Source organism: Nicotiana sylvestris, chromosome 10 (assembly GCF_000393655.2).
Source record: "Nicotiana sylvestris chromosome 10, ASM39365v2, whole genome shotgun sequence".
NCBI lineage: Eukaryota > Viridiplantae > Streptophyta > Magnoliopsida > Solanales > Solanaceae > Nicotiana > Nicotiana sylvestris.
This window is the reverse complement of record NC_091066.1, coordinates 119,214,584-119,286,672: the sequence shown is the minus strand read 5'-3', so window position 1 is coordinate 119,286,672 and position 72,089 is coordinate 119,214,584. Positions and strand designations below refer to the sequence as shown.

Sequence of the window (72,089 nt, the reverse complement as noted above, 5' to 3'; positions counted from 1 at the left end):
GTTTGATTGGTATTGTTTTGAGCAATTTATACGTTAGGGTTGAGTTAAGGTAGCCATGGCCCGACTTTATCGATCTCATTCGAATAAGTCACATAAATAATATGTCTTTCCACAAAGACCTTCGCAGTGAACCTCAAAGTAGTGTAGGCTTAATCATGAACACCGTAGTTCTTTAGGCCGAGGTGTCCCATCCATAATTGAATCCCTATGGCCCTCGTGTTACTTTTATAACTTAGACATTAAAAATGAATTTCGTAGTTTTCTTTAGGCGCGTTAATTATATAAATAATACGACTATTACTAAAGTCTGGGTGTGCATTTCATGTGACCCGTTTCTAATTTCCAACAAGGTTAAATAGAATGTGTCGTGACTCACGGGTGCATTTCATGTAGCGTGGCTTGCGATGTGTTTTAAGTAACCTTGAATTTTCCTTAATTAAATAAAAGCGGTTTAAAAGTTAAAAATACATATAGATTTGAAAGTGTTCTAAAATCAGATAAATAGGCCAATAATAACAGTTGAGCGACCGTGCTAGAACCACGGAACACGAGAATGCCTAACACCTTCTCCCAGGTTAACAGAATTTCTACCCGGATTTCTTGTTCGCGGACTGTAATACAGAGTCAATCTTTTCCTCGATTCGGGATTTGAACCCGTGACTTGGGACACCATAAAATTATCCCAAGTGGCGACTCTGAACTTAAAAAATAACCCCGTTTCGATTGTCACTTTAAGTTGGAAAAAACTCCCTTATACTCCCTTCTCGGGGGTAGGTAAAAAGGAGGTGTGACACACATAACTCAAACACTCATAATGATAAGTTCTAATTACAGCAACTGCACACAACACCCGAATACCGATAGAAAAACTCTTATCAACTAAAGTCTCAACCCAACACTTTCATATACTGCCAATGATCACTAAAACACGCGATAAGCCATAACCATTTTCTAGATCAACCATTCAAGAAGCCACTTCTCCTTTGGCAAATACCGCAGCAAATTTCTGAGCCGAAGCTCGATATTATCCCTCTAATATGCTGAAATCGAACCCGTTCGTATTCATTAATGATCCCAACGGTCTCCTATAATCCAACACTCTACTCTGGTGATATGACACATCAATGCAGGCCTAAGCCACAACTTGCACAATACGTGCACCAATAAGCAACAGTCTGAACGTACTCAAATCATGAAAATGACCCAAATGAAAGAGTTGTACCTCAAGCTCACCAGTACCATCACAACACAAGGCTGAGAACCCGTCTCGCATCATGGGAACAGAACACACGAATCTAACCCGCCAGGTCATACCTCCACATAACTTCGCTGCAATGCGCGATCCTATCCAACACTGCTCCACATGAACCACCTCAAGTCACTATGCTCGAAATCGAAAACCACGCACAATTTGATGTTTGGAATCAAAGCAATTCATCATACCCCCGGTAGAGCAAATAACCTACACCACACAAACTCGAAAGGACATAACCCGTACACTATTTACCGAGTAACACCCAATTTCTCTTCCCGGTCGACTTCCACTATGAAACCCCAATAGAACCGCACCCTAGGTGCCTATAACCAAAAAATCACAACACCTCTCTCAACAATACAATTCGGAGCCACCCAAGCCGACTCAAGTTAGAACAGGCATCCACATTGGCCTACCAATGAACTCCTCATCAAGGAAATCCTGAGGTTGTTCCTTCAACCCCTCTAACTCTACCGGTGCCATACGATACGGTGCCCAACATCAAATTAATACCGAAATCAACCACCCTGCCCGGCGACATGCCCGACCACAAGAAACACATCCGAAAAGTCCATCACCACCGGAACCGAATCAATGGTAGGAGCCTCTGCACTGACATTTATCACGAAATCCCACATAAGAAAAACAATTCTTCCCAGCCATCCGCTGGGTCTTCGAAATATAAAACCACTCCACTAGGGCATAATCCTACGGACCTCGCCACTCAATCCGTGGCATTTCCGGCATAGCCAACAGTGCCGCCTTAGCGTAATAGCACAGAATGACACAACACGGAGACAACCAGTCTGAACCCAATATCCCATCCAAAATCTAACATGCCAAGCACAAAAGATCTGCTCGGGTCTCCAAACCGTGATAGTCACTAAACAGTGTCGATACACGCGACTCACAACCGCAACATAGCCTGAATGTGAAATCTTCCCTGTCTCCAAATCCATATGGCACATGAATCAACATACCTGATCCCAATTTTGTCGTTCGAATGCATATCGCACCTCAAATACCCAATCATTCCACGAAAGATACTCTAAAATTCTCGGTGCAAGGAAACTCGAACACCAGCCGTCGATCTAACAAGAAGGTGTCGCAATACTACCGAAGTACCATCAACTTAATCACATTGCCTTTCCTAAACATATACCCTCGTCAAGTCACTCAAACTAGCAATACCATTTCCTTAATCATCTGAAGATCATCCCCAAATCATCTGAAGCTCATTTCCCTAATCATCTGAAACTGCCCTTGCTGCCTAAGAATTTTATGATTTTCCCTTCAAAACTGAATCGTAACCTTACACACACAAATCTCGATCCTCCACACATACCGCATATACCATACCATCCCAAGGTAACCGTGAGAACTTCATATCCCTTCCGAACCACAAGCAACTATGTACTCAACCAACCAAGAACTTTCCATTGAGCCCAACCTGGAAGAAAATCACTATACAACCCCTGCTCCTCATGCCCATAGAAAATATACATCTCCAATTGAAGTAGAAACCATCAAGAACTCTCCGAGTTCCCCTTGCACAAGCCAGACCTGCCAGGACTGAATCCTTCTAACTCGACCAAGCTATGCAAGCCATCAAAACCTAAGAGCATTGTCGCGAAATACCTGTAGGAACTCATTACCCCGTACACACCCAAGGAACTAATCATATCCTTACCATATCGATCCGTCCTACTACCAAGATACCCTATCTATCCGAGTTCCCTTCTGATTTACCTTCAGCTTGATATCCCTCCTTGCTATATCACCACAATTCCTCAACCCAGACTTACCACACGGAACCCAAGCATAAAGCCACACCGTCTAAGGCTCATAAACCGCTGAATACTCTTTTAAGTGTTCCCCAAAGCCATTACCTTCACCTTCCCGATACTGATATATATCATCCCATAATTAATATAGAAAACACCACAAGTCTTGTCATCTTCCACTGAAAACTCAGTTTCTAGCCATAAGTACAACTCGAAAGCCTCCAATTATTGCATGTAGAGTTTTGAACACAATAGGACCATTCTCTAGATCCATCCACTCTACTCAACCCACAGTTAGATTGATTAAACGAACCGAACAACCTGTGCTTCACTAGCACTCCGACACTGCAGTATATGACCTCATTCCAATATAACCAAGCAACTTTCTGCCCTATACACCGAGCATTCCTTACCAACCATAACTTAAATCATTCCCCGATTATCGTACACCCATAAAGCATAACATAGCCTTTATTGAAATTTCCTTTACTCGAGCCAAAACTGATTCACAAATACGCGTCGAGATGGAATCATTAGAGCACATAACCGTGCAATCAACTATTCAATAGCGGACTCCCCCACTTGGCTCGAAGCCATAGATCAAAACACACACCATAACTCATAACGCATACACTTTATTGCTGCCATAACACCATAGTGAGACTAACTCAATCCTTCATAAGCTCGTGGAACACAGACCATCTGGTACTTCATATCTTCTACAAATCTTGCATTTACTCTCGTAACAATTAAACCCACTCTCTTAAGCGACCCAAATTGAATTCACATATATATCTCTCTTGTAAATGGGATCTTCTAACAGACAACATAAAGATCACACAACTCCAGAACACTTCGCAGGAGATAACACACCTGATTCGCCTTAAACTAACATTTATGTATACCATCTACCGTCATAACCATTATGCAGTCACTTAGTTTTCCTGAGTCTGAACTCATACCGCAACATGAAATCTACTCCACTCCCAACTGAGAGACATGAAAAGATTCTTCACACGCCCATAACTCGGGATATAACTCGAATCAAGACGGAAATCAAGCACCTAATAGTTCTTCTATCCTCCAGCATACCTTTCTCGTCACTTCCAAATCATACGAATATATCTCGCAACACTAACATTCTCATTACATAGCCATCCAGCCGTCACTTCTACTAATAGGGAAAAATACCGAACATATAAATTCAAAATCACCTACTCACACAATCAGCACCTCGGTGCTCAAGCTATAGGCAAAAATCCGGCCTCAAGTCCTCCGACTGGCCCAACATCAACACATAGAGATCGTATCTCGCCCCTCGATCAGGGAATCACAAGCCATCGATGCACATCTGATACTGAGTGCTCATGCGCGCACACGAACACGTGGAAGGAATTCAAAGAGTTACATTTCAAGCTGAATCAAAGGACGCACGATAAGAATTCAGATGTGAAGTTTACCTAAAGGTTCTGCAGCCTCTCGAGGATAAATATAGACGTCTCCGTACCGATCCGCGAGGCTCTACTAAACCTGCTCATGACTCATGAGACCTATGTAACCTAGGCTCTGATACCAACTTGTCACGATCCTAAACCCGAACCCGGTCGTGATGGCACCTCTCATGAAGACAAGGCCAGCCAATTATACCCAATTCACTTTTTAAATAGTTAAATATTATAAAAGCAGTCTAAAACATGATATAGCAATACTAAGTAGCGAATAATGTCAATAAGGTGCGGAAGTACAACCCAACATAACCCTAACCGGGGTGTCACAAGTCACGAGCATCTACTAGGGTATAAATACAACAAAAAGCATGGAGTGTACAAAATAGAGTCTAATGAAAAGAAGAGAGAGAAAAGCAATGTTGCGAACGCCGGTAGCTACCTTGTTAAACTCTGTTGACTCTGCCTCTGATCAGCCAAAATATACCCGAATCTGCACACAAGGTGCAAGGAGTAATGTGAGTACTCCGACTCAGTGAGTAATTATAATAAATAAAGATTGAAAACAAGATATCACGTAAAACATATCAAGATGTTGTATTGAAGTAGTCCAAAACTAGTAAGAAAGTAGTGAAGCTGTAAAAATTTCCTAAAATATCTTAGCTCAGTTTAGACTTCTTTAGAAATGACTTTTTCAGTAGTTACGCAAACGAATGCAAACAATTAGTACAGATAAGCACAAAAATCCGCCCCTCGGGCACAAATACACAATCAACAGGTAATGACAGGCAATTAATAAGATAAACACATAAAGGTTCGCCCCTCAGGCACAATCTCAGAACAGTACCAGCCCCTCAGGCTATATCTCACATCACAATGGGTGCCCGCGCTTATTGGGGGTGTGCAGACTCCGGGAGCGGCCGCTTACGGCCCAAGCGCAATATCAAGCCATCTTAAGGCATCAAATCTAGTCCCTCGGCCTCATATCAGTCAAGCCACCTCGCAGCGTATATATCTCACGCCCTCGGCCTCATAAACAATATCAACAAGCCACCGCGTGGCGTACATATCTCAGGCCCTCGTCCTCAATCAGTATCAGTGTTTCCTCACAACTAGGATCTCGGCCTTACTCAATCAAAAATACTCACAAGTCTCTCGGGCAATAGTAAAACAATATTTCTCAGCCCAAAACATCATTTAAAGTTATCATTTAAGTCTTAAAACTGAGTAAAATGGCTGAGTAGTAAAATAGTGGAAAATAACATGACTGAGTTCAAGTATAAAGTCAAAACAGTGAGGAAATATCAACAAAAATCCCCGAAGGGTTCAAATAGTTGGCACGAAGCCCAAATATGGCAATCAACCCAAAGCATGATGAAAGCAAACAAGTTTCAGTCAAATACGCGGTAAAATCATCAATCGGGACGGACCAAGTCACAATCCCCAATAGTGCACGTCATCAAGCGTGTGCCTCACCTCAATATAGCACTACGATGTGCAATCCAGGGTTTCAAACCATCAGAACATCATTTACAATCATTACTCATATTTATCCGGTCCGAACTCTAGGTCGCAATACCTTTGCCTCTCGAATCGGCCTTCGGATGCTCCAAATCTAGCCGAAATCAGTACAAAATCATCAAAATGTGTTAAGGGAACAAAGCCCACTCGAAAATAATAAAAATTACCACAAAATTCCCAAAATTTGGTCAAACCCGACCCCCGAGCCCACATCTTGGAATTTGACAAAATTCACAAGACTAAAATCCTTATACTCTCACGAGTCTAACCATATAAAAATTATCCAATTCCGATACCATTTGGTTTATCAAATCATCATTTTACATTTTTGAAAGATTTTACAATTTCTTCCCAAATTCCATCCCCAATCACGAATTTAATGATAGATTCATGTACTCTAGCCAAATCTGAGTTAGAATCACTTACCCCGATGAATTTCTTGAAAAATCTTCGAAACATCGCCAATATCCGAGCTCTCTAGGTCAAAATATTAAATAAAACTCAAAACCTCGTATTTATAGACTATTCCACGGATTTCCACCTCCACGGACCTCACAAAATCGACCGCGGTTCGCACAAAACTAGTGCGGTCCGCACAAAAATGACCGCGGACGCACAAGCTTTCCTCTGCAGTGACAAACTTTAGTATTTTGGCCATAACTTTTGCTGCAGATGTCCAAAGTGTGATATCTGTACCTTTTTGGAAACTAGACACGAAGGGCTGCAACTTCGTTTTTGAATCATATCAAAATTCCTTGTAGATTAAAAAATATGGGCTTCCGAATTAGGACCAGTGAAATATCCCCCACCGCGACCGCATTGCATTTTGTGCGGTCTGCACAGAACATATCGTGGCCGCACTTCTTTTTGTGTGGACCGCGCGGGTGGGTTCTGAGGCCTGCAACTCTTCTGGACCTGCTACAGCTATGATTTTCTGCCTAAAACATCCTGGAACCTACCCGGAACTCCCGGAACTTCAAACCAATTTTACCAACACATTCCATGACATCGTCCAAACTTGTTCAAAACTTCGGAACGCTCACAACAACATCAATTACCAATTTACCATAGGATTCAAGCCTAAAAACTCCAAGAACTCTTAATTTACGCTTTAGATCAAAAAACCTATCAAATCTCGTGCGAATGACCTGAAATTTTGCACACACATCCCAAATGACACAACGAAGCTACTGCAACTCTTAGAATTCCATTCCGACCCCTATATCAAAATCTCGCCTATCAACCGGAAAATGCTGAAATCTCAATTTCGCCAATTCAAGCCTAAACCTTCCACGGACTTCCAAAATACATTCCGATCACGCTCCTAAGTCCCAAATCACCTAACGGAGCTAACCAAACCATAAAAATTCCAATCTGAGATCAAATACACATAAGTCAAATCTTGGTCAAACCTTTCAAATTTTAAGCTTTCAACTGAGACTGTTCTTCCAAATTCATTCTGATTAACCTGAAACCCAATACCAACGATTTACATAAGTCATAATACACCACACGGGGCAATTCATGCCCGAGAACTGGCGAGCGAAGTGCAAAAGCTCAAAATGACCGATCAGGCTGTTACACTCAAATATCACAAATTGATTAGTCGAATGGATGAATGATAAATTGTCTTCCAGGAAAGGTAAATAAATAGGGTCACATACTTGTTAGCTGTCAGTCAAAACCATCTATAATCATTATTGTTTTGTGGAATGTCGAAAATAAAAGTAGTATAGAATAGGAACTTTGTTTTAGTTACTTGAGGACAAGTAAGAGTTTAAGTTGGGAGTGTTGATGTGCTGTAGAATTTTGGCATAATTTATACCAATTGCTTAGATTTTAACTCGTCTTTTAATGAATTTTTTAGTTAGTTCTGATCAAGTCTGGTTGTTTTGTAGTGCATGAGCTTGAAGACCCGAAAACATGGAAAAGAAGTTAAAAGGATGCAAAAGAATGGATATGCTACAAGTATGCAGTCGCTAATTCACATGCGGACCGCATAATTCACATGATGATCGCAAACAGGGACAGATTTCTTGGCCAAATGAAGAAGAAAATATGCGGTACATTATGCGGTCGCATAACACTTATGCAAACCGCATAATGGTCACATAACTCCAGTAGAAGAAAGTTCTCACCAAGATATGCGATGGCATATGCAATCGCATAACACACATGCGGACTGCATAACTGATATGTGACTGAAGCAAGAACTAGGAGCTTAGCAAGTATGCGATGGAATGACGAATATGCGGACCGCATAACTGGTCTGCGACCATTATGCGATCACATAAGCTACCTGAAGGGGTATTTTTGTCCCATTTTGACCACGACTTTTGTTTCACTATAAAGAGAATAACTAGGGTTTTTGTGGGTCATTCAAGTCTGACACAAGGTCCTACTTAAAGAGCATTGAATACTCCATTTATTTGGAAGGTTGTAAAGAAGGAATCTTGCACTTTTGTAAGCTTTATTAAATACTTTATTCTTGTATTTTAGTATGAGTAGCTAGTTTTAAATACTAAGATTGTGGACCCTAGATTGGTGTAATATTAATGGGTGTTTAACATTGAATATATATATAATGGTTGGTTGATATTTATTCAATTCTTGTTCTTTATTTATGGTTGGTGGTTGCAAACATTAATCTATTCCATTTTACTCTTTCTTTACTTGGAAAAGTGAGTTAGGATTTGGTAGAATTGAATATGAAGAACTCAAGACTTTAAATCTTGTTTAATAGAATCGCTTCGGAATAAGTGGGTTCTATTTGGCATAAATTGGTTGTTCTTAAATTGCAACTCTTTTATATTTGGAAAAATCATAAAGAGAAAATACTACCCAACATTGGAAAATGTTGGGTAGTCATTTAGAAATCATTTGCATATCAAAGGACCTTCCATTAGAAATATATCATATTAACACCGATAGCATTACATTCCATTTACGGGGATACAACCTTGGTTTCCTTAATCAAATCATTTACATTCTCATATCAAAATTAGTTACCTCTTTAATTCACAATCATATCATTATTTTGTTACGTTAACGGAATAGAATTACGACCTAAGTCAAGTTTCACACTACTAAAGTAACCTTTTCACACCATATTCCCCGTGGGATTCGACCCCAACCTTGTTGGGTTATAATATTTGACACCGGCCACCTTACACTATTTAATTAAAGTGCAATTTGAGCGTATCACTAGTAAACCCTTTTGAGCCTATAAACTTTCACTTGGCAACCACATTACAAGCCTATACCCCTTTATTATTAATTGTCATTGTTTTATTTTGATCATTTTACCTCTTAAAATATTTTAATTATAAAATAAACGCTAGAAGAAGTAAGGAGGAAACTTGGGTGACTTTTGAGTGGAACCAATGAAAAGTGTACTTGTATTGTAAAGAAGACGCCACTAGAAGGAGTGGTAGAAAAAAAAGATATTGTTGAAAAAAAAAAGAATAATAATATGTAGAAAAGAAAAATAAGCATATCTTGTCCTTGCTAGTAGATATGAAACTAAGTAGTGCTTAAAGGAAAAAAAAGAAGAAGAGGAAAGCTCTTGGGATGATATTATTTGTGAAATCGAAGTTGGGATTGAAGAATTTGCGCTTAAAGAAATATGTGATGTGCTAAAGTGCTTAGTAGAGTTAGTCACTATTCCAAAAATATATTCTACCCGTCCCGTAGCCCACATTACAACCATGAAAAAGCCCTAATTGATTTTAGATCAAGCAAGCCTATATTAGTGGAGATTTATATAAAGGGCAAGCCTATGGTTTTTTCTACATGCATGTAACTTCTTTGTGAGAGTGAGGAATTTCTTTGATATATATGAGCCCATAAAATATATTTGAGCATTTGATTCGAATGTGTGGATTTGACTAACTCTTTTGATCTTGTGCGAGGGCACATAATTTCGCGATGGCCACTACGCAAATACGACCATTTGATCACAAATGTGATCACTGTTCCCCCAACCCCACTTCGCAATTGCGAAGGATTGGTCGCAAGTGCGAACCTGAGGTGCCCCAGCTACTCTTTGAAAATGCGATGGCGTAGATCGCAAATGTGAACTTGATAGATATCGCAAATGAGAAGCCTGACCTCACAATTGCAAGGTCTAAGGTCTGCACCAGAACTGAAGCACACTAGCACTTTCTTAAGTCCAAAACTCACTCTCTAGCCTACCCGAAACTTTCCTGCGCTTTCGGGGCTCCAAATCAAACATGTGCACAAGTCCAAAAATATCATACGAACTTACTCGAGCGATCAAATTGCCAAAATAACACTTATAACTATGAATCGGACACCAAATCAAATAAAATTTTCAAAAAAATTCATGAACTTCTAGTTTAACATTCGGACGTTCGAATCACGTCAAATCAACTCCGTTTCTCACCAAATTTGATAGACAAGTCATAAATATAGTAATGGACCTATACTGGATTTCGGAACTAAAATACAGACCTGATATCAATAAAGTCAAACATTGGTCAAACTTTTAGATTCATAAGCATTTGAATCTCAATTTTTCAACAAAATACGATAACTCACGCTAGGGACCTCTTAATTCAATTCCGGACATACGTCCAAGTCCCAAATAACGATACGGACCCATCGAAACCGTCAAAATACTGATCCGGGTCCGTTTTCTCGGACATTGACCGAAATTAACTCAAATAGATTTTTAAGGTAAAATTTTATATTTTATTAATTTTTAACATATAAGCCTTCCGAAAAAATATTCGGACTACCCAAACAAATCGAGGAAGATTAAAATAAGATATTTGAGGCTTCAAAATATAGAATTAGGTTCTAAAACCCTAGATGACCTATCGGGTCATCACAGAAGCAAGAGTCGAATGAAACTTGCACGAAAAGAGGACGAAAATGCAAGAAAAGAGCCAGTACCCAAGCCAAGATACATGCCAAGTGTAGCCAGCTCTGTATCCAGGTTGGTCGCACTATAAGCCTGGCCTCGCGATCTCCGTAGCTCGGTGGTTAAAAGTTCGCGAATTAAAAGACTCCGACCCGAATTTGAACTCAAGGACCTCGACCCGAACATATAAATACTCCCTAAACGAGTTGAGAAAGGTTTGGACATTATTTTGGAGAAGAAAAAGGCTACAAAGTACTGTGGGGCAATGGATCAACGAGGTTTTCCATCCGTTTTACTTTACTTTGTAGTTTAATGTCTTTGAATATCATGATAATTGTTTATAAATTATGAGTGGCTAAACTTTCTCATCTAGGGTTTGATGTAACCTATTGGAGGATGATTTTCTATTGCAATTAATATACATTTGCCTTTGACTTTTCTCTACTTGTTCAACTACTTTTTCATTAATGTTGATTGAACAGCTCTCAATTGACTGTGCCTATTTAGAGTGTATTACTTGGAAAATGGTACACATTTAGGTAGTTGTGGAACAACATCATATGAGGAATCAATACAGAGGGTTTATAGGTGGGATTAGGAATAACGGAACCTTGGTACGATCATAGTGAGCAGTAAACTATTGACAGCTAGCGTAGTTCGGAAGAATACATCTAGTAAATTGTAGTAGTTACACGGAAGAGAGTTACGACACCCAAAGTACTCATGATCGGTAGAGAATACTTAGTGAATTTGTAGGAAATGTAGTAGGGAGGATTCCGACAATATGAAAAATTATAACCTTAGACTTTTCTAATCTTGTCTACAACATTTTCTCTGCTAGTTATAAATTATAACATTTTAATTACTTTGTCCTTAGTTAGTAAATACTCAAACCATTATTTAATATTTATGAAGGTTGATTATTTGAATTCTTACGGAACTAATAGTTGTGATTAGTAAGTTAATTCCCTGTGGTATTCGACTCGGGACTTGTAAACCACATTATATTTGTAACGATCGCAAGACCTCTTAGGAGACATAGTTGGGCGTGATCATTCGACTATATGAATTTCTTCTTATTCATATTTTTCATTTAAACTCGTCTTAAAATAATATTATATAAAAATAAAAATAAAATAAATAGTACTAAAAGTTCTTCACATATTTCAAGAAAGGTATGGGATAAACAAATTATGTGTAAAATTATTTGTTATCATGCCATATATTAGAATTAAAATTTGTAATGGTACAATGACAAAAGCAAAAAATTGGAGAAATATGATTTTTTTAGTATGATCTTTAATTTTTGACTTTTGCTTGCTCAATACATAGAATTTCAAGATCAAAAGTTAAAAATAATACTTATAAAACAAGTAAAGGGTAGCACTTATTAAATTTGATGTTCCGTTCATTGGAAAAACGGGACAAAAATTCAAGATCATTTACTTGGAAGGCTATTTGTGTACTTCACCTGATAAAGGGCCACCAATTAACAATTGCAACTAAGGTTGCTAAAGCCAAGTAGAGTTATTAGATTGTTAAACAACATTAAAAATGGAGGCAAGAAGAGTTAGAAGGCATGTGCTCCAGCCTCTCCAGACCTAATAAATCCAGCATTTGCATATTAGAATGGGCATAGTGCATGTGCGCCACATTTCCAAGGTTTTCGTCAACTAACTTCTTCACCCACGTCGGCTTTAGTAAGAGTGCATATTACGCCCCTTTTCTCCTTAGGTATAAGACATTTTTTATCTGATACAACTATTCGACTTATATAAATTTATTCAGTATTTGTTAGAAAATAAATATATACTATTTAACTTAGATATGAGTTTTTCAATCATCTCTTAAATATTTTATTGCTCTAGACCCGATTGCTTCTCCTTCTGATTTGGCTGAAAGGGTCTTAGAGGTGTTGGGCTAAGCTTATAAACTGGTCAAACTAGCTTATAAATACTTTTTGGCTTATCTATACGTTTGATAAGCCAAAATCAACCAAAAATCATAAGATGTTCACCTTCAACTCATAACTTTTCAACTTATAAGCACTTTTGGTTTGACCAAATTAAATTTTTACTATTTTATCCTCAATAACCTTTTTATAATTCCTAAAATATCGCTACTAAAACATTTCGCCTAATCCTCTCCATAACTCCATTCTTTCATCTTTTTCCCGACCCCTTTCGAAACCAAGCTGCTATTCTTCTCCTTTTTTTTTTAACAAGTTGCAATCCCATAGTTAGAATAAATCTGATTCTAGGTAACTATTCTACCGTAAAAGTCAATTTGTTAGAATAAATTGATTTAGGTTGAGAGAGCTGTTTCGTTTGTAAATCATACTTCTTCTCCTTTAATATACAAATTTACCGTCTAACTTTTGATTTCAATTTAAAATTATCTTCAGATTGGTGCTTTATTAGGTGTCAAGAATAAAAATGAAAAATTTCCTAATAGCGAGACCGGAAATCTAACGAAAGATAAAATTGCTCAATTTCGAATCCGTAGCAATAAATCAACTGCTTTTCCTTTTTAAAAAGAAAAAGAAAAAAGAAGAGCTATACGTTGGAAATGTGGTGTGCACCTTTGGAGAAAAGTGCGTGGATGAGAAGAGCGAAAACAAATGAAAGGATGCCAATGATAATTGATATGGATAAGGGATTTAGACCATTCTGGATTTGGTTGGTTTATAGTTAAAAATACACAAAACACAGAACTTTCCAGCTCTTTTCCAACCAATACCTCGTTCTTGTTCTTGTGTTTTTTATGCAAGAGAAACTCCTAGAACATTTTACTATTACGTAGAATCTTAGCCAGAATCAACTTCCACCTAACACCAAACAAACCACCCCGATATTTAAGACCATTTTGGATTATGCACCTTACTTATTCCCTTAAATTATATCTTTATCCCCAATATTTAGGCATAATCTTGTTTTGTTCACCAAATCTCCATCACTAATGCTGATGAATTGGCACTCTCCAATTTCCCTTTTTAGATTCTTTTGAATTTCCAAGACTCTATTTTTATCCATGTGTCAAAGTTTGTGGGACCCGTTTATAACCTAAATGGCAACTGGCACCAACCCCCACCAGTCTTTGAGGTGTGGTGGGCCCCAATTTCCCATACCCACTCCTTCTTTGTACACAAAAATTCAAATGGGGGTGCAATAAAAATGATTGGTCTTTTATGTTGATTATGGTGGGCAATGAGATAATTGTGGGAAACTATTATATTTCAAAGTCTTGAATTTTCTTCTTCATCTCTTCAAAGCTAAAAGGACCCCCCCCCCCCCCCATTTTGGGGGCTTCTTTGAAAAGGATTGCTTGATTTGCCTCCCTTCTTCTACCCTTGAAAATTGAAAAAAAAATTGTTCTTTTTTTTATATACAAACACCCTTTTGGGGGTTTAATTATTTGATGAGATTCTTGTTTCTAGATTGAACCTTTCGGAATAGTTGTTGATTGATCAAAGCTTGCTGCTTTCTTGTTTTCTTGAAGAAGGGAGGTGTTAAAACAAAATTCTTTATATTTTTTGTGTTAAAAGGAAGAAAAGAAAATGATAGTAAGGTGGTGGATAACAGCACTGCAATTGACAGAGCTGTTTGTGAGTTCTTTTGTTCATTTGGCATATGGGTTTTACATATTTAGCACAGCTGTGGCTGGTGATCTTTCCCAGGCTTTAACTGATTCTTTTTACAAGCCTAATAATTTGGAGCCTAACTTAAAAACAGAAGATTCAAAGGCGATTACTACAAGTGCAGAAGATCTGCCTCCCATTGTGTTGGTTCATGGAATCTTTGGTTTTGGAAAAGGGGTATGTCATTTTTATTTTCTTTTCTATTATGGCCTTTGTTTTTTTAGCTCATATTAGGGTTAAAGATTGAATTTTTTGAGGTATAATTATAACATGGCATTGGAATTGTGATGTTTTGTGTAGAGATTAGGAGGGCTTTCATATTTTGCTGGTGCAGAGAAGAAGGATGATAGGGTTCTTGTGCCTGATTTGGGCTCTCTAACTAGCATATATGACAGGTGGGTTGATACTGCTTCAAATCCTTGTTATTTATGTTCTTTGTTGCATGTTGCTGTAATGTTGTTTTGTTCTGTTGTACATGTTTGTTTTTTTTTGGCAACATTTGATGGATTTTAGGTTTCAGGGCTCGTGAGTTGTTTTATTATTTGAAAGGAGGGCAGGTTGATTATGGGGAAGAACATAGTAAGGCCTGTGGACATTCCCAATTCGGACGAATTTATGAACAAGGTTAGAATCTTTTTTTCCTCATTGTTTAGCTTTTTGTAATTTCAATGTTTGTAAATTCATGGTACTAATGAACAAGCTCGAAATTTTTTTGCCTCCTCTGTTTATTTTCGTTGCGTTTTGATGTTTTTGTGAAGTTATGAATGGTTAATTTAGCCTTTCGTACTTTCTTGTAAGCAGGGCATTACCCAGAATGGGATGAAGATCACCCTATTCATTTTGTTGGGCATTCAGCTGGAGCACAGGTTGTTCGAGTTTTGCAACAAATGCTGGCTGATAAGGTGAGTCTGGTTATAATTAATTCATGGAATGCGAGATTTGAAAGAAGTTTGTTGTTAATTCAACGCTTATTGTGATTGTAGGCATTTAAGGGATATGAGAACACGTCTGAGAACTGGGTCTTAAGCATCACATCATTGTCTGGAGCATTCAACGGGACAACAAGAACCTATTTTGATGGAATGCAGTAGGTTTCTGATATCTTATTATCTGTAGTTCACTTATCCCAAAGGAAAATCTTATTTTCTGTTGTTCAACTATATTTGATCTGTTATTGTCGTATCAACAACTAAGTAAGTGCTATCATGGCTGTTCATTATATCAATTGTGCTATTGTCTTAATTTTTACTAATGATCGAGCTTTAAGTAGATGCTATGTTCAGATGCCACTTTAGGTGCCTTCAATTCATTCAACCATTAATTATCATATTGGTATTCAATAATGATCATATGAAGGTTTTAACTTTGTTGTGCTTTCGAATTGCTGTTATCTGTTTGTAGCCTTTTCTTATAAGTTTTATGTTTACCCAAGATTTCCTATGGTTTGCTAAATTCGTGATCTTTATGTACTGAATCAACTGATTTCATTTACAGACCTGAAGATGGGAAGTCCTTGAGGCCTGTGTCTTTGCTCCAACTTTGCCGCATTGGAGTACTAATTTACGATTGGATTGACATTCCATGGCTAAAGAACTATTACAACTTTGGGTTTGACCACTTCAACATATCCTGGAGAAAAATTGGAATATGGGGTCTTCTTGATTGCCTTTTAGGAAATGCTGGTCCATTTGCTTCAGGGGATTGGATACTTCCTGATCTTACCCTTCAGGGGTCGATCAAGTTGAACAGCCACTTGCATACGTTTCCTAATACATACTACTTCAGCTATGCTACCAAGCGTACCGCGAAAGTCATGGGTCTAACAGTCCCTTCTGGCATACTTGGGATACATCCTCTGCTGTTCATCAGAGTCCTGCAAATGAGCCTATGGCGGCATCCTCCAGATGTCCCTCCCCCATATAAAGGATATAGGTGTGTCTTTTGTTTTCTCCTTATTAGTCCATCTCCCATTTACCTGGATATTGATTCAAATATATTGGCAGTTACAATGTAGCAAAAATTTCCAGCAAGGTATCTACTGCAAGTAATAGCCTGTTAGGGCAAGTTTCTAGGAAAAAATAAACTCTTTTGAGTAGTAGCAGATGCTGAATTTCAGTAGATGAAAATAGTAGCTTTTCCCCAAAAGCACTTTTGGAATCTTGGCCAAGCATAAATTGCTGCTCTAATATTGGCAAAATTTCTGATCAAATTGATTAGCCAAACACAAATTGCTATTTTTCAAAAGTACTTTTGATTAAAAGAACACTTCTCAAAATAAGCAGATTTCGGAAGCTTGGCCAAACAAACTATAAGTGTTGTTGCTATGCCACTTATTCTCTGTTTTGAGGTTTTTGCTCTTTGTGCAACAGTGTTTTGTATTGTCCGGACTAGGCTATGAAACTTGGCTATAGGCTCCATGAAATTGATGCATGCAAAAATTCCTTGGATTTACATTCATGAGTAATATGCATTGCACTAACGCCAGTTTCAAATTAAGTATTTAGAAAACCACTTTGAGTGGGTTTCTTATCCTCCCAGCTTTAGTTTCACCTCAAAGCTTTGTATAGCAATTTCGTAGTTGAACTATTTGACTCCATAGCACAATCATCTTATGAGGAGTTTATATTATCTCAGAAAGATTCAAAACCACCAAACCAATAGATTTATCCTCCTAGTTACTTCTTAAAGCAACTATCATGTATCCAAACGGATTGGAACTGCTAATTAACAGTTATACAAATCATACATAATTTCATCATCTTACATCTTTCTGTACATCTATTCTTGCAGGGATGAGGATTGGTGGGGCAATGATGGTGCACTCAACACTATATCTATGACACACCCTCGCTTCCCAGTTGAGCACCCAAGTCAACTGGTTGTTAAAGATTCTGATTGCCAGCCTTTGCGACCTGGCATTTGGTAGGCTACCGGTCTTAAGCTTCTGCTATTATATTTCTTTTGCCAAGTTGCCATTCTGGTATTTAACTTCTTTAATTTCTATTATTAGTAAAGCAGTTTTTACCAACACTTCCATTATACTTATTTTCTCATTCCTGTCTGGTTTAGAGGTTTTCATAGAATTGAACTCTTTTCTCATAAAGAACCACCGCTTATTATTGGTCATGGCTTCTTAGTTGTAAGTACTAAGAAGTTTCTAAACCAAAGGAGTGTCATCTTCTCTATTTTTTTTGGTTATCATTAGGATTTGATAGTAATTTGATCATTCTGAAGCAAGTCCAATTTACAAACCAGTATTTTCGTATGTCATTGTTTAAGGGGTTGTTATATTCCCTTATTTTGATTGATAGATTTGACTGGACATCCATATCTCTTTGTCCGGTTGAAGTGGATGTGTTAAAAATTGTTGACAAGGTGGCTAGAAGTTGCAACATCAAGCCTTTTCTTGTTAGAGGAACTTTAAAAAAAAATCTAGCAGGGGTGTGCGATTAAAGAATTGCTCAGATGGTCTTCTTTTTCATCTCCCAAAAAGATGAATCCTCTGTATTTGCTTTTCGCTTCTTGTAATTGGACTTCTGCACCTCTTGTTGCTCTATTATCTCAATTTCTCTGTTATGATTCCCATTTTACTCCCTTAAACATAATATATTGGAAATTATGGCTTCTATGTTCTTAGTATTTATGCCTATTCACTTTGATATATGGAAAATGTTTGACTTTTAAAATTTGCAACTATTGGAAATACTGCATATTTGTCTGACACATATCGGATACTCGAGATTGCTATAGAGTGAGATTGGAATTCTATGTGTAGTTGTTATTTGAATAAAACAACGGTATTTCAGGGCTGCTTTAGTATTGATATTTCTTTTTGTTTTTCTGGCATCAGGTACTATAAGATTGTTGAAGGTGATCACATTCTTTTCATTGTGAATCGCGAACGAGCTGGAGTTCAATTTGATTTGATCTATGACAGCATATTTGAGCGCTGCAGGAAGCACGTTTTCAGAAAAAATCCGACGATGCCAGACCATATAATTTCATAGTTAACATTATGTTGCCCTCACCGTTGCGCTACAAGCAATAAAGAGAATAGAGGTTAAAGAGAAGGAAAACTGCGACGACATCACCTACTCTTCTGCTTTCTTGTTTTTCTTTTCTTTTTCTTCAGATAAAAAATTATTTTTCCCTTGAAATGTAAATGTGAATAGATCAGAATCCCATTCTTCTTCTACTGTATGTAATGATTACCACCACTCTAGTGTGTAGGCTTTCAGAGGAAAAATGTGAATTAAGGAGACATGGTACACTGGTCCCTTGTAATATCAAAAACATGATAGACTTTCATAGAATATAGTAGAGGTTTCTGCTTTAACTATTTGATGATCTGCAATATCTCAAACCTTCATATATTTGACAGATGCAATCCACTTCTGCATTACGATTTGGAATTTTAGTAAAAACTGATTGTTATGCACTTAAGTTGTTATTGTGTTGCTTCTGAAGCTTGCTGAACTCAAGATTTGGCCGCTACACAGCGAGCTCTCTGTGGAACTGGTATTTGTTATTAGTTGAAGACTTTCAATCTTCTTCTGTTTTTCCTGAGTAGAAGCATTAAGGGTTGAATGGAGCAATATGGACACGGAGGATTCATATAGTTGATTCCAACTTGGGTGAAGACGTTGTTATTGTTGTTGTACAAGCAACATGGGTTCCAGAGAGGGGAAGGGGATGGAGAAAAAGAGCTTCAGTTCTTTTGGGGTTGGTGGGGAGTACTCTCTCTATGTTCTTTTTTGGATAGCGGAATTTTTTTTTATCTCCGTCCAGTAATGTAGGTTAATTGATGAAACCTCATTAAATTGTTATGCCTCCTTTGCTACATTTATATTTTGTGGTCTAGTTTACTGTCATTCACGGGGTGCATTGTTATCTTCCAAATGACATGGTTATTTTGATTCTAACCGGGGGGGGGGGAGGGGGTGTAATAGAGCTGGAGTCATTGGAGCCTTGATTATTTTAGTGCAATGCAAGTGAAGTTAGCCAGTTGCCTGTTTCCAATCTTCCAATGCTGATGCATAAAACTCGGGCTTTGTACAGAAAACTTGATAAGAAAGAAATACTGAAAGGAAACAGAGAGACAATCTGTGTATTTGATGTTGTTTAGTAAGTCTTGCCAAAGAAAATAACTATATTAGCTCTCTTGCTTAGAATTGCATAAACTTGTGCAGATGGAGACCTTATGTTTTGCCTAGAGTTGTGGCAGAGCATTGCTTTAGCCCTGGCCTTTACACATGCATTATCATGGGCAGCACATGTATCATCATTCAATTGCACATGCTATTCTTTTTTTTGCAGAATCAAACCATCCGACCACAACTTACTATGAAAGTCTGATACAAATATTTTATACTTTTTTGCAGTTATTGAATTTGAGGGGAGCCTTAGCACAACAGTAGCGCTGCTTTCTTGGTAACTAGTAGGTCACTCGCTTGAGACGTAGAAATAACTTCATGTGCATAAATGCAAGAGAAACATTGCATACAGTATAAACGATCGTTCTCTCCTCTTACTGCTCTATTTGTAGAGAACTTGGTACACTGAGTAGGCCTTTTTTGGGATGTATATGAGTTTTTTTTTTTTGAAGATGAAAATGATGATGGCCTAACAGTCAATAAAGTTGATGAAAAACATCGGAAATAGGATAACAATTTTAGCAATGACAAAAAAACATTTCCTACCATCTGCTTAAAGCATGGTCAGCAAAGTTACTTAGTGTATGTGCTATTAATTGGAACGTAGCAGACAACTGATAAAATAATTGAGGTTCGTGTAAGTTACTCGAACACCAGGCTAATTAAAAAAAAAAATGGAGGACCATTTTGTGATCTAAATTTATAGTGAGTTTTCCAACATACACAATTAAAGCGCCGACCAAGAGGCAGCAACATAACGACCCAACATCCAAACAGATACCAAAAAAGATTCCTAAAGAGAGAACTCACTTAAGTTTCATCATATTTTATAGAGTTGGGTTCTCTTTGATACCAACAGTCAAACTTACATCACATGCACTTCTTCTAATTCAATGAAAACACTTTAAGAGACAAAAAAAATAAAAAGAACTGACCATATTATTTTGTTTTTCATTTTTCTAATTTACCGTTGTCTCTTCAATTTTTTCCCCTTTATGTTTTGCTTCTATTATAAAAAATACAAGTTAGTTGTTGACTTAGTAGTATCTTTGATCAATCTGGATAAACACAAAAAATTTCCCTTAAATCAATCTGGATCAACACAAAAAAGTTCCCATATGTGTCAAAAATACAATTTCCTTTGTTTAGATCAAGAGATTTAATCTCCTTACTATACGGACAAAATTGCAAGACTCTATCTTATCTGCTTTCAATTGTTTTTTACCATTCAAAGTATTCTCCCGAAACAGCTAAAATGGGAAAATCAAGATTAGAAAAGACATAATTACATTTATTAAAAGAATCCATTTAAGATTCTGCCTATTAATTAAAAGGCTTTTTGTGGAGATTAGAAAAGACAACTGCAATTATTAAGAGAATCCATTTAAAATTCTATCTATTAATTAAGAGACTTTTTTGCATTAGCCTTTGCCTCCTCTCCTATATATAGTGCAGCATGCAAGACATGGAGTACTACAAAAATCTGTCTTCTCCAATTATAAACATATCCTAAATACCAATAGCTTATTTTTTGATTGATCAAAGGTTTTAGAAAAAAGAAAAGAAAAGAAGATGTGTGGCACAGAGGCTTGTCTTATAAAGAGTTCTCCAGTCCCTTGTGCAATTCCTGAAACAAGAGAAAATGTCACTCTCATCAACTGGGATACTCTTATCAATCTTGATCAGTAAGTCTTCTTTCCCCAATTCATTATTGTTTGAATGTCCCACCCCATTCTCCTTATTTTATGTTGTTCACGCTCCAAATATTCAGCTTAAATATGGGGTGTCACGCATTTGCACAAATGGCCTTGTTTCAGGCTATTTTTAAATTTAGTCTCCCGTTAGCCGAGTGTGCTAAATTAGTCTGAAAAAGAAAGAAAGAAAGAAAGATATCCAACTACTTCTTAAGGAGAAATTTAGCCCTCTGGACTAACGAGGAAAAGAATTTAAAGAGTGGCCTCAGAAAAGACCATAATTTGAGGTGCAAGTAATCCGTTATAATAATATCCTAGTAGAGGAAATGAACCGTTGTTACCTTATATCGTCTTATGTGATAATACTCACCTCATAAACTAGCTTTTGGGATTGAGTTGTGCCCAAATTTCATTTTCTTTACAGATGTGTATCCAGAAATACTGAAATCCTCAAATTCTCACCTTGTTTGTTGGAATACTAATTTGGAATTTTATTTCTTGTGTATAGTGGTGATCCAGTAATGTATGAATCATACTGGCGAAAGATGGGCAACAGGTGTGACATTACATTCAGCGGTTACCAGTCATTGAGTTATTTTGCTAATGCCAAGAACTTGTGTTGGTTCCTTGAGCCAAAACTAGAAGAAGAGATAAAGAGGCTGCACAATGTGGTTGGAAATGCAGTTGTGGATGATCATTGTATCATCGTTGGGACAGGATCAAGCCAGCTTATTCAGGCTGCACTCTATGCTCTTTCTCCTACACATGAACCTGAACCAATCAGTGTTGTTTCAGCTGCTCCTTTCTATTCGGTACGGCTATTTAGTGATTTACAAGTACCCTCACTGCACACTTTTTCTTAGGGTTGTACAAAGGAAACCGACAAACCGCACCAACCCGATAATCCGAGTCAAACCGAGAAAAAAAATCCGACTATGAGTTGGTTTGATTTGGTTTGGTGTTGAAAAAAAAATCCGACCATAATTGGTTTGGTTGGGTTTAAACTAAAGAAAGTCAATCCGAAACCAAACCAATTTGACATTATATATATGGATATATTTAGTATATAAATATACTTATTGTGATGTAATTTATAAATATTTCTTAAAAGATTTCATAATTTTATTTTTTGAGGTATTATTTCAAGGTTGGACTTAGAACTTTTGAATATTCCAATAAGCTTTATAGCCATTAACATTAGTAAATTAAATAGTGCTAACAAAAGCCCAAACCAAAATCTAATCAATACTAATGCTAACAAAAGACATTTAATTCAATACTACGAACGGAAATGTATTGAATATCTACTTTTTGTTTTGCAATAATTTAGATAAAAATGCATAACCTATTTTTATTTTTTCTTTAGCGTTTAGTCGTGTATTTAATACTCAATTATTAGTCTACTTATTTTAGCATGACTTAGTACTCTTAGACTATGTTTATTTTTATTATGGCTTTTAATTAGCAATATTTATATTACATAATTTTATTGTCTTTTATTGTTGAATATTTTAGGATAATGCCATGACACATCTCATATTTTGTATTATTTTCTTGGAAAATACTTTATATAGTTGTATCTTACTAGGACTAAAGAAATATTTTGAGCATAATTTATATGTTTTGTTCTACAAAGATTTTACCTGAAAAAAATCCGAATAACCCGAGAAAATCCGAGAAATACCAAGAGTAAAAAACTCGAGTTTTATTGATTTGGTTTGGTCTTTAGATTTAATAATCCGACACAATTGGTTTCGTTTGGTAATTGTAAAATCCGAACCAACCCGACATATGTATACCCCTATTTTTTATATCTCTTTTTATTATTGGCTGGATGTTATCGTAAAAAGAAATAAATGGGATTACGTACCAAGAACATCGGTTTGTCATGTCAATCTTCTGTTCAGCTAATTGGACAATCATCTTCATCATGTAGTTTACTTATATCATTCTGTAGCGTAGCCACATATAGTGAAAAGTGATCAGTTGAACCCTTCATCAGTGTACTTATAAAAAAGTATACTGTGTATATAGATCACATATATTACCTTTTATATATTTATATTAAGTCTTGAATATCCTTTAGTGATATTCTTGGCTTCGCCACGGTTATTTATCAATGTTTTGCCTCTTGATATCCCAAAATTTTCAGCCATATATTGATCTGGGTTCTCATCAAGGCTAATGATCCATTTTGACTTTGGATATTATTTTTACATGTCTAATGTAGAATCTTTAATTAACAAATTAAAAGTCAACGAAACAAGAAATTTAATAATAATGCTTCACTTATGTACCCCTAACAAACCATGTCTGTCGCTGAGACCATGTTGATTGCTTATAATGTAGCTCTAACAAACATAGGAACATGGTCATGCAAAGATTTGCAAACATGTTTACTATATTAGTACTTGTTTTTTAATAACTAATCACATGGTTTTAGGTATAAGTAAGATCGATTATAACATGATACATAACAACAACAACCACCCAGTATAATCCCACTAGTGGGGTCTGGGGAGGGTAGTGTGTACGCAGACCTTACTCCTACCCTGGGGTAGAGAGGCTGTTTCCAAATAGACCCTCGACATCCTTCTCTCCAAGAACTCCCCACCTTGCTCTTGGGGTGACTCGAACTCACAACCTCTTAGTTGAGAGTGGGGGTTGTTTACCATCAGAGCAACCCCTCTTGTCGATACATGATACATACTCCATTCGTTATCATAATAAATCTTTAACACATGTGATTAATCTTTTTAAAAGTGAGGTTTTCTTGATTACTAATAATTTTCTTGTTGGTATTGGCTTGCAGTCATATCCAGAAGTGACTGATTTTGTGCGTTCAGGGCTGTACAAATGGGCAGGAGATGCAAGAAATTTTGAGAAAGATGGACCATATATTGAGTTCATAACATCTCCAAATAACCCAGATGGGGTTATTAGAGAGCCTGTAGTTAATGGAGCTCAAGGGATATTAATCCATGATTTAGCTTATTACTGGCCACAGTACACTGCTATTACCTCTCCTGCCAAATATGATGTTATGCTCTTTACAGTTTCCAAATGCACTGGCCATGCTGGATCCAGAATTGGGTATGTTTTTTAAAATTGCAATTGAGGTGATAACAAAATTAAAGAGAACTACAAAATCAATACACGTTTGGTAAAGTACTAAAAGTGCTTATATGCCAAAATCAGCTAAAAACCCATGAGTATTTAAAGTACTTTTACTTCGAGCAAAATTTTTATTACTACTATTTTATTCCTAATATCATATGAAAATTTTCGAAATAGTCGGTGTTCTTATAAAGATATTTCTAATTTATATATCAGATGTAAATAACTTTAAGGATGTTTTTGTTATTTTTTAATAAGAAAAAGTATTTATCAACTATTTTTTGGTAACACGTCAACTACTATCAGTTTCAGCACTTCCGATCCTTTTCAAACTCACAACTGCTTAATTGTAATAATCAGTTTTCAAGCATAGAAGAGTGCTTTTCAACAATTATCAATGTTTATCAGCTACTCCCTTCGTTCACTTTTACTTGGTATGTATACTAAAAATAGATTTTCATTTTTACTTGTCACTTTACGCATATTAAGAGAAGACAATTTTTTTTTTCCTGTTATATATACCCACATTATTTATTGTTTATTTCGAATCATTTTCTCAAATCCAATAAAATTATACATCAATTAATATGGGTATGTGATTAATATGGGTATGATAGTAAATTATGCACTTTATTTATGATTTCTTAAGGGGCGTGAAAAGTCAAAACGTACCAAGTGAAAGTGAATGAAGGGAGTACTTTGGATCAGTCACCGGCTCTAAAACACTTGGATCGGAGTTGGATATAAAATTTTAAATTCTACAAATTTCAATGTATCACTAACATGTTCTCATTTTATTTGATTTGCAGTTGGGCTCTTGTTAGGGACAAAGAGGTGGCAAGGAAGATGACAAAGTTCATGGAGATTAGCACAATAGGGGTATCAAAGGAAGCTCAATTGAGAGCTGCAAAGATTCTTGGAGTGATTTCTGATAGCTGTTTGGATTCCACGTTGGAAAACTTCTTTGAATATAGTCAATCTCACATGACCAAAAGATGGCAAAAATTAAGAGAAGTTGTTAAGGGCAGTGACCTTTTCACTCTCCAGAAATATCCACTTCAGTATTGCCACTTCACAAGAGACTTCTATGAATCACACCCTGGTAATGTCAAAAATATTTAAGTTATATATATTAATAGCACCAAAAAAAAAATATTATCTGAAGAGAGGAGCCTTGGTGTAGCTGGTAAAATTGTTGTCGTATGACCAGGAGGTCACAGGTTCGAGTTGTGGAAACAATCTCTTGCAAAAATACAGGGTAACGCTGCGTACGATAGACCCTTGTGGTCCGGCTCTTCCCCGGATCCCGCGTATAACGGGAGCTTAGTGAACCAGGCTGCCCTTTTACTGTAATTTTATCAATTTAGCATGTTTATTACCCTATTTTCGAAATTACCATATCATACTTGATTTGGAAGGTTACATGTTATTGTTGGCCAACTTAACTTATAATATAAAAGATTATCACGATTATTGTACATAACATAAATTCATGTAAAAAATAAATATAAAATATTTTGGATTGCAGGCATTAAAATGGCCATTTTCAATTTGAGACTTATATTGGATTATTGTCTTTTTTTTGAAACAGCTTTTGCATGGCTAATGTGCAAAGGAAGTGAAGATGACCTAGAGAAAATTCTTAAAGGACACAATATTCAAACAAGGAGTGGAAAAAAATTTGGGAGTGATCCAAAATGTGTTAGGATAAGTATGCTGAGTAGGGATGAAGACTTCAACATTTTTTTGCAGAGGCTTATGTCTATTCAAGGACTTACAAATGGAAATTAAGACTTCCTATATATGTCTATATATGAAAATTTAGCTGCTTTTATATATCAGTTTTTAGCATATTATATTCTAACTACCAGTTCGTGATAGTTAGACTTTATATTGTATTTCCTTTTTACAGCAATGAAACTTGGATATTATTAAAGAGTAGAACTCTTTCCTGAATGTTTATACTAAAGGATCATTAAAAAAATCATCGGCCAGATTTACTATTTGCTTTCTTAGTCGATATATATAGATTATACATATATTATATATTCATCGATTATTTTTAGTTTAAATGGTTGAATGGACGACTATAAAGATTAATTCTTGTATTAAAAGAATGGTGATTAATGCCAAAAGAGTTGTCAAAAGAGAAAAAATAAAGAGCGAATGTGAAAAAATTTCCAAACAATCACCTTGGTGGAGGAAATAAAATGTACAATTAAGACATAGTATTATAAAAGCCAGCTTTTGTTAGTGGGCCATGCTTACTACTATATTCTGTTGATCATTGAATCACATGATATCAGTCATCATGAATTGTAGTGAATGTTTAAACTTTCTTAATGTAATGATTAACAAGACTATGCATAGGTAATTGATTATAAACCTACCTCTACTCCAGAAAGAAACACGTAAAGTATCTTTCCCACATATCGATAATGTAGATGGAGAGACAGTATAATACCAGTTGATATGATAGGTTAGTATTAAACTAGTACAAGAAATGTTCGTTGTAATTACTAGTCCAATTGGCATATGTGAGTATTCCTCCTACTTCTTTAATTTTGTCCATAAAAAGTGAGGAGAGACTCATTAAGATGATGATGGTGTAGTGTGATCGTGTCTATGAAGATAGAGATACTTCACAGATTCTTGCTACGATAAAGTAAAGGCAGGTCCCCCTGACTTTTTGGGAAGATTTTCGATTTGAACATTTCGCATAGGGCTCGTTTGGAAAGTCACGTATTGTAATTGAATTTGAATGTAATTGAGTATAACTATAGAGTTTGACATGTTTGTCTAATTAAGTAATTAATTAATCAACATAAAATTGGGTGTAATTGAAAGGAATCAAACATTAGAGGTAATTATGAATTTGGTAGATTGATAAATAGTATTTATGTTTTATTTAATATGATCTAGTAATATTTATAAAATAAGTTAGTGGTGTAGCAGTTTTATCTCGTAGGAGCAAAAGATATTAAACTTAGAGCATATTTGGCCAAGCTATCAAAAATTACTTATTTTAAAAATATTTTTTTTCAAAAGTATTTTTTAAAAAGTACTTTTGGAGAGTAGCAGTTTGTGTTTGATAATTCATTCGATAAGCACTTTTTGCAATATTTAATAAGCAAATTATGTTTAGTAAATCTTCCAAAAAGTATTTTTGAGTGTCAAATTATGAAAATAAACAATAACAAGGTCTGGTACGATTAGTATTATTAAAGAAAGAAATAAATTTAAATAGTTATTATAAAGGAATTTAATTAATTTTTAATTTTCTTTTAATATAAAATATAAAACATGAAGTAGAAATATATATTAAAGGTTTTAATCAATATAAAATATAGTTATATCAAAGAAGAGATCTATTTATCACAGTTGTAGAGACTATTTCAAAGAGGAATAGGAGAAGAAAAATAAATAACAGTGGAAATAAAAAATAAAAGAAAGGGGCAGTAGAAATAAATAAAAGAAAATGGGAAGGGTATATTAATGAGGGATAGTTTGAAAATATAAATTTATGATAAGGATATTTTTGTCTTGAAAAAATTAATTTTCTGCTTCTGCTTGTTGGAAGAAGCTAGAATTTGTAACTTCTTCCCTAGAGTATGTGAATACCTGATTTTTGCATGCTTTTAATTCTCCCACCAAAAAACTAACTTTTGGATGGTTTTAGCTGTTTTTGTTAATTTTCTTTGAATTTATTTGTACATTTATATGTGAATTCCTTAATTAAGAAGTACCAAAAATATGTATATATTAGTCTGCATCTTTAATTTATATATACCAAAAAGATTTTCTTTCTACTTGCACATTTTCTTTAGGACTAAATAAGACTATAATTTTATTAGAGGGAAAAGAGATTGAGCTAGTGTATGTTAATTAAAATTGAGCTACATTGGCCCAAAATTTGAGCCCATTTCGGCCATACCCAGTCCAACAAGTAGTCTGCCAAGACCTGGTCCAAAACGGCATAGTTCCATCATTAAACTACATCGTTTTATTAAGTGAAACCAAGATTCAATCTCAGCACCCATATTTATTTGATCCAACGACCCTTATCTATCTCCCACCCAATGTATATAAAGCCTAAAATCCCCAAATATTTGCCCCATTTCTCTTATTACTCTCCCCTTTTCTTCTTCTTCTTCTCTTTTCTCTTTCTCCTCTCTGCCAGCTCCGCCCGTCGCCGCCCAGCTCCGCCGCCAGAAATCGCCCACTGGCGGCGGTCGTCATCCAAATCACCCCAAAATCGCACCATACAATCACCTCAACCTCTTCTTTCCAAATCCCTAAAAACCCGCTCAGATTTCATAATTTTTAGATCTAGGAAACCCTAGTTGCCGTTTTTTTTTCAAATTCGTGAAGTTCTGGCCACTACCACCCTACAACAAATACATGAATGTATAGAGCTCCACGATACCTACACTTCTCCCCTAATTTCACCCATAAATGCCGCCGTCCATCGTCGCACGCCGCTTCACTACCGCCGCCGTTCCACCGCCGGTTGGTGGCCCCAACTCCTATAAAATTTATACCTTCCTCCTCCTCTTTTTCTCTTTTTTTCTTATCTCCAACCCAAAACCGCCATTGCCATAGAACCCAACACCGCGTCTCTATTTCAGTCCACTTCTTGACTCAAAGACGGCCGTTTCTTTTTCGCAAGAGGCCAAAACTCATTTGTTTTAGCGTTTGCCCGAAAGAAACGCGTGTTTCGGGGTCGGACAATCGCTCTTTGAAGGTTCCGATATCATCTCGTCACTCGATTTAGCCTCGAATGTCCATAGAATTAGGTAAACTAAACCCCTAATCTTTTCCCCATGTTTCTGATTTTTTTTGTTGTTCTTGTTGTTCCATACTATTTGATTATAGTTTTTATTATAGTATAAATTATTTGTTATTTCGTCTATGTTCGTAGTCATTTCGTGTAATTATTTTTATTAGTTTGATTAACAGTTATTTGTCTCTTGGTTATTAGGGCTATTTAGTAGTTAATGTGTTGAGTTTCTGTTGATTCTATATGTTGTTTAGTCATAATTATTTTAATGAAATAATTAGTTGGTATATGATATGTTAAGCTGATGGTTTCAATTAGTTAGTCTGGATAATATACTTATTTTGTTTGATTTTTAATTATTAGATTATGAGTGTCCCTTAGTTGATTTATAGTTCATATTTCTAAGTCTAGTTATGTGTTTTTCTGTCTTAGTTTGGTTTGAATCAATATGGTGATATTGATGTTGTTAAAATCTGAAGATTAAATGGGTTTAATCATGAGTTAGAGTACTAATAACTTACTTTTTACTAGTAGGGTGGCTGCAATGACTCTTTGCTTCTGTTACAGCAGGTTTTCAGGCTGTCCTTTCACCTTTTGGACAACCTTTGAACAGTGTTTAGCACACAAAGTCAGTGCCTTTTTGGACAGATTTTTGGTGAGCCAAAATCTGCCCAAAAAGTGCCTTTCTTTGCCTACATAAGGGCGACCCTTTTCTCACTTTACATATACACTCTAACACACTTAGTCCTCATCTTTTACACTAAAGAAACCACATATCTTAAAAAATCAGTAGTTGTGCACATATGGCAAGCTGAAATTTCAGAGCTTTTGTGGGTATTGTTTGTGTGCAAAATTTTGGAAAGACAGAAAGATCTCTTAAGTAATTTCTGGGGTTAGTAGTTGCTAGTTCAAGTGCTTTCTTGCTAGGTTTTTGGGGGTATTCTTGAGTTCTGTTATTGCTATTTTTACTATCCGTTTGGTACTGTTGCTGCTGCCGGGTTCTAGTGTATGCTCTACTTGTTAGTTCAACATCTTCAAAGATCATTTTTGCTGCTAAAATTTTGCAATTAGGTAACTCTTTCAACCTTTAGAGTAATTTTCTTTACAATAGACAATGAAGATATTGTTTTGAGATGTGTTTTGATCCTTACATTATTATAAGAAATGAGAAAATGTTCAACTGTGCATTCTCTGATTGGATCTGTTTGTTTTCGTATTTAGTTATTTTATGTACCTTAGTTGTTAATGTATAATTAATGTGTTAGTAAACAAGTAAAAATGGGAATTAAAAAGAGCTTCAGCTTTCTTGCTCTTTAATAGCTATATATTTTAATACATGCTTTTGTTAATATAGGAAATCTATATCAAAAATTAAGGAGCTTCACTTTGCACAGTTTGCACAGTGGTTCATTTTGCTTATCTTTTGAATGTGATTTGCAAGTAAATAAGTGAACTTTGGACATGTAATTGAAAAAAGGTTATTTGTGTTGAAGTTTATGCAATAGTTTATTCCTCTGTTTGGTTCATTTAGCTCTTCAAGTGTTAATATAATGTTTTCAGTGGTTTAATATCTTTCTTTTAACGAAGTTTCATATCTTGAAGTATGGAATTAAGTTGTTAAACTAGAAGAAGTCTTCTGGAAATATTTGTTGAAGAGTTATGGGTATATTCTTTCCCTTAATGGAAAGAAATAAAATAGTTAGGCTTAATAAATTAAGTCCAGGCCCAAGCATTCATGCTAGTTGGTCTGGCCCTTTTAATAACCATTCGGGCCATGAAATATTGGCCCCTCTTCCATAGCAAATCCCTGTTGGCCCGATGCTAAATAAATAAATGTAGCCGAATAACTCAAATTTATATTATTTCCTTGTAATTAAAATATTTTGACAACTTAATCACTTTAATAATTAGTTTAAACGCTAGGCAATTAGTAGGCGCGCTTTAACTCACGGAATCGCTTGCGTAGCATGATGTTTAATATTCAATAAATTAATTCAATAATCTCATACCATACCCATTAGTTTTAGTTAATTTTTAATTTATTTAATCCTTTGCTGAAATTGCAAATTCGCTTGTGTAGCGCGATAGTTGACTAGTAATTTTCAAAAATTAATTTTTTTAAATGTAGTAACTTCTCAAAAGTACTACAAATAATTGATTGTCATAATTTCGGATTCGCTTGCGAGGCACAATTATGATAGTTAATCGATTTTTGTTATTCGATCACGTATTCGCTTGCGTAGCGTGGTTATGACAACATAATTTATCCAAATTATTTTTTTAATAATTCTAATAATCAACAATAAAAGCGGACATAGGCAAACATGAAAAATCAAATAAAGCATAGTTTATCCAAAAATTAATTCAAGCCAATTTTAGTCAATAAAAGCGACTGTGCTAGAACCACGAGACTCGGGGAATGCTTTACAACTTCTCCTCGGTCAATAGAATTTCTTATCCGAACTTTATTTTCGCATACCAATAACAATAAAGTCAAACATTCCTTTGACTAGGAATTCAAATAAAAGGTGACTTGGAACACCAAAAAAATCAATTCCAAGTGGTGACTGTGAACAATTAAAATAATCCCTACTCAAGTTTGTCACTTTAATTGGAAAAATTCCTTAACACACAAATCCATACACATATCTTTTTGGGGTAGAAAAAGGGTGTGACAGCTCTGGCAACCTGTTCGCTTTTTACCATTTTGATATTGTTGAACTGTACATATAAACTGTCTTCTCACGCACCACTCCGAGTTTTCTTAAAATTAAAAATTGGACATTATTTGACTTTGTATGAGGGAATTTCACAATCAGTTAAGGGAATAAAGTCAGATGAAAGGTATAATATTAGCAAGCAAATGCTTGTGCTGTTCGGAGCATGATAAATAAAGTATTGATCACCTCTTCATCAAGAGTTTGCTTGACATAGCCCCCTTTCTTTAAGATAGCCAAGGTGCTTGTCACCCGGTGAAGGATTTTAGTCATACATGTTTTAGGCGGGAAGCACCACCAGTTAAGCCAGAATGCAATGCTATCGGTACACTGACCCTCCTTGGCTCGAGTTGTCCGCTCGAGTAAGCCAGTCTAGATACCTTCTCCACCAGGATTTAAACCTAGAAGAACAAACCTCATGCTAGATATCCCTAGTAGGTTCGCTTTATGTGCATCACGTGAATTTGACTTAGCGAAACTCGGCACAGGGGCCGGATCTGTAAGAGACAGGTATCCTCTTTGAGACAATCATGTTCACTTATGTGCTACCTGTTACTTTATTTGGGAGGCTTTCATGTTGACTGGATTTAGGGTTGATTAGTTGAATGAGCAGAGAAAAAAATGCTCTCGATTCTGTACAAATGTCCGTTCTATATAAAATTATATATATATATATATATATATATATATATATATATATATATATATATAAGTGATCTGGTGTGTTTGGTGTCCATGATTAATTTTTCATAAAAAGAAAAAATATAGTTAGTTTTATTGGAAATTTTATCACCAAACTACGCGAGTTTGATTCTCACCGGATGTGAGATACGTAGGCAACCTCCATCGGGTTCAGCCCACATTTTTTTAAAAAAAAGAAGCATAAAATTTTCGAAATTTTTTTTGCTATTTTTGGTCACCTTTTGTCGCGCCCCCTTTTTCCTTCGCGGAATCGGGTTTATGACATTTTGGTTGGGACAACTCTTTCCTTTTGGGAACGGGGGTTTGCATTTTGAAGAGTCGCACCTAATGATTTAAGGTGTGTTAGGAAACCTATAGGGTTCATTCGTAACTACGTTTAGTAACCAGAGATATGGTAAGGGCTTGAAACTATCCTAAGGGGAATGTGTTAGGCACCCCTCAGGATCTACTAGTGTGGTTCCCGGCCAAACAGTTTTTGTGAATTTGTACAATTAGCAAATAAGCAAGTATGACTCAAATAGTAGGGGATTTAAGTTTAAATAAAAAAGTGTTTGAAAAAAAATCAATGAAAAGCGAAATTTTGAAAAGAGTTACAATCTAAGCATATTTGGAAATGTAAAAGGGGGTGTCCTAGGTTTGTTTATAATATGGATCATATCAATGCAATACCCGGTATGAAACTCCTCAAAGAGGGGCTACACGTGGTGTTAACGCACCGGTCATCATATCCATATCTACCCTTTCCCGCCCCGTGAAGGTAATTAAAGCGAGGGTTGGTCTCGACCCCTATTGCATGCTGTTACCCGTCCCTTCCTATGACCCTGGAGGAGTTTAGGATTTCTATCCTATGAGGGAGGTTCTAGGCAGACCCTCAGGTTTAAAGGCAAAATACTAGGCAACAAATAAGAACACATAGGACTGTATTTAAGGGGGGGGGGGAGCATAGAAAACAGATAGAAAGCTCAGATATACCTCCACAAGTAATGCACATGGACAACATGACTCATACACAATTAAGGTCTAAATTAAGATCCTAACAAGGTATCTAAGTGACAAACAACAGAATCAGATTTATTGCATGACTCAGAAAAAAAGTCTGAATCAGGCTTGCCTACTGATTTAAACATGCTGATAGTTAAATAAAGATGGTTCTGGTTTTCACTTAAGTTATTACCTAAGGCTTTCCTAGGCGTAAAATAACATGTAGCAGCTATTCGGGATTATTAAAAACAGTTTGGAAATTGTTTGTACCTAAAACGTGCTATTCTAAATATTGCAAAGACATGCAGGGATTATTACCAGTTTGTTTAAAGCAGGATAAGACTGTTGATACTCATTTTCATGCATCAATAGTTTAACTAAGCATAGCTGAGTGAGTATGAACGAGAACCCAATCATGGTATCTAATGATTTATATGCAGGATTCCTAAAGCAGGATTTCTAAATGCACAACATGATTGCAGAATTTCCTAAGAGCATGATTTCTAAATGAAATTTCAGAACATGTTTACGTGGGCAGAATCACATAATAGCAGCTTATTTTATTGTTATTATCTACCCTATAGACAGGATTTCTAAGTGTTGATGAGATGCTGGAAACAATACATATAAATCCTAAATAGCATGGTGTCTAATGAATGAATCCTAAGCATGGTTTCTATTGCGCAATTAGGAATATAAACCTAATAACATGTTTTCTACCCTTAACAACTATAGCATGCACATTTACCCCATCCCTTTTCTCTATCCAACCCCAGAGTCGTCTACAAATAATTACAGACCAATACTAAAATGAATAGAAATTACACTATAGAGAGCCTGAAGCAGGCCCAAACTTTCAGCACCTGATTAGGACTTCCTCCCTGAGTTATGTAATAAATCACCTCAAGTGCCAAGATTGTTCCATAGCCTTTCACATATCTGGGTGTGTCAGAGTTCCCTAAGGACCTCAAGGGATCCTGGACAGTGCTCACACCCAGATTTCATAGCCAAGACAGAGTAAGTGCAGTGTGGAAGGGCCAGGAGCTTAACAGAGTTACTCATTATGTGTAGGGGGAAAGGTTCAGGATCACATAGTGATTGGGTGTCACAAACACATGCTTACAATGTGTTGGGGATTAGGGGGTGGGGGATTAGGGCAGAATAGTAGTACAAAAATGTAAGAAAACAGTAGACATGGTGAATTACAAGGAAGGGGTCTATTACACAGAGTTAGTCATGCTACTTAGTGTTAATCAAGTACATTAGGAGTCTATGATACTAACATGGCATACTAGTTGAGGGAAATAGATAAGAACTCAAGTAGATATGCTGATTACACACTTGAACAAGAGAGGGCAAAACTTAAGCATGCTGAATAAAGTAGTAAACAAGAAGAGCAATTAAATACACAAGCCATTAAATTAGTGTTGAATGAGACATGGATTAACAGACGTGGATCACATAGAGTTGAGTTTCAGAATTGAACTAGGAACATACCAGTTAAGAAAGTAAAGTGCAGAAAGTAAAGCAAGTAGAGTTCCACAGTCTATCCTTGGCTTTCAGCTGACTAGACAAGCAGTTAGCACAAGTAGCAAAGAAAGAACAGAGTGTATGTGTGTGTGTATTCTCAACTATACTGTAGAAGAGAGTAATTTATATAGTAGTTTGAAAACTTATTAAAATAGGCAAGAATCAATTCTTCAGTAATTATTGAACTCAGTATAAAAAATTGGTTCGAATCTCCCTTTGATTAAGGGAGTCAGTGTAAATGGTAAAGTGTAGGTGACAAGTAAGGAAAGAAATCATACGGCTAGAGTATAACAAATAAAGAAATTTTTTAAAATAATACTAGTATAGAACAAGTAATTAAGGCTAGGTTCAGAGAGTTTTCACACTAAGGAAACAATCAGTAAGAATCAAGTAGCAATGCAAACAAGGTAAGGAAAAGTTAATTAAGGTAAACAACTAATCAAATTAAGTGGAAAGGTAGGAGTCGGGGGGTACAAAGGAAAATGTTCAAATCCCACCAAATAATAAGGAATTCAGAATCAATCAACGAGAAAGTCATGCTGAAGAGTCATCATGTTTAACATATAAATAGAGCAAGACAGTCACAAGAAATCACAAGAACTCAAAAGAAACATGAGAATCAGTAAGTCGTACACAGAAAAATTAAGTTTTTTTTACATAGGCTAGTTAGGGTCAAGGAAGAACTCAACCAAATCAGTCAAAGCACATAGATGCAGGGAATTAAGCACTTAAAACCAGAAAGCATTTCGAAGAAAAAATATTTTCAGAAACCCTAGTTTAGGAAGATGACAAGCCATTCAAAATTCAAGATATTTTCCATAAAAACAAGTAAAAATAAGTTTGATCCTTCTCAAATCTGTACAGATCTAAGAAGTTTAAGAGACGAAATTAGGGTTTTCAACAGAAGAACTCGAATAGAGGAGAAAATTTAAACAAACATTTTAAACATACAAAAATCAGAAGAGAGAAGCATTTTGAAAAGGTGTTTTAGGAACCCTAGTTCGAAGACGAAGAGTTACTTTAGAAAAATCGGAAAAAGCCTTTGAGGAAAATAAAAAAATCTCATAGTATACATAGATATAAGATAGATCTAAAATAAAATCAGAGAATCTTAAGAGTTAGGGTTTCAGAGAACCCAGAGAAATGAGAAAACCTTAAAGGGTTATCGGTTTTAACCGAAAAAGTCATAGATCTTACTCGAACGGCCTAAGGTGGCCAAAAAAATGGCATGAATGCAACGACCCAAACCGATGGGCTCCGACTGGCACCCAGTGCCTCTTCTATCATTGCGTACTAACTTGAAACTAAGGGACTCTAAATATATGATGTCATACTTTAGCTATGGGCTACATTGCAAGATAACTGCGAGTGCTGACTAAACGTCAATATACAACTGGGCCGACAAGGCCGTCATAACTATTACAACTGACTAACCAACCAAAGATACATACAAGGCCTGAAAGCCCAACATACTGCACTAACTGACAAGATATGTCTACATGACTCTACTGATAGATATACTGTGATCGGAACGGCTCTCCGACCTACTCGTGACATATATATACGTATATATACAAGATATACATAGGGCTCTAGACCCGAAAACTCCGAAAGTCATGGAGCTTACCGATCAAGCTGAACTCGAGCAACACTTATTGAAGAGGCCTACTCGTCTGTCTGTCTGACCTGCACGCATGAAATGCAGTGCCCCCAGAAAAGGGACGTCAGTACAAAATAATGTACTGAGTATGTAAGGCAATATGCTGAAAGCTAAAACTGAACTGATAATATAATACTGCAAGTAGTTGGAAGTCAAAGATAATCTGAAGATATGCTTACCTGCTGATACTGACTCAATTATCTCAATATAGTAAGTAAAATAGCTGTCCGGCCCTATAAGTCTCGGTATTTATATATATATATATAACTGCTCTGCCATAGTAGGCTCGCTCATAAGCGCTCGGCCATACTAGGCTCTGTATCTCGGCCAACTGGGTTTGCTCATAAGCGCTCGACCAAAGTAGGCTCAGTATATATATAACTGCTCTGCCGTGGTAGGCTCGTTCATAAGCGCTCGGCCATACTAGGCTCTGTATCTCGACCAACTGGGCTCGCTCATATGCGCTCGGCCACAGTAGGCTCGGTATATAACTTACCATCTGATCAGAGGTTGCCCAATAGGGGCCTGCCCATCGATTATAGCTTGATGGTAATGAAAATACTTTTAATACTGTATATATGTAACTTCCCTGCTCTCTTGACTGGAAGAAGAAAATACTCAACTGAATATGAAATTCCGATAAGGAGAATATTATAACTTACAACACTAGAAAAATATACGCAATTTGTGAGACTAGCAAAATATATGTAAATTCCGGGATATGAATGTAATGACGAGATCATGCCAAATGAAAGAAGAGTTTAGCCTTAACATTCTTGGGGGTAGGGAATACTCCGTATAATACTCTTGGAGAAGATTGTACCGTAGTCCCTTAGAATCGTAAAATTCCATTGCTATTTACGTAGCCTCGTACGATTTTTTTTGTGCCAAAATCACGTTTTTTTGAATGAACTACATCAGTGCTTTGTGAACAATGCTCTAGTTTGACCTTGATCAGGCCCATATTCAGACAATCATCTTTGTACTGCTTTAGTCTTAGCTCCATATGGTTTGGCACTATAGAAAATACATGCGCTTGTGCCAAGATTATTACAACAATTTAAACTTAGTTAACTTAATTGACAAGAGGTGTTGGATCAATTGGGGAGAATTGAGATGTTTGACTCCCAAGCGTAAATCGATAAATTGAGTCACACTAGGTAACTGAAGAACTACTGAAGCTTTCCTTTCAATTTGATTCAAATAATGTGTTGTTTGAACTGATGCGTTCAATTTTTTGGCATTACCAAGATCACTTCACATTTTTGTAGATACTGATTAAGAATTCATAATACTTCATCTTCTTTTGTAACTTTGCCAAGTATTGTATACCTTTGCCACATAATAAAATGACTTGAAGAGTCATTCTTTTAATATGTGACATGCTGCCACGTTACTCTTTGGGATAATTGATTAAATTTATCCACTTGTTAGTTAACCGGGTAATATTTCGTTACCCGGTAATTAATCTATTATCCGCATAATTGAGAATTATTCTCACTTGCTTAAATACCACTCACTTTCATGTACATTATACACCTTACTATCATGATCATGTGGTACCTCGTATGGCACTAGTCCATAAATACTGAGTATTTTAGCTTGGGCCGTATTTTATCCCAACATGCCAAACTTGGACAAAAATTCGTTTTCTTTGACTTACTTCCCCTCTCACCTTCACGAATTTACTTATCACTTGTTTGAAATAGCATAATACTTAAAATCTCAAAATAATTCCATCCCCGAACTTACGTCGATTAGCTTATGACAAAACTTTAACATACGAAAATGCGAGATGTAACATCATTCTCCCCTTTGGAACATTCGTCCTCGAATGTTGACTAGTGATCTTATCATTTTCATAGCCTATGTCTTCCGAATACTTTAGTAGTCCTCTTGCCATCTAGGCAACTGTTCTGTGAATAAGTCCAAAGTCTAGGGTATTCCCCCTTTTATCCCCCTTTCCCACGCCATGACTTGTGATCAAATTCCTTCCAATCTCATACTTGTTGCTACCTCCCATATGCAGCTTCTACGATACTGACCTTGTAAGTGTGCTTATGCGACTCTCCTCTCCATTTTCCTCCAGTTTTTAGCCAATCATGAAGTTCTTCGTTCCTTTTTTTTTGTCGAACTTACGAATATTGCTATATCTTATTCTATAGATGTGGTTATCCATTCGTATGACTTTACTGCATCTACATAGGTCATACTATACAATAATTCTTACCTCGACTTCTCGTTACTGAGGTCTGCTACCAAATCCCAGGTTACTTTCATTTCTTATCCCATACGTATAAATTATGTCCTCTACTGCTTCCACATTACTGTTCATCTTAAGAATGATGGCTTAATCTCTTCTCATACTTTATAACATTTATCCATCAATTGTTGATTCACCTCAATGTTGATCCATAATCCACCCCTGATAACTTAACCTCTTATGTAATATTGCTTCTAGGATTCACGTTTTATTGGGGAACATCTGAAATGATTAGATTGATCCACCTGGGGCGATACCCTGCTTTCATAACCGTATCTCACAGCATCCCAATGTGATTTACCTTGCATGGGTATTTTAATCCTGTCCAATTCATGAGATCCCTTTCTTTTATTCGTCAGATCATTACTCAATCGAAGGCCCAAACGACATTTTTTTCTATAATAATTACACCCTCATTCTATTAACAGGGCAACATTCCATCTCTTCTGAATGTTATTAGTTTTAGACTCCTTTTGAGTTTATTCAGGCTATACTGAACTTTCTATAACTTAGAGAAACTATTAGCTTTCTTGTTTTCATGTGTTTTAATCCCGAGGACTTATCCGTTCTCGTCACCCTTTCACTTGCCTTTCCTCATCCTTACTCATGTTTCGTTAAAACTTTGTCGCTCTACTATACTTTAGCTTGGGACCTATACATATCTATTTATTCTATCTGCGGCCTTCCTTCAACTTGCTTGCACCATATATTTCCTTATGTTGTTTTGGAGCATCAAGCAAGACATCACATCGTCTCTAACTATCCTTTACTCTCATAATCAGGCTTTTCGATACCTAGACCATAGGCTGGAAGATATGCTACTGACGCCACTGCTATCATTCTTGGATATTTAATCCCCGTGCTTATAGACTTCTATCCGAAGTATGGATTAGTCACGATCTTCTGCCTTTGAGTATCTCGTACGTTGTTGACCTTTACCTTACTTACCTTAAAATTTTTCATCGTATCTTCTATCTCTTTCATGACCTTCCCTCCACATAGGTATAATTCATGTCTATAACTTGAATCTCTATTATAATACTCGCACCTCTGCTACATACACTATCTGATGTGAGCTTCGTACTGACTTCTTATGAGGCTGGTACTTCTTCTAATTGGATTTCTTGTAGAGTCATTATAGATTATGGTTGTTATATTATTCCTCTTGAACATCTTATATTAAGAGTGATTTTGTCATGTTCTCAAGCACAACATCTATAATTTTTTCTAGGTCCAATAATCAGACTCTTGATTTACTTGGGTGATGTGATTCTTTAGCTTCCTCTTCCTTCCGATCAGCCTTTATATAGGTTTACTCTACCTTCCGATTTGTGGCTCATGGTATCAGTTATTACCTTATCCTTTCATGGGCATTATGGAATATCCATGATACAATCTTTTAACAATTCAATCATTTGTCTATGCCCTGGGCTCAATTCTTCTTTTTAACTTATACCAGAGTCTTCTATGGCTGTATGATTGCCAACAAATATAATGCTCCAAAATCTTGAGTGTGTCCATAACGTACTAACTCTGGACCATTGATCGAATAATTCCTTTCGTTCCATCTCAGCTCTCTTAAATATGCAACTTGCCATAGTTTTCATACAACTCATATGATCTCGAATATTACTTTTAATTCTTACTTCCCGTTCATTAGCCACGGTGGGTGCCATTTTCCTTTGGGATGCTTACAATGTTATTGCGAGATTGTTGTTACATGACCATTTCCTCTTTAGGTCGTTGTGCTTAGGTTGAAGCCTTCTTTCTTATCTCCTCAGATAGTCTTTTGTTGTAGTACTTAGGGAGAACCCTTGGCTCTCATAAAGTTGTGAGCTTATTACAGACCTTTTTGATGTCCTTATTTGCTTATAATCTAATCATCCGTAGTTGCTTACTTCCATGCCCTTGTGCTTGTATGGTTGCTTCTGAACTGATATTTTAACTGCCTTCCCAGTGGCACTTTCTTTTATCCCCATAACACTCATACGGTACCTTTAACTACCCCGATGCTTGTTTGAATATAATTTAAGTATTATAATGATATTCTTCGAGGCTAAATTCTCCATGTTGGGTTATACTATGTTTATCTTACATGATCTGATGACTCGTCTGTAACCTCCTGTTTAGCCATAACTGGGATCTTCCCGACCAATTACTAACTATTCGTTGGCCCATTCTCATATCAATATTCCTTGTAATCTTTCTTGGGTTATTTCCTTTTTATTAACTTACGTCTCGCACTGGCTCCTTATTTATTAATAACAGCTCGGACAGGAACCTTTACTTCCTTTACCATTCCATAGTCACTAGAACCACTTAATTCTGACTTAATGTCACATCACTCCATATTCCCCCCTTTAGGGGTGTACTAAAAGCTGAAGCCACAAGGATCTACCTATAGATGTTTTACCTCTTCATCTTTGGCGTTGTTTCTCAACATCAATGATCCTTACTCGCCTCGCGACAATCCTCCTGTACCAAGGATGACACATTCCCTTACTCGCGAGGGTGACACTTAGCGTAACTAGAACATACAATCTCTTAAGCTTAACTTTGCTCACATTGCTTGCTCTAGGGAAGCGTCTCCCTGAATGACCATTCTCTGAATTCATCATGAATCTCCTTCTGTGGTCCGTCCTATTATTGCCGGAACATGATCTGAAATTCTCACGATGCTGACTATTATCAAATCACTCAGTTCCTAATTCATATTTAGTTTATCTTGTTCCCCAGTCCATATTAATTTCTATTACTCTGGGTCTACATTTTCCTCTTGGTAATCGCGTTAGACTTTCAAACTTATTTCTCAAAATGGGGATATGACCTTATGGCCTATATTCTTTTATTATCTTAAGGCCCATCACCTTTCGTCTCTTCCTTCATTTGACAATAGTAACACTCTACCATTTTCATCAATGTATCACACCTTATTCATAATGCTTCCTTATCTCTCTTCTCATTATTCTGCTAATATTTCTTCATATCCCTTTTCTTGTGAAAACTTCAATATGACATTCTTTCGCTTTTAGATTTTCTTTGCTCCATCCAGTGGCTCTTCAAGTTGCTTAACGTTTTTGCTTTACTAGAGACGCGAGCCACACTAAGGTAATATTTATCCCTTCAAGGCTTATAGTACAAGTCTTTGTAGTACTCATATCTGGCTGCACTACTTTAGAGTGCACCATCTAGGTGTCTCATAAAGAGATCTATTAGAACATTTGCAATATCCTACGGAAATGTCAACTGACGCAATCAATTCATCCATCATCTCTTCTTATACTACTTTTGTTAACCCCTATAGGACATATTTGGAAAGGATGTGACCAATTGTATATACCTCTGTTACTATTAAATATAACTCAAGAAGCTTATGTTCCTTTGCCTCAATTATAAAGGTTGTTAACCTTCATTAACTAGGTACCTCGTACCCTTTTTCACCTTGCTTCTTTTACTTGCCGAAACTTGTACTTATCTTCTTAATCTCTCATTGTCCTTCACCATAAAGATGGATAGGCATTCTTGCCTTAAGGCTTCTTATCAGGAAGCTTACCCATTTCAGTACACCCATGATCTGCTAAAGACTTCATATTTACTTGTCATAGGCATCTTACAAAAATCCAATTCCTCTAACTCAGCTCTTCCACAACTATCTCTCTTACCAACCGTCTTTTTGGATGTAGGTATCGTCATGCTATAAGTAAGATAGAGTTTAGGAAATTGAGTTCCTACAACTGAGCTCTACCACACGATCTAGAGTAGGAAGAAAGAGTGACAATCCTAAATGCCCTGTAGCCTCCTTCTTATAAGTCTGGTGCACAACACACCCATAAACAAGACTCTACTAGACACGGCTTGTAGACTCCCTAGGACAGAACTGCTCTGATACCACTTTTGTCATGACCCAAACCGATGGGCCCCGACTGGCACCCAGTGCCTTTCTTATCATTGTGTACTAACTTGAAACTAAGGGACTCTGAACATATGATGTCATACTTTGGCTATGGGCCACATTGCAGGATAATTGCGAGTGCTGACTAAATGTCAATATACAACTGGGCCGACAAGGCCGTCATAACTATTACAGCTGACAAACTAACCAAATATACATACAAGGCGTGAAAGCCCAACATACTGCACTAACTGACAAGATATGTCTACAAGCCTCTACTGATAGATATACTGTGATCGGAACGGCTCTCCGACCTACTCATGACATATATATACATATATATACAAGATATACATAGGGTTCTAGACCCGGAAACTCCAAAAGGCATGGATCTTACCGATCAAGCTGAACTCGGGCAACACTTATTGAAGAGGCCTACTCGTCTGTCTGTCTGACCTGCACGCATGAAATGCAGCGCCCCAAGAAAAGGGACATTAGTACGAAATAATGTATTGAGTATGTAAGGCAATATACTGAAAGCTGAAACTGATCTGATAATATAATAAATGCAAGTAGCTGGAAGTCAAAGAAAATCTGAAGATATGCTTACCTGCTGATACTAACTCAATTCTCTCAATATAGTAAGTAAAATAGCTGTCCGGCCCTATAAGGCTCGGTATATATATATAAATATATATAACTGCTCTGCCATAGTAGGATCGCTCATAAGCGCTCGGCCATACTAGGCTCTGTATATCGACCAACTGGGCTCGCTCATACGCGCTCAGCCACAGTAGGCTCGGTATATAACTTACCATCTGATCAGAGGTTGCCCAATAGGGGACTGCACATCGATTGTAGCTCGATGGTAATGAAAATACTTTTAAACTGTATATATGTAACTTCCCTGCTCTCTTGACTGGAAGAAGGAAATACTCAACTAAATATGAAATCCCGATAAGGAGAATATTATAACATACAACACTAGAAAAATATACGCAATTTGCGAGACTAGCAAAATATACGTAAATTCCGGGATATGAATGTAATGACGAGATCATGCCAAATGAAAGAAGAGCTTAGCCTTAACATTCTTGGGGGTAGGGAATACTCCGTATAATACTCTTGGAGAAGATTGCACCGTAGTCCCTTAGAATCGTAAAATCCCATTGCTATTTACGTAGCCTCGTACGATTTCTTTTTGTGCCAAAATCACGTTTTTTTGAATGAACTACACCAGTGCTTTGTGCACAACGCTCTAGTTTGACCTTGATCAGGCCCATATTCAGACAATCATCTTTGTACTACTTTAGTCTTAGCTCCATATGGTTTGGCACTATAGAAAATACATGCGCTTGTGCCAAGATTATTACAACAATTTAAACTTAGTTAACTTAATTGGCAAGAGGTGTTAGATCAATTGGGGAGAATTGAGATGTTTGACTCCCAAGCGTAAATCGATAAATTGAGTCACACTAGGTAACTGAAGAACTACTGAAGCTTTCCTTTCAATTTGATTCAAATAATGTGTTGTTTGAACTGATGCGTTCAATTTTTTGGCATTACCAAGATCACTTCACGTTTTTGTAGATACTGATTAAGAATTCATAATACTTCATCTTCTTGTGTAACTTTGCCAAGTATTGTATACCTTTGCCACATAATGAAATGACTTGAAGAGTCATTCTTTTAATATGTGATATGCTGCCACGTTACTCTTTGGGATAATTGATTAAATTTATCCACTTATTAGTTAATCGGGTAATATTTCGTTACCCGGTAATTATTCTATTGTCCGCATAATTGAGAATTATTCCCACTTACTTAAAATACTACTCACTTTTCACATACATTATACACCTTAGTATCATGGTCATGTGGTACCTCGTATGTCACTAGTCCATAAATACAAAGTATTTTAGCACGGGCCGTATTTTATCCCAACATGCCAAACTTGGACGAAAATTCATTTTCTTTGACTTGCTTCCCCTCTCACCTTCACGAATTTACTTATCACTTGTTTGAAATAGCATAATACTTAAAATCTCAAAATAATCCCATCCCCGAACTTACGCCGATTAACTTACGACGAAATTTTAACATACGAAAATACGGGATGTAACAATGAAGGACCATGGGTAGGAGTTGAATCGCTCCAAGTTCACCTGAGGATCTTAGGGTAATGTCAAACCGTTGTGGGGTGAAGTAGGGGCCAGGAGATGATGAGAGGTCATGGTTTCCAGCGAGGGAGGTGGCTGTAGAAGGTGGACAAGCTCCATCGGAGAAGAGGGGAGATGAGAAGGTTCTAGAGAGAACCAGAGATAGAGAGATCGGTTGAGAGAGAATGAGAGGGGGAAATGAGAGATGGGGAGGGGGGTAGTCATTAGGGTTTAATATGGTATGGGGGAATCTGGACCATTGATTAGATTTGATCAACGATCTAGACTGGACCAGGGATTGGGTCGAGTATGGTTTGGGTTTGGGCTTGGGTCTGGTGTGTTTTTAATTGGGTTAGGGGTCCGGTTGGATTTAGGCTAGAATTTAAATAGGGAGTGACTAATTGTTAAATACCTAATTAAAATTAGATAAATAATTAATAAAAATAGCTAAGAATTAGATAAAATAAAATTAAAGTTAAATAGGTAAAATTAAGGTAATTAACTAATATTTAAAATACAAAAGGACCGATTATTGAACTAAAATAGCATAAAGTGTACAATTGGCTATAATTGCAAAATTGTTGTAATTATAGCCAAACAATACCAAATTAGCTAATTTGTGAAATAATTAAATCCTAAAAGGATTAAAAATGATATATTGAGCTAAGAGATACTTTGAAATTACTTGTAATGTAATTTATGATTAATTATTGGATATAAAGTACTGAATAAATTAGAAAATAAATTGATACTAATATGGAAAATTATGGAAAAATACAAATTATTATAAAAGTGATTTTGAAGGTATATATGCAAATTTAAAAACAGTTTGAGGAAAAATTGGGTATCAACAACTGCCCCTCTTTACTCGGGAAGGATGAAAGAGTTGTCGGGTAAAGATATGATGGCCAATTTTGACTGAGCAAAACTGTTTGAAGAGGTTTAGGCCGCACCCTAGTTTCTAAGTTGCCTACATATTCCTGGTTTAATAGGAATCAGGTCGTATGTAGTTTAGGATCCATCGGCGGAGTATACCGATGAAGCCATTTCAAAAACGGACGCAACATCTAGGGCTGGGTGAGTGAACGGTTTACGAGAATGGTTTGGTTTGATATGGCTTGAGGGAACTGGAGCGGGATCGCTCCTGCTGGGATAGTCGTTGCTCTTCGTCTTACCTGCAAATATAAGCAACGCAAGCGTATACTGTGCATAAATTTAAACATGATGCAAATTCCCGCCGGACCATGAATGTTGTCTTTGGATGGTTAGGAATGGCATCCTCAGACCATGATGTCCTGGGCCATAGGTCGTTTGATGCAGGATTTGCAGGCCATGAAATGATGTTCTTGGGCTATGAGGATGGTACCTCCGAACCATGACGCCTTTGAATAATGATATGCAAAAGATTGAAAGAGATCCTCAGGCCATGACATGGTGTTCTCGGACTATGAAGATGGTGCCTCCGAACGATGACGCTTTTGGATGAGTTGGCGATATTTCAGACCATGAAGGATGCAGTAGTATGATACGGACAAGACAGAGTCCATTCTTGCGAATTGAAGGGTGGATCTTAACTCGTAAGAGAAGCGAGATAAATAGTGTTTGGGATAGTGCTTAGTTTCAAAGAAAATTAGAGGCAGAGCTTAGCCTCGAAAGGCAGAATGGTAGCCTTATGTAGACTAGAAGGCAGAATAGTAGCCTTATGCAGATTGGAAGGCAGAATAGTAGCCTTATGCAATGCAGATGTAGATGGAGGTAGAGCTTTACCTCGGAAGGCAGAATGGTAGCCTTATGCAGATTGGAAGGCAGAATAGTAGCCTTATGCAATGCAGATGCAGATGGAGGTAGAGCTTTACCTCGGAAGGCAGAATGGTAGCCTTATGCAGATTAGAAGGCAGAATAATAGCCTTATGCAGATTGGAAGGCGGAATAGTAGCCTTATGCAGATTGGAAGGCAGAATAGTAGCCTTATGTAATGCAAATGCAGATGGAGACAACATTTAGTCTCAAAAGGCAGAATGGTAGCCTTATCCAATGTAAATGCAGATGGAGAAAACGTTTAGTCTCGGAAGGCAGAATGGTAGACTTATGCAGATTGGAAGGCAGAATAGTAGCCTTATGTAGATTGGAAGGAAGAATAGTAGCCTTATGCAAGAAATAAAATAACAAATGATAGTAGAGTTTTCTTAGCTGATAGCAGATTGCGACATTGTAATTACTGGGAGCATTGTGACATATGGAACATCATTGGTGTGTACTGATAGCAAATGTTGGTAAGTGCAACGGTTCTGAGAATCGTATTTTGAATAATGTTTGTCCCGTGGGCGTACAGTATGTCTAATCCTAGTGCCTGCATCCAAAGAAAAATTGTGAGTTTTGTAAGGGGAAGGTTAGTTCGTATCCCCATTGGCTTTGCTTGACTTGTTTGGCTTTGATCTGGTGATACCATCCGTATCATTGGGGTAGCGTTGCTAAACAAAGCAGTTTCAATAATAATCATGCATGATTTTGTAAAAGTATTGCATAAATTAAAAATAACTTTTAGATGAACCGACGACTGTGTCAGGACATTACAACCTCTCCTGCTAACGGAATTTTGAGGGTCCTCCTCAAAATTCTGCCCCAGTTTGACGGGTTGACATTTCTGACTGTTGCTCGTGCGTCGATCGGCTGGAATTACTTCGGAATTTTGAGGGTCCTCCTCAAAATTTACCCTAGTTTCCAATTGCGAGGGAAATGAAATTTTTATTGAATTATGACCGAATCCATAGGGATGCTTACGTATCCCCTCTTAAATGGGAATCATGTCAGGCGTAGTTCAATTTACATCATATAAGTAAAGCATAAAGGTTACACGTAGTAACGCTTGACTGCATCTGAATTGATCGGCTTTGGCCAGAATTCTCTGTCCATTTCTGCAAGTATGAGGGCTCCTCCTATCAAAACCCGGTGAACCATGTAGGGACCCGGCTAGTTGGGAGAGAACTTCCCTTTTGCTTTATCTTGATGTGGAAAATTTTTCTTTAACACTAGCTGTACCGGTGCGAACTCTCTTGGCTTGACTCTTTTGTTGAAGGCTCTGGACTTTCTGTTCTGATAGAGTTGACCATGACAGACTGCATTCATTCTCTTTTCGTCTATAAGGGCTAGTTGCTTATAACGACTTTTACCTACTATGCGTCGTCGAGCTCAGCTTCTTGTATGATCCTTGGGGAAGGAATTTCTACCTCAACGGGAATGACAGCCTCTGTACCGTAAACTAGAATATAGGGGGTTGCCCTGGTTGATGTGCGGACTGTGGTACGATACCCCAGTAGGGCAAATGATAACTTCTCGTGCCACTGTCTGTGATTCTTTATCATTTTCCTAAATATCTTCTTGATATTCTTGTTGGCGGCTTCTACAGCTCCATTTATCTGAGGCCTGTAGGCTGTGGAATTCTTGTGTTTGATCTTGAAAGTTTCGCACATAGCATTCATCAGGTCGCTTTTGAGGTTAGAGCCATTATCAGTAATGATTGACTCTGGAATTCAGAATCGACAAACAATGGGGTCTCGGACAAAGTCTGCCACGACTTTCTTAGTCACTGCTTTGTAAGATGCTGCTTCGACCCATTTGGTGAAATAGTCGATGGTTACTAGGATAAACCTGTGTCTGTTGGAAGCAGCAGGCTCGATTGGTCTAATAACGTCCATTCCCCAGGCGGTGAATGGCCACAGTGAGCTTGTTGTGTTAAGCTCGGTTGGAGGTACCTTTATCATGTTTGCATGTATTTGACAATGGTGGCATTTCCGGACACACTGGATGCAGTCTATTTCCATAGTCATCCAAAAGTAACCAGCCCGGAGTATCTTCTTTGCTAAGACAAAACCTTTCATATGTGGACCGCAAGTCCCAACATGAATTTCTTCTAGTATCCTGAACGCTTCCTTTGCGTCGACACATCTTAATAATCCTAAGTCGGGAGTTCTCCTATACCGGATTCCTCCGCTGTGAAAGAAGTTGTTGGACAATCTTCGAAGTGTGCATTTCTGAGTAGGATTTGCAAGCTTTGGGTATTCTCCTTTTGCCAAATATTCCTTGATATCATGAAACCAAGGCTTTCTGTCTGCTTCTTCTTCAACATGGGCATAGTAAGCTGGTTGATTATGGATTTTCACCGGGATGAGATCAATGAAATTCTTGTTGGGGTGCTGCATCATAGATGATAGGGTAGCCAATGCATCGGCGAACTCATTCTGGATTCCGGGAACATGCTAGAATTCTGTCTTCATAAACCTCTTTCTCAATTACTGTACATGATACATATACGGGAGAATCTTGGAGTTCTTGGTCATCCATTCTCCTTGTACCTGATGTATAAGTAATAATCCAATCACTAGCAGCTCTTGAACGTTCAAGTCGATGGCCATTTTGAGTCCTAAGATGCAGGCGTCATATTTGGTCATATTGTTGGTGCATGGGAACCTGAGTTTGGCGGACACCGGATAATACTGATCGGTTTCTGATATTAGGACTACTCCTATGCCAACTCCTTTGAAGTTTGCTTCTCCATCGAAGAACATGCTCCAACCATCATAGGATTCAGCAATGTCTTCTCCTATGAATGATACCTCTTCATCAGGAAAATACGTTTTTAGGGGTTTGTATCCTCCATCCACGGGGTTTTCAGCAAGGTGGTCTGCCAGTGCCTATCCCTTGACCACTTTCTGAGTTACGTGGTGGGCATGTGCTTCTAAAAGATGTACTTCAATTGATCCATCCTCGATATGAGATATGTAGTATAGGCGCAGAAGTAATGTTTCAGCTTCTGAGCTACCCAAGTCAAAGCACAACAGGTGCGTTCCAATAGAGAATACCCGGCCTCGTATGGGGTGAACTTCTTACTAAGATAATAAATGGCTTGTTCCTTCCTCCATGTTTCATCATGCTGCCCCAGAATGCAACCAAAAGCTCCATCCAACACTGGAAGGTAGAGTAATAAGGGTCTACCTGGCTCGGGCGAGACTAAGTCTGGTGGTGTTTACAGGTACTCCTTGATTTTGTCGAAAGCCTTTTGGAAGTCATCGGCCCATTTGGTGGCAGTGTCCTTCTTTAACATCTTAAAGATTGGCTCACAGATAACTGTAGACTGCGCTATGAATCGGCTGATGTAAAGTCTTCCTAAGAAACTCATCACATCCTTCTTGTTCTTTGGCAGTGGTAGTTTCTGAATGGCTTTGACTTTCAATGGATCCAGTTCTATTCCTCGATGGCTCACAATAAACCCAAGCAATTTCCCAGCAGGAACCCCAAATGCACACTTTGTGAGGTTTAGTTTTAGGTTGTATCCGTAGTCTATTGAAGAACTTCCTCATATCTTCTATGTGGTCAGTGGCTTTCTTGGATTTGATAATAACATCATCCACATATACCTCTATCTCCTTGTGTATTATATAATGGAAAATGGTAGTCATGGTCCTCATGTAAGTGGCCCCTACATTCTTTAGGCCGAATGGCCTCATCTTATAGTAGTACACTCTCCACGGTGTAATGAAAGCCATTTTCTCAGCATCTTCCTTATCCATCCAGATCTGATGATAACCAGCGAAGCAATCTACAAATGACTATAGTTCATGCTTGGCGTAATTGTCAATTAGGATGTGTATATTTGGAAAAGGGAAGTCGTCTTTCGGACTGGCCCAGTTGAGATCACGGTAGTCGACACAGACTCTGACCTTTCCATCCTTCTTTGGCACTAGCATAATGTTGGCTAACCATGTCGAGTATTTTACTACCTTGAGAACCTTAGCGTTGATCTGCTTGCTGACTTCTTCTTTAATTTTCAAACTCATATCAGGCTTGAACTTTCTGAGCTTTTGCTTTACCGGTGGACACATTGGATTGGTTGGCAGTTTATAAGCCACAATAGACGTGCTCAGACCAATCATGTCATCATACGACCAGGCGAATATGTCCTCATACTCTTTAAGAAATTCCGTGTATTCTTTCTTCTCTGATGGCAATAGGTGATTGCTGATTCATGTTTCCTTAATGTTTTCTGCATCTCCCAAGTTGACAATCTTGGTCTCGTCTAGGTTGGACTTATGTCTGTTCTCAAAGTTCTCAACTTCTTTGACAATCTCATCAGGTATGTCATCTTCTTCTGAATCCATGTCGTTTATTGCGTTGTCTCATTGCATGTTACAGTCATTGGTTCATCAAGACAAGTAACAGTAATGCTGTATTGGTAAAGCAAGGAGAGAAAACGATAGCAATAAATATTAATTCATAAGAAAAATGGTTTTGATAAGTTGAATAACTGTTTTAAACATTAGAGATCTTATTGTGGGAATTGAAAAATGCGAAAAGAAAATCATTTAGTAAATAAAACAGTGAATAATGATTGTTTTAGCCTTGCTACCCCGAGGCTCGTCGAGCTTTGGTTGTCCTGATGGTCCAATTCTTGAGATGTGCCCCTCTACTCACAGCCTATATGGAAGGGCCTTCCTCCCCCTCCTCCTCGAGAATAACACAATAGTCCATATCACTGTCCTCCAAAAATAAGTTCTTCACTGCTGCAAGTGCTTCTTCTTCATTTGACCAATAAATAATGTCGGCATGTTGGAAGGTCTGCTCTAGATATGGTATTGGCTGCTCTAGTGGATAGTAAGGACCACGCCATGGTGGCGACCAGTTATTGAATTCTTCCCAAGTGTATTCATATCCTAAACCGAAGGTAGTGCCATGTTTCTTGAGTTTTATGGGTTTAGAGATTCCTTGGAGGTTCTTGCCGAGCCCTTTGCTAGGTTCGTACCCACTCCAACTCAGTATACTCTCGATTTTGCTATCCCACCATTTGTCTTTGTCGATAGCATTGACCCATTCAATATGGTGGTAAGTTTCTCCACCCAGCTTCCTTCCTCCCTCGATCGCCGGAATGGTCTGGCAACTGTATATAGGGTTGCTACCGTCGCCGTGAATGATCACTTCCTGGTAATTCCATTCAAACTTTACTGCCTAATGCAGCGTTGATACTATAGCCCTAGCGGCATGAATCCATGGCCATCCCAACAGCAAGTTGTAAGATGTTGGTACATCTATTACCTGGAAATCGACCTCGAATCAGGTTGGTCCCATCTGCAAGCATAGACTAATCTCACCAATGGTGGACCTCTGAGAACCATCGATGGCTTTCACATTTATTTCTCTATCCTTTATCTCATGCAGCCCTTTACCCAGCTTCTTGAGTGTTACCAGTGGACAAATGTTAAGACTAGAACCTCCATTGATCAGGATTCTAGTAATGAAATAATATTCGCATTGCATGGTGATTTGTAGTGCTTTGTTGTGCCCCAGCCCTTCAGGTGGCAACTCGTCCTCATGAAAGGTGATCTTATGGCTTTCCAGGACTTGTCCTACCATATTATCCACTTCGCCTCTACTGATGTTACTTGGTACGTATGCTTTATTCAGCACCTTTAACAGAGTATTCTTGTGCATCTCTGAATTTTGCAGCAAAGAGAGGATGGATATTTGTGCTGGCGTCTTGTTTAACTGGTCGATGACCAAATATTCCTTGGCCTGTACTTTCCTCCAAAGGTCGTCCGGACCTGTATCAATGAGGGGTGGCTGATTGGAGGCCTGCTTGCTTGATTCAGTTAGATGTTCAGGGGTATAGACTCTACCAGATCTTGTCATACCCTGCACTGCGACAGTTTCTTCAATCCTGACCTTGCCTTTCCTTCTCGCCTCGGCTGTATAATCCCAGGGTATGGCTTTTTTTAGAATGGTGGCATGGTTGACATCGCCACTGGGACTAGTGTGGCTATCCTTACTTCGAATGGAACATATACCTTGGGTGGCAAGACTACAACCTCAAATGGTATGGGTGCATTTGCTGGAGACACGAATTCAACCTTAATTGGTACCAGTGTCTTTGCGGATGGCGCTGCTTCAAATTCAAGAGGTGCAGACATGTCCACCTCAGTGTCCTCAGACGGTTGGATCTGGACTATGATTGTATTGAGAGTAATTGTCAATTTTTTCGGGTCATCACCTTCTGCGATCAACCCGATTGATCCCTCGGGATCCCAGTCATCTTCTACCTCAATCATGTGGACACCTCCACCCTTATGGTCTGGCAGAGGGTTGTTGCGGATGTTTGGAGTAGGTTCTTTTTCCACAATGATCTTGTTATCAATCAAGGACTGTATCTTGTCTTTCAAGGAGCGACACTCATCGATGGTGTGCCCTTTCATGCCGAAGTGGTATGCACAGGACTTGTTTGGTTAACCTACTAAGAAGGATTCTCGGGGGTTGCAGCAAGGATGGGGGTGACATAACCAGCAGCTTTAAGCCTCTCATATAGTTGGTCGATAGGTTCAGCGATGGCTGTATATTGCTTTGGAGGTCTGCGATCAAAGTTAGGTCGGGGTCTAAGGAAATTTTGGCATGCAGGGGGTGATTGATAATGGGATGGTTGAGCATTATAAGTTTGGTAGACATGAGCGGGTTGGGAGTATCTAGGTGAAGTAGGTTGATATGTAGGAGGTGGAGATGACTGATAGGTTGGTGACGGAGCTTGGTATGAAGGTGTGGGTGCTTGGTAATTTGGGGTTGGCTGGTATGTGAGTGAAGGTGTTAGATAAGTTTGGTATTTGAGGGGAGACTTGGTCCTTTGTGCAACCATCATGGCCCTTACGTCCCTTTTCTTGGACACATCACCGGACCGTAAAGCCTATTCGTAGCTTGCAAGGCTTCGAAGTTTGTAACCATACCACTTTTGATACCTTCTTTAATTCTTCACCTACTTTGATAATGTCAGAGAACTTGTGATTCTCAATCATAATCAGCCGTTCATAGTACTGCGGGTCCTGATCCCGGAAAAAGAACTTGTTCATTTGCTCCTCTTCTAAGGCGGGTCTGACCTTAGCAGCTTCGAACCTCCAGCGAGTAGCATATTCGCAAAATGTCTTTGTGGTCTTCTTATTCAAATTCTGGATATAGAACACGTCGGGCACATTCTCTATATTGAACCTAAATCTATCCATGAAGTCAGACACCATACCTACCAGCTTGACCAGTTCTTGAGATCTTGGCTGATGTACCAAGATAATGCGTCTCCTTTCAAACTCCTCATGAACAACTTCATGCGGATCCTTTCATCCTTCCCTACGCCAACCAGCTTGTTGCAATATATCCTTAGATGGACCCTTGGATCACCCGTGCCATTAAACATTTTGAACTTAGGAGGTTTGTACCCATCAGGCAGTTCCACATCAGGCTGTATGCAAAGGTCCTCATAGTTCAACCCCTCGATTCCTTTGCTTCCATCAATGCCCTGAATTCGGCTGGTCAATTTCTTAAGTTCCTCAGCCAAGTTACTGATAAGCAGATCCTTTTCATTGGACTTAGTTGTGCATGAGATAGGTTGGGTGGAGTGTGGCATGGTCTCCACATAGATAGGATTATTATAGTGGCCTGGTGTTTGGGTGTGGAAATGGTCGTTTGTGGAGTTCTGAGGTTCTGGGATGGATAGTGGAGTGTTGTTTGGGGTATGGCAGGTGTTGCATTGGTTCTTTGGTGGAGCTGCGTGACGATGAGGCGCGGGATGATTCTGCTGTTTTGGGATATTTTGAGGAGATGTAGGGTATTGAGTGTTGGGGAAGTTGATATCTAGGGTGCTGAGGGAAAATGACAGGTTTGCCAAATTTTGAACCTGATCGAGCTCTTCCTGGAATTTCAACAGTTTCTATTCAAGTTGTGACACATTTTTGTTAGGAACCCGAATACCCTGGCCATTAGTTGCCTCTACCCATTCAGTTGTGTTCTCCTTCCTGATGTCATTCAAATCTTCCATCTTGCCTTTGTTCTTGACTTTAATTGGACTAATAGGAGGAGTGGGTAGAGGGCCCCTGGATCTTGTGAAATAAGATGATTATGCCAGAGTACACGAACTAACTTTTGGGGAGGGGGAATAATAAAACAAAAATAAAAACAAAAGGTAATCAAGTCAGTGGGGATTATAAAAAGTATTGCAATATTTAAACACATAGTGCGGTAATGTAAAGCGTGTCCTAATTTGGGAACCTCTTTGTACCCGAGGTAGGCCTAGAGACAAATAGACTCGGAGAACTTAGAATGCTAAATGCCTCATTTTATTGATAAAAATAGACGAATCCCAAACGACACTAAATAAGCAAGAAATAAAAGTCACTATTGGCCATTGGCCTTATTACATTCATAAAGTGAAAAAGTAAACTCCTATCTACTTGGTCCCAGAAGGACCTTCCCCAGACTCGGCATCCTTGGCTCCTTCGAACAGTTTCCCTAATTCACGAAGTCCCAGCAACAGGTATGCTCTAGCTAGATGTACACCTTTGGTCCCTTCAGCCTTTTGACAGTCTTCAACCCTTTTGAGAAATTTTCCCTCTAGTTCTACTATGCCTCGCTCCAAGTATCCTAGCCTTTTGTTGGCACTGATAGACATGTCCTTCTATTCCTCAATTAGCTTCTTGTTGGACTTTTGTATCTCACGGTGTTCGCTCTCGCATTCACGGATCCTTTTGCGCAGCTGGTTGTACTTAACTTGTGCCTCGGCCTTTTCATCTATAATTTTGTGACCTCGAACGAACCTTGGCTGGCCTAGACCATCCCAATTATCCTCCAACCAACCCGAATAGAAAGGGGTACAACCGGCATGATATCTGTCTGGCTCGATGGTGTCTTTCCCCATTACAATCTTGTATTGCCAGATGTGCTGGGCTTGGCACTTGTGGGGACTATCATCATTTTGGAAGTCAGCTCGAAGATGGCTTATCTTGTCAACCCTTTGTATGACTTGCTTCCTACCTGCTTGCCTCATAACTCGAAGATGGACATAAGGGCATGTTCCTCTTAGACCAATCAGTACCAGGAAATGTGCATCTCTGGATCGGGCGATGACCTCCTCTGTTGGAAACCACTCGAACATCCATTGAACCTGTTCTTCAGTCATATTATCAAAGATCTCAACCCATCCTTTGGCATTCTCAGACTGAGCGAACATATCGGGGATGCAATTCATTCGCTTTGGATGGTGGAAAGTGATGTGATCATCCCAGTCCCTTCGCTGAATTTCTTGTCAGTATTCACCCTTTTGGAGATGTTCCATGAGCCAAAGCTGAAGTAGTAGATTGCAACCTTCGAAGTGTCTCGCTCCTCGTTGACACTTCTCTAAGGCTCGGTATATGTCTGCGATGATCATGGGTACAATGCTGAATGTCTGCCCACCAATCCCCTCCATTAGGGTCTTGGTTACCATAGCCAGCCTAGTATGGATTCTCCCTTTCTTCATTGGAAACACGATCAGACCCAGGAAGCAAAACATGAAAATGAACACCCTACGATGAATATGTCCCAAGGACGTGATGGCGAACACGTCATGGTAAGTATAGTATGATTTGCTATGACCGTACCTTTCATACAGGTAGTCAAAAGGGATGTATGACTCCTTTAGGCATACCAATTCTGCATTCTTTTTTAAACCCATCGTTTTTAGGAAATCCTTGCCTGTGCGGTTCTCAGGCATTAGCAAACCCGGGGTTTCCTACACTAGATGAGCCAGTCCTCCTATTTCCTCCAGGAAAGGTATCATTTCGATGTCCCCAAAGCGGAACACGACCCTTTCATAATCCCAAAATAAGTTAGCAGCTTCTATTATCATGTTGTTAGGCTGGATCTCCAGAAGGGATGACAGATTACCCAGATATTTTTTGACAAGGGTTTTGTCACTAAAATGTAAATCCTCCCACCATCTTAGAAATCTTGGGTGGATATTGGTGACCATGCCAAATATGGGGACTTCGTGCCTCATATTTCTACAAGACAAACAAGGTTAGGCCCTTACCCCCACCAGAATCGACTATTTAATATCAATAATTAGCATGAAGTATTTAGTTCTCCAAATAAATGCACAGAATGTGATGATGTCCGTTTGGGTTTAGGGAAACCCAATAGACTTTTGGACAAGGCTATCTTAAAGGATCATTACGTGGACAACGTAACTGACCCAGCTAGGTTTGACCATGATGCATGTGCAATTTAAACAGAGTAAGGTTTCTATGGGGTTTTAGACTGGTACCCTTGAGCGGACAACTCAAGGGGGGAGGGCACGGAACTGTCGACTGCATCGCTGATCGACTAGTTTTACCACAAATAAGCCTTTTCAAATTTAGGGGGTAATGATATAGGAAGGGCGCAACCACTCATCAAGCGTTGCTATAGTATTTGTTTGGCACGAGTGGAGTATGATGTTGAGCATGATTATGCAATAATTAAAAGCATGTTGACATGTATTTGCACGTTAAGAAAGCGATAAATATAGCAGTTTTATAATTTAAAACAGTTATAAAGGAAGGAAACAAGAAAGATATGTCAGTTTCGCTTTTAAAGAAGAAATTAAACTATTAAAGGAATTAAACAAATAATTGCACATAGGGAGGGGTACAAATTCACAAAAACGGTATGAAATGGTAAAATCCTAAATATCCCCAGCAAAGTCGCCATGCTGTCGCGCCTCCCTTTTCCTTCACGGAATCGGGTTTATGATATTTTGGTTGGGACAACTCTTTCCTTTTGGGAAAGGGGGTTTGCATTTTTGAAGAGTCATCACCTAACGATTTAAGGTGCGTTAGTACACCTATTGGGTTAATTCGTAACTACGTTTGGTAAACAGAGATAGGGTAAGGGCTTGAAATTATCCTAAGGGGAAGGTGTTAGGCACCCCTCATGATCCACTAGTGTGGTTCCCGGCCAAACAGTTTTATAAATTTGTACAATTAGCAAATAAGAAAGTATGGATCAAATAGTAGGGAATTTAAGTTTAAATACACAAGTGTTTGAAAAAAAAACAGTGAAAAGCGAGATTTTCAAAAGAGTTACAATCTAAGCATATTTGGAAATGTAAAGGGGGGTGTCCTAGGTTTGTTTATAATATGGATCATCAATGCAATACCCGGTATGGCACTCCTCAAAGAGGGGCTACACGTGGTATTAACGTACCGGTCATCATATCCATATCTATCTTTTCCCGCCCCGTGAAGGTAATTAAAGCGAGGGTTGTTCTCGACCCCTATTGCATGCTGTTACCCGTCCCTTCTAATCAACCTGGAGGACTTTAGAATTTCTATCCTATGAGGGAGTTTCTAGGCAGACCCTCAGGTTTAAAGGCAAAATACTAGGCGACAAATAAGAACACATAGGACTGCATTTAAGGGGGGAAAACACAGAAAACAGATAGAAAGCTCAGATATACCTCCGCAAGTAATACACATGGACAACATGACTCATACACAGTTAAGGTCTAAATTAAGATCCTAACAAGGTATCTAAGTAACAAACAGCAGAATCAGATTTATTGCGTAATTGAGAAAAGCAGTCCAAATCAGGCTTGCCTACTGATTTAAGCATGCTGACAGTTAAACAAAGATGGTTTTGGTTTTTACTTAAGTTATTATCTAAGGCTTTCCTAGGCGTAAAATGACATGCAGCAGTTATTCAGAATTATTAAAAATAGTTTGGAAATTGTTTGTACCTGAAACATGTTGTTCTAAATATTACAAAGACATGCAGGGATTATTACCAGTTTGTTTAAAGCAGGATGAGACTGTTGATACTCCTTTTCATGTATCAGTAGTTTAACTAAGCGTAGCTGAGTGAGTATGAACGAGAACCCAATCATGGTATCTTATGATTTATATGCAGGATTCCTAAAGCAGGATTTCTAAATGCACAGCATGATTGTAGAATTTCCTAAGAGCAGGATTTCTAAATGAAATTTCAGAACATGTTTACGTGGGCAGAATCACATAATAGCAGCCTATTTTATTGTTATTATCTACCCCATAGACAGGATTTCTAAGTGTTTATGAGATGCTGGAAACAATACATATAAATCCTAAATAGCATGATGTCTAATGTATGAATCCTAAACATGGTTTCTATTGCGCAATTAGGAATATAAACCTAATAACATGTTTTCTATCCTTAACAACTATAGCATGCACATTTACCCCATCCCTTTTCACTATCCAACCCCAGAGTCATCTACAAATTATTACATACCAATACTGAAATGAATAGAAATTACACTATAGAGAGCCTAAAGCAGGCCAAAACTTTCAGCACCTGATTAGGACTTCCTCCTTGAGTTATGTAATAAATCACCTCAAGTGACAAGATTGTTCCGTAGACTTTCACATATCTGGGTGTGTCAGAGTTCCCTAAGGACCTCAAGGGATCCCGGGCAGTGCTCACACTCATATTTCATAGCCAAGACAAAGTAAGTGCATTGTGGAAGGGCCAGGTTTTGTGTATCCAAGTTCAGAGGGAGCTCAAGTGTCCCAAGGTAAGACTCACACAAAAGGGGCAGAATCTAGTGGTCTAAGAGTAAGGTGAGAGTGATTGACATAAGTTTGAAAGAGTTGAGTTGGAAACAGTTTTGACAATGATTATTTTGAAATAAGTTTTGGAAAAAAAAAAGCAATAGAAGAGTTTGCCTTAGTGAGAAAACCAGTTTGGAGAAGAAAAGAAACAGGGCAATCAGCAACTCAAGACCAAACCAACATACATAGTTCAAACACAAACAGGGAAAGGAGGAATTGGGACAAGTAGTTCATATGTGAAAGAATATTCACGCACAGGTTAACACCAGAGAAGTACTACAGAACTTAAATAGTCACAACAATAGTTTATCACAAAGTGTTCATGCCAGGAGCTTAACAAAGTTACTCATTATGTGTAGGGGGAAGGATTCAGGATCACATAGTGACTGGGTATCACAAACACATGCTTACAATATGTTGGGGGTTAGGGAGGTTAGGGAAGAATAGTAGTAGAAAAATGTAAGAAAACAGTAGACATGCTGAATTACAAGGAAGGGGTCTATTACACAGAGTTAGTCATGCTACTTAGTGTTAATCAAGTACATTAGGAGTCTATGATACTAACATGGCATACTAGTTGAGGGAAATAGACAAGAACTCAAGTAGACATGCGGATTACACACTTGAACAAGAGAGGGCAGAACTTAAGCATGCTGAATAAAGCAGTAAACAAGAAGAGCAACTAAATACACAAGCCATTAAATTAGTGCAGAAGGAGACATGGATTAACAGACATGGAGCATATAGAGTTGAGTTTCAGAATTGAACTAGGAACATACCAGTTAAGGAAGTAAAGTGCAGAAAGTAAAGCAAGTAGAGTTCCACAGTCTAGCCTTGGCTTTCAGCCGGCTAGACAAGCAGTTAACACAAGTAGCAGAGAAAGAAGAGAGAGTTTGAGTGTGTGTGTGTGTGTATTCTCAACTATTGTTCGTCTCTTAAGACTGTAGAAGAGAGTCATTTATATAGTAGTTTGAAAACTGGTTAAAATAGGCAAGAATCAATTCTTCAGTAATTATACAACTCAGTATAAAAAATTGGTTCAAATCTCCCTTTGATTAAGGGAGTCAGTGTAAACGGTAAAGAGTAGGTGACAAGTAAGGAAAGAAATTATACACGACTGGAGTATAACAAATAAGGAAAGATTTCAAAATAATACCAGTATAAAACAGGTAATTAAGGCTATATTCAGAGAGTTTTCAAACTAAGGAAACAATCAGTAAGAATCAAGTAGTAATGCAGACAAGGCAAGGGAAAGTTAATTAAGGCAAACAACTAATCAAATTAAGTAGAAAGGTAGGAGTCGAGGGGTCCAAAGGAAAATGATCAAATCACACCATGTAATAAGGAATTCAGAATCAATCAAAGAGAAAGTCATGCAGAAGAGTCAGCATGTTTAACATATAAATAGAGCAAGATAGTCACAAGAAATCACAAGAACTCCAAGAAACATAAGAATCAGTAAGTCATACACAGAAAACATACGAAGAACCCTAAAAGTTAAGGTTTTTGACATAGGCTAGTTAGGGTCAAGGAAGAACTCAACGAAATCAATCAAAGAACATAGACGCAGGGAATTAAGCACTTAAAACCAGAAAGCATTTCGAAGAAAAAAGATTTTCAGAAACCCTAGTTTAGGAAGATGACAAGCCACTCAAAAATCAAGAGATTTTCCATAAAAACAAGTAAAAATAAGTTTGATCCTTCTCAGATCTATACAGATCTAAGAAGCTTAAGAGACGAAATTAGGGTTTCCAATAGAAGAACTCGAATAGAGGAGTTTAAACAAACATTTTAAACATACAAAAATCAGAAGAGAGAAGCATTTTGAAAAGGTGTTTTAGGAACCCTATTTCGAAGACGAAGAGTTACTTTAGAAAAATCGGCAAAAAACCTTTGAATAAAACAATAAAAGTTCATAGTATACATAGATCTAAGATAGATCTAAAAGAAAATCGGAGAATCTTAAGAGTTAGGGTTTCAGAGAACCCAGAGAAATAAGAAAACCTTAAAGGGTTACCGGTTTTAACCGGAAAAGTCATAGATGTTACTCGAACGGCCTGAGGTGGCCAAAAAATGGCATGAAGGACCATGGGTAGGAGTTGAACCGCTCCAGGTTCACTTGAGGACCTTAGGGTAGTTTCAAACCGGTGTGGGGTGAAGCAGGGGCCAGGAGATGATGAGAGGCCATGGTTTACGGCGAGAGAGGTGGCTAGAGAAGGTGGACAAGGTCCATCAGAGAGGAGGGGAGAGGAGAAGGTTCTAGAGAGAACCAGAGATAGAGAGAGGGAGATAGAGAGACCGGTTGAGAGAGAATGGGGGGGGGGAATGAGGGATGAGGGAGGGGGTAGTCATTAGGGTTTAATATGGTATAGGGGAATCTGGACCGTTGATTAGATTTGATCAACGGTCCAGACTGGACCAGGGATTGGGTCGGGTATGGTTTGGGCTTGGGCTTGGGTCTGGTGGGTTTTTTAATTGGGTTAGGGGTCCGATTGGATTTAGGCTAGAATTTAAATAGGGAGTGGCTAATTGTTAAATACACAATTAAAATTAGATAAATAATTAATAAAAATAGCTAATAATTAGATGAAATAAAATTAAAGCTAAATAGGTAAAATTAAGGTAATTAAATAATATTTAAAATACAAAAGGACCGATTATTGAATTAAAATAGCATAAAGTGTACAATTAGGCTATAATTGCAAAATTATTGTAATCATAGCCAAACAATGCCAAATTGGCTAATTTGTGAAATAATTAAATCCTAATAGGATTAAAAATGATATATTGAGCTAATATATACTTTGAAATTACTTGTAATGTAATTTATGAATAATTATTGAATATAAAGAACTGAATAAATTAGAAAATAAATTGATAATAATATGGAAAATTATGAAAAAATACCAATTATTATAAAAGTGATTTTGAAGGTATATGTGCAAATTTAAAAATAGTTTGAGGAAAAATTGGTTATCAACACCTTTTTACTGTTTTGCCCTCGTATTCCGGCCATTTTGCCAAGACAGCCTTAAAATCTTCTTGGGAAGTGCTGAAGGGCCGTTTTTGTAAATATAGCTACTTTATCCATCTTTTTTCACCTTTTGCCATTTTGCCCTTTTGTCTGGCCATTTCTTCTCGAGACAGCTTTACACCTTTCCGAAAGTACCGAAAGGTTGTTTTAGCAAAAGTAGCCATTTTATCTAGTTTTGTCTGGTTATATTTACAGAGACAGCCTTTGAACCTCTCTCGAGAGTACCGAAGGGCCATTTCCGTAAAAATAACTTCCACTTTTTTATTTTTTATTTATTTATTTTGTCTACTTTTTATCATTTTGTTCCTATGTTTGGCCGTTTTTGCCGAGACAACCTTTAAGCCTTCTGTGGAAGTATCAAAGGGCCATTTTCGTAATAATAACCATTTTTCCTGCTTTTATCATCTCAACTTTTGTGTCCGGTAATTTCAAAAAAAAGTTTATAATAACAATAATAATAAAAAATAGATTGAATCCTAAATTGGCAAAAAAAAAAAGAATGATCAGAATTTGCATATAGTTTAGGTAAGTCCTGACCCTTTTTATCTTATTCATAGGTTCACCATGAATTCTCCACAAAGAAGTGGTCAGAAAAGGGTAAGGGACGAGACACCTCCTATGTTTTTGATCACAGATAAGACCTCGAGTAGTCTCTGTAATTGGTGGACTAGTTTTGTTACATGGGAATAGAATCAAGTATTTAAGCACCTCAAGTTCCTCACAAACTTCATGGGAATTAAGTCTAACAGAGATTTAATCGAGGCTCTAGTAGGTTTTTGGGACCCCATGAATAATGTCTTCAGGTTCAAAAATTGTGAAATGACGCCTACACTAGAAGAATTAGGTGGATTCACCGGATTAGGGAGAGACCTTCGTGGGAAAAAGCCTTCTGCTCTGAGAAAAGTTGGAGTGAACAACTTTTTGAAGAAATTATGCCTCCGTCAAATTCCAATGGTTTGCTTAAACGAAGGTTGGTTTCCATTGGAATATCTTTATTACAGATTTGGGGACGAGAAAGGGTTTGAGAACTTCTCGGGCACAGAATTCGTCAACCAATTGAGTTATGAAGCTTGGAGGGAGTTGAAAATCTTCGCGTTCATGATATTATTTCTAGGGATCATGATCTTTCCAGAGTGTGGTAGGTGCATCAGAATTTGATTGGTTGCAGTAGTCTCGTATTTGCAAAGTAGCAAGGATCATACCATTGTTCCCATGATTTTGGGAGATATTTTTCGGGCTTTGACCCATTGCCAAGAAGGTGAAGATTACTTTGAGGGATGCAACATTCTGCTGTAGATGTGGTTTATAGAGCACCTTTATCATCATCCAATAGGAGTAAATTTCCATGATAATTGGCTGAATTACATTGGAGGTCACCCAAACAAGGCCGTAAGTTGTAATCTTCCAGAAGGGGTGAGCGCCTGACGGACATTACTTGGTTCGTTGAGTGCTGATAGAATCATTTGGAACTATTATTGGTTCTCTTCTGCTAGGGTCATGCATATGTCGATGTATCGCCCGTTCTTCATATTCATGGGTTTCAGAGGTTTCCAACCCTACACCCCCAACGCATCATGCGCCAGCTAGGGAGAGAGCAAAAGAGGCCCCCGATTGAGGACATGCATCCGTTCATGTGGGAATTTAAGGGAGAGGAACCTCCAAGGGAGTCATATGCAAAAAAGGTTTGGTTTGGTGGTCAATTTTCTGATTTGGACAAGATGGTAGCAGATCGTGAATGTGGGGAGGTAAGCCTCGCATACCTTGAGTGGTTTCACAACTAGACTATCTTGGAGCAAAGGCCAAAAAGATCCATACGACATACAGTTGATTGGGAGGAGGAGACGAGGCTAGAGTTAGAGAAATCGGAAGGGAAGTGGCACAAGAGTTCCAATCCCGTATTAATACTTTACAAGAAAATAAAGGCATTTTGGAGACAGCCATGGACGTACAACAGGCTGATTTTGAGCGAGAAAAGGCTAAGTGGGCACAAGAGAGGCGAGCACTCAAAGCTCAATTTAGGCAGAAAAAGTGATCACTACCGCTCAACAACAGGAAAAAAGAGAAGCATAGTTCAAGGTAGTCTGTGATCATGAATGCAGGAGTTTTGCTCCATTAATCCGAGATCTGAGGGATCAGATAGGGGGAGTTGAGTCAAGAAAGGAGCGCCAGATCGCTTGGAGTTAGAAATAGAAAGACATCACTACCAATGTATGATCAATCGGTTGGAGGGGGAGTCATTATAAATTCGGCGCCAGAAAGATATGGCCTTGGAGCGCGAGTGTGACGCGCTGGATCTAGCTGAGACTCGTGGTCAGAGAAGTCAAGAGTTTCATTTGGCTCAGGAATACATTAAGGGAAAGATCCTAGAAGTAGCCACATATACCTCACGAGCATGCAGGAGTTGCCAGGGAATGACACCTGAGCAATTTGCAGAAGTATCATTGAACGTCGCCTGTCATATATATGCAGACTTGGAGAGGATAAACCACAATGTTGGGGGTCAGCCCCATGAACAAGCGCCTTAATTACAGTGATGCATGTGGATTCTACTGCAGAGATCAAAGTCTTCTTTTAGTTAGCAGTCCTTTTGATTATTCTTTTGTTGTCTTTGAGTATGTAAGAGTCTTTTGGTGTTTTGAGTCTTGTTGTTTTGCCTTTTGTCCTAAAATATTTATTTGAGTCAAGTCTGGTCTTGTTTAAATGTTTATCTTTATGTAATTCTTGTTTTTGAGTCTTACAAAAAAAATTGAAAATCAATGAAAAAGAAATTGTTTTAGAAGAATTCAAAAATGAACCCAAAATATGTTGTTTTTGTATATATATATATATATATATATATATATATATATATCAAATGGACATGTCCTAAACTATGTAATGATCTGATTTATGCGGCGACATGATACGTAGGCAACCCCCAAAAAATTCGATCAAATATTTTTCAATAACTCTAAAATGAGGGATCAAAATAAGGCTAGTGAAAGGAAAATGAAAAAAGAGAGAAGAAAATAAGAGCATCAATAAGCAACAACTTGATAAGCCGGAATGAAACACAAAGCCTTCCAAAAGCATGTTAGAGATGGTGATAATTTTAGGAGCATAGCATATTTATGTGTATTTCCTATTTGTAAAATGCTTAACCCTAACACGTTTGTTGCCTCTTATATAGTAAGCTTAAGGTGGTTGGTTTGTGGTGAAATTGACAACACATCATTACTTCACAATCTAAGGGAACAGTGGTAATGGATAACAGTAATGAAATCGAGTTGGTCAATGACAATCCCCAGGGTCAGTCAGTTGAGCAAGACTCGGAGGAAATAAGAAAATTGAGACAACAACTATCAGATGTATATCAAGCTTGTGTTTGCGGTCAACCTCCACCCCAGGGTCCCTCAGAGGGAACTTCCACCGTACCCCAGGCTACTCAACCACTGCTCCATGCAGCGAGTGATCACATTCTACCACCAAGGTATGTGCCAAACTACAAACTCCATGCTGCCCCTGGTACCTCTAATATGCGACCTCCAGACGCACCGGTCAGGAACACCCCCTCTCGTCGTGTCTGGCGCACCGGTATATACAATCCCGCCACCACCTCGTATGACGAGGCTAAACAATGAGCCACCATCTCATGATTATGATGGCCAATACTACTCTCCAAATATGGCTTTCAGGGTCTCGGCTCCATATAATCAGTCTCCTCAGTACGAGTCAGCAGTGGAAAATGAAAAGCATGCCAAGATAGGTGAGCTAGATGAGATGGCCAGGAAAATGAAAATCTTGAACAAAACATAAAGAACATACAAGGACTAGGTGGTCACAAAAGTGTATCATTTAGTGATTTATACATGTTCCCTCACATCCATTTTCCACCAGGGTTCAAGACCACAAAATTTGAGAAGTATGATGGACACGACGATCCTATCGCCCACTTGAAAAGGTACTGCAACCAGCTAAGGGGTGCAGGTGGAAAAGAAGAACTGTTGATGGCTTATTTTGGGAAGAGTCTGGTGGGAGTAGACTCCGAATGGTTCATTGACCAAGATATCTCTCATTGGCATGTCTGGGACGACATGTCCTAGGCCTTTGTCAAACAATTCCAGTACAACATTGATATTGCACCAGATCGCAATTACCTGTCCAATATGAAAAAAAGCCGACTGAAAGATTTAGGGAGTATGCCATCAAATGAAGGGAGCAAGCAGCTAGAGTTAAGCCACCCATGGATAATCACGAGTTGATCATTGTTTTTCTGGAGGCTCAAGAGCCTGATTACTTTTAGAACATGATGTCCGTGATGGGTAGGCCTTTTGCAGAAGCAATCAAAATAAGGGAGATGGTCAAAAATGGCTTCAAGACTGGAAGAATTGTAAGTCAAGCTGCTCTAAAAGCCACCACCCAAGCAATCCAAACTCCAAAGTGGGTCGGGAAGTTTAGCAAATAGAAAGAAGAGAGACAAAGGGTCCATGATGACCTCGGGATCCAGGGAAGTTCAAAGAGGGTCATCACACCCTTATGTGCAAGTTCAGCAGGGGCAATCCAGCTACTCTCAGCATTATTATCCCCCGCCAATTCCTCAATACTCTATGGGCCCACCACAATATACAGTGTCCAATGCTCAATCCTATGCTCAGCCTCCCAATCAGCAAGTACGGGCACCAGTTCTAAGGATCCCCCAACCTCAGCAACAAAATTTTTGAGCACCCTACAATGCCCGTCCCAAGCAGGATTATGGTCGAGAGCAGAGCCCAACGGAAAAATTCACTCAATTGGCTAAATTATACTCTAGTCTATTCCAGAAGCTGAAGCAAATGGGTGTGATTGGTCCCATCACTCCCAACCATATGCATCCTAATTCAAATGAATTTCAAGCAAATGCTAGATGTGAATATCATTCAGGTGCCCCAGGGCATAGCACCGATGACTGTTGGACTCTGAAAAGAGCCATAAAAAGACTCACTTCTGAAAAATTGATTGTAGTAATGAATGGCGAGGACCCTCCTAACGTGATAGACAACCCGTTGCCCGCACAAAATGATGTTAATTTTGTGGGATTAATTGGCCGAGATCAAGAATACAAGCCGGTCGGTCGATCAAAGTTGACACTGGGAGCAATTCAAGAAGGAACATGTCTGGAAGTAAGTCCAACCCGAGATGTGCCGTTGATTGTGAAAGGCACCCCAAGCTCAGAAAAAGTAACTTTATTTGTTCCCAAGGTCTTGAGGTTGGAAGTTCTCTCAAATAATCCAAGCCCAAGGTTGTATGTACTTGGAGGCCACCCCATCACAAGGCAAAATTAGGGAGGTACGAAGGGTATAACAGAGCCAATTAGAATCAAACCTGCCGTGCAACCCCCCTGTGACAAACACAAAAACCATTCCTTGGAACTACAACAAAACTGTGATGACCTACAAGGGCAAGGAAATCATAAAGGAAGTGGGGGAAACTGGAGGTTTGACTCGATCGGGGAGGTGTTACTCTCTAGAAGAGTTGAGGAAGTCCAAGCAAATCAGAGAAGGCCAATTGCCAATAAAGAAACCACTCACTGAAACAGAGGCGGAAGAGTTTTTGAAAAAGATGAAAGTTCAGGATTACTCAATCATCGACCAGCTGAGAAAGACTCCTGCCCAAATTCTGTACTATCTCTGCTCATACATTCCAAATAGCATGCCCGTGTACTAATCAAGATCTTGAATGAGGCACATGTCTCAGAGGAGACCACAGTGAATCGGTTAGAGAAGATGGCCAACAGGTTTTTTGAGGTGAACAGAATCTCCTTTACTGATGATGAACTTCCCGAGGAGGGAGCTGGGAACAATAGGGCTTTGCACTTGATGGTAAAATATGAGGGGTATTATGTAAAGTGATTCATGGTTGATGGAGGCTCAAGTGTATATGTATTCCCTCTCTCTACCTTGCAAATCATGAAGATCAATACAGACAGAATCCGACCCAGCAATATTTGCATTCGGGCTTTTGATGGCTCAGCAAGAGATACCATTGGGGAGATCAACCTCACCATGACGATTGGGTTGATTGACTTTGAGATTGTCTTCCAAGTAGTGGACATGGTCACTTCTTATAACTTTCTTCTTGGAAGGCCATGGATCCATACGGCTTGAGCTGTTCCATCCACCTTGCAACAGATGCTCAAATTCGAACATGACAGGCAAGAAATTATTGTTCACGCGAAAGACGAGATTTTCATTTATAAAGACCCCTTAATCCCCTGTATTGAGGCCAATGAAGAGTGTGAGTCCATTGTCTATTAGGCTTTTAAAGTGGTTGTTTGAGACCATGTTGAGGAAGGAAAGCCCATTTTGCATCCTCGTCTTTCTGCCACACCTGTAATGGTGGTTGCACTTATGCTGAGACAAGGTTATGAGCTAGGAAAAGGCTTGGGGGCATCATTGTAAGGAATTTCGGAGCCTATTTCTCCGTTCAGTAACCAGGGTACCTTTGGTTTAGGCTTTAGGACAACACAAGCAGACAAAGACAAATCCAAGCACCGCAAAAAGCGTGGATGAGTCTTGCAACAACATGTCTCTCACATTTTCTACACTTTTGTCAAGCCACGACTCCAAGAGGGTCAAAATTCCTCGGCGCATGCAAATATTGATGAAATTTGCCATTGCCTCAGCCGGATGTTTTCTGAAGTGAATATGATTCAGGCTGGTGAAGGCACTAGTCGTGGAGATATGCAACTAATTGTCCCAAACACCATTCTCAACAAGTGGGAAGCAACTCCTCTCCCCACAAGAAAGGAGTCTTGGTAGTTTGCTTTTGCAGCTTCTTTTTGTATTTTGGGTTACTTTCAGGGTTGTAATCCAAACATCTCAGTATGATTGTTTTGTTTTGATATTAACACTTCTATCCTCTCGAATTCAATGAAATGCAGTTCGGTTTCGTATTAAGTTTTGTATCTTTTCCTTTTCCTAATTCCTATCATTTTGTTTCCATTTTAGTTTTGTTAATACCGGCTTTAATAACATAACATGCATGAGGTATTCACGCCCAGATCTTAAAAAGTTGTCTAATATCGAAATAATGCATCAAGAGGTGGAATATGATGAAGATGAGGTTGTTGAGGAAATAAAAAGAGAGTTGGAACAATTTGAAAACAAGCCTAAGCCCAACCTCAATGAAACTGAGCCAATTAATATCGAAAGCCATGAAGAAGTTAGAGAAACGAAGATAAGCATTCACACTGAACAAAAAACCAGAGATGCCTTGATTCAACTTTTATTTGAATAAAGAGATGTGTTTGCTTAGTTATACAATGATATGTCGGGTTTAAGTGTTGATCTAGTGGTTCATAAGCTTCCTACGTATCTTGATTTTCCACCAGTCAAACAAAAGCAACGAAAATTTGTTAGTCGGTTGGCCAGGATGCTTTGGTTTATCGGATCGATCGCAATGGTCAAGTGCGCTGGACGACACCGACATGTCAAGATCCAAATTCAAATTGGTTCCTGGTCCTGGTAAGAGAAACATACATGAGTGACAAAATCAAAGAGGAAATAATGAAGCAACTGAGCGCCAATGTAGTCAGAGCTGTCCGATACACCACCTGGGTGGAAAATGTTGTGCTTGTGCCAAAGAAGGATGGAAAAACTAGAGTTTCTGTTTACTACAGGGACCTGAACAAAGCAAGTTTAAAGGATAATTTTCCTTTACCAGATATCCACATTCTTGTAGATAATTGCGCAAAGCATGAGATACAATCATTCATGGATTTCTATGCGGGGTACCACAAAATTCTAATAGATGAGAATGATGCAGAAAAGACCGATTTCACCACTTCATGGGGTACTTATTATTATAGGGTCATGCCATTCCATTTAACGAATGCAGGGGAAACTTACATGAGGGCCATGACCATTATTTTTCACGACAAGATGCACAAAGAGATTGAAGTATACGTCGATGATGTCATCATAAAATCAAAGACACAGGCTGATCATATGTGCGATTTGAAAAAGTTCTTCGAAGGGCTTCAAAGGTATGACCTTAAGCTTAATCCATCCAAGTGTGCATTTAGGGTTCCATTTGGGAAACTCCTCGATTTTTATAGTTAGCCAGAAAGGCATCGAATTGGATACATCTAAGATAAAGTCGATTCAAGATCTACCACCCCCGAAGAACAAAAAGGAAGTCATGAGTTTGCTCGGGAGGTTGAACTACATCAGTAGGTTCATTGCTCAGCTCACAACCACATGCGAGCCCATCTTTAAGTTGCTAAAAAAGGATGCCTGATCGGAGCCAACCCTACACCACTACAAAGCGGCTAGAGCGGTCGAATCAGCTTTTACCCGAGATGGTCGGGATCGAATCCACAGGGAGCTAGAAGTGAGAATTGGATTCCTATCTAAACTAGAGAAGTGTAGTGCTCTTAATTACTCTTCCAAACATCTTTTGTTTGGTTATTACTTCTAATATTTATGCTAATGATAAGCTAAATCAAACTAAGAATGATTGCTTGTAAGGTTTTCCAAATAGTTAAAGAGGCACTAGGGAAGTGACTTTCTCCTAGGTGAATACTTAACGGGATCTAAAGCCTAAGGCAAAGATGTTATGTTAGGGATTATGATATAGCCACTGCACGGAATTACTCACTCTATACCTCTTGGTAGCTTGAGTGACTTTGCTCTAATTGACTTTCTCAAGACCAATTGGGTGTCAAAATTGTGCAAGCAATATAGGCTCAAGTCGGGTATTACTATCTCTAGGTTTAACCCTTTAATTAGGACTATCAATATCTTGATTATATCCCAATTCCTTGTTGGACTGATTTTCCTAGACTCAAGCTCTCTTTCTCAAGAAGAACCCAACTCAAATAGGCACAAATTAGTGTTTGCAACCACTAATTCAACATGAAAAACACAAAGCAGTCCAAATATCAACTACCTATAAACATCTAAGCCTTAAATTAAAAGACCCATCAGATACCCACACTAGGGTTGAGCCACAACCCTAGCTAATGGGTCTAGCTACTCATAATAATGAAAGAAAACTGATAAATAGATGAAGAATAACCCATAAGATTCAATTACAAGCTAATAATTAAAGATTCAATGATAAACTCACTATAAAATTACTCAAAATAGTCAATAACCACCATTCACATGCTCAGCTGAAAGTTGGATTACAAAAGATGCCCTAAAAATGTGAAAAGAAAGTATTTATACTAGGCCGAATTTTTTGGACAAAAATACCCCTGATGAGGTAGTGCGGTCCGCACAAAATGCACCGCGGACCGCAATGAGGCTTCTTGGCTTAATTGATCATTCTCTGAATCTGGCCACCGCGGGCCGCATAAAATGCATCGCAGCCGCGGTGGCTTCAATTGTGGTCCGCACAAAAAGGACTGTGAACCGCATTGACCATAATCTCCAAACTCCCAACTCTCTAAACCACCATCTTTGTGGACCGCACAAACTCAATTGCAGCCGCCGTGAGGCCACTGCGGTCCGTA

At 38.1% G+C, this 72,089-nt stretch overlaps 2 protein-coding genes across 2 annotated transcripts; both read left to right on the top strand.

Annotated features, from left to right (window-relative positions):
* Positions 1-14,300: 14,300 nt before the first annotated feature.
* LOC104224702 (uncharacterized) lies at positions 14,301-18,866 on the top strand. Its single transcript, XM_009776386.2, has 8 exons — positions 14,301-14,704; positions 14,828-14,922; positions 15,048-15,151; positions 15,329-15,429; positions 15,511-15,614; positions 16,022-16,459; positions 17,318-17,449; positions 18,378-18,866. The coding sequence occupies exons 1-8, from the start codon at positions 14,447-14,449 to the stop codon at positions 18,532-18,534; spliced, it is 1,389 nt and encodes a 462-aa protein (XP_009774688.1). The 5' UTR covers positions 14,301-14,446; the 3' UTR covers positions 18,535-18,866.
* A 2,314-nt stretch (positions 18,867-21,180) lies between these two features.
* On the top strand, positions 21,181-26,416 carry LOC104224700 (L-tryptophan--pyruvate aminotransferase 1-like). The gene is made up of 5 exons (XM_009776385.2): positions 21,181-21,365; positions 21,883-22,186; positions 24,187-24,467; positions 25,301-25,593; positions 26,083-26,416. Exons 1-5 carry the CDS (start codon positions 21,253-21,255, stop codon positions 26,280-26,282), a joined length of 1,191 nt encoding a protein of 396 aa, XP_009774687.1. The 5' UTR covers positions 21,181-21,252; the 3' UTR covers positions 26,283-26,416.
* Positions 26,417-72,089: the final 45,673 nt, after the last annotated feature.

Bases quoted from the DNA above. Each gene is read 5' to 3' on its own strand.
- LOC104224702 (XM_009776386.2), top strand. From the start codon at position 14,447: ATGATAGTAAGGTGGTGGATAACAGCACTGCAATTGACAGAGCTGTTT. The intron at 15,430-15,510 runs GTGAGTCTGGTT...TTGTGATTGTAG, and splicing joins AACAAATGCTGGCTGATAAG to GCATTTAAGGGATATGAGAA. The intron at 15,615-16,021 runs GTAGGTTTCTGA...TTTCATTTACAG, and splicing joins ACCTATTTTGATGGAATGCA to ACCTGAAGATGGGAAGTCCT.
- LOC104224700 (XM_009776385.2), top strand. From the start codon at position 21,253: ATGTGTGGCACAGAGGCTTGTCTTATAAAGAGTTCTCCAGTCCCTTGT. The intron at 24,468-25,300 runs GTATGTTTTTTA...TTTGATTTGCAG, and splicing joins CATGCTGGATCCAGAATTGG to TTGGGCTCTTGTTAGGGACA. The intron at 25,594-26,082 runs GTAATGTCAAAA...TTTTTGAAACAG, and splicing joins CTTCTATGAATCACACCCTG to CTTTTGCATGGCTAATGTGC.